Here is a 72,089-nt window from a genome sequence, read left to right on the forward strand (position 1 = left end):
CCGCGGTCTGAAGAAATGTCTGCCGGAACGCCGAAACATGCGATCCACGAGGAGAGGAATGCTCTGGCGACATCAGCGGACGTAGTAGACGCCAGAGGAACTGCCTCTGGCCATCTAGTAGTACGATCGACCATGGTGAGGATGTGTGTGAACCCCTGCGATGGTGGAAGTGGCCCGACGAGGTCCACGTTGACATGGTCGAATCGACATTCTGGTACTGCGAACGTGGCCAATGGGGCCTTAACGTGACGTTGCACCTTAGACGTTTGACAGATGACGCAGGTGTTAGCCCAGTCATGGATATCCTTACGCCTTCCTCTCCAGACGAACTTAGCCGACATTAATTTTTGAGATGCCTTCACACCAGGATGCAAAAGCCCATGTATGGCGTCGAAAACTTTGTGGCGCCAGGTGACTGGAACGATCGGGCAGGGATCTCCCATGGAGACATCGCAGAGTAATGAGGTGCCTGCAGCGTGTAATTGCACATCGGTCGGTTGGAGGCTAGAGGTGTCGGTGCGATACGCTTGTGTTTCAGGGTCGGATGCCTGATCGGTAGCCATGAGGGCATAATCGATGCCCAGCTGGACCGCCCGTACGGTTGCGCGAGAAAGGCAATCAGCTACCAAGTTGTCCTTGCCAGCTACGTGTTGGACGTCTGTCGTGAATTCTGAAATGAAAGTTAGCTGTCGCTGCTGTCGAGCCGACCACGGTTTGGCGGTCTTGGCCATGGCGAAGGTCAGTGGTTTGTGATCTACAAACACAGTGAAGGGACATCCTTCTAACAAAAAACGGAAATGGCGGATAGCCAGGAACAGCGCCAGCAACTCCCGGTCGAAAGTGCTGTATTTGCGTTTGTTGCGCCGGAGTTGGCGGCTGAAAAATGCCAGTGGTTGCCACATCCCGTTGACCCACTGTTCCTGCACAGCGCCTATGGCATAATCGGAAGCGTCAGTGGTAAGGGCGATGGTGGCACCTGGCAGAGGTGCGCCAACATAGTTGCATTGGCTAGAGCGGTTTTTGTGTTGTCGAAAGCGTTGTCCATTTCGACCGTCCAGGCTCAAAGACTGGTGTGGGAGAAATGGGTTTTGCTTCCTGGGACACTGGCATCAGTACTGGGACAGGAGAGAGCTGTTCCATTGGGACGGACTTCACTTGGCCAGTGCTGGGACTAGAATCCTGGCGAATCGAATAACTAGGGCTATAGAGAGGGCTTTAAACTAATTAGTGGGGGGGAGGTTTTAAGAGAGCGAAAAATAAAAATGACAGCGGAGAAGGCAATAGAGCAAGGTAGCAGTGGGGGAATTAAAAACCAGAGCGTGTCAGGAAGGGACAGAATGTATAATGATAAAGGTAAAGTAGTAAAAGGGGTAAAAGCAGGAATAAATTGTCAGAAAACATATTTGAAAGTTCTTTATCTGAATGCATGCAGCATTCGTAACAAAATTGATGAGTTGACGGTGCAAATAATTACACATGGGTATGATCTGGTGGCCATTACGGAAACATGGCTGCAAGATAATCATGACTGGGAACTAAACATACAAGGGTATTTGACAATTAGGAAGGACAGACAGGAAGGAAAGGGAGGTGGGGTTGCTATGTTAATCAAGGATGGAATCACTGCAATAGTCAGAAATGATATTGGGTCAAAGGATCAGGATAGTGAAACAGTTTGGGTGGAGATAAGGAATAATAAGGGGAAAAAGTCACTAGTGGGCATAGTCTATAGGCCTCCTAACAGTTCCAACTCTGTTGGTTGGAGTATAAATCAGGAAATAGTTAGGTCTTGTAATAAGGGAACAGCTATAATCATGGGGGATTTTAACTTTCATATTGCCTGGACTAATCAAATTGGGCATGGCAGCATTGAGGAAGAGTTCATAGAGTGTATTAGGGACGGGTTCCTTGAGCAGTATGTAACTGAACCAACCAGGGGGCAGGCAATCATAGATCTGGTCCTGTGTAATGAGACAGGATTAATAAAAAAATGTCCTAGTAAAGGATCCCCTTGGAATGAGTGACCATAATATGGTTGAATTTCAAATTCAGCTTGAGGGTGAGAGAGTTGGATCTCAAACCAGCGTACTAAGCTTAAATAAAGGAGACTATGAAGGTATGAGAGTAGAATTGACTAAAGTGGACTGGGAAAACAGATTAAAGTGTAAGACGGTACAAGAGCAGTGGTCTACATTCAAGGAGATATTTCACATCTTTCAAGATAAATATATTCCACTGAGGAAAAAGGGGAGTAAAAGAAAAGACAGCCATCCGTGGCTTAGTAAAGTAATAAAGGATAGTATTCGACTGAAAACAAGGGCATATAAATTAGCCAAATCTAGAAGATTGGGAAGCATTTAAAAGCCAGCAAACAATAACTAAAAGATTAATTAAGAAAGGGAAGATAGATTATGAAAGTAAACTAGCAAAAAATATAAAAACAGATAGCAAGAGTTTCTACAACTATATAAAAAGAAAAAGGGTGGCTAAAGTGAACGTTGGTCCCTTAGAGGATGGGACCGGGAAACTAGTGGTGGGGAACATGGAGATGGCAAAGACGCTGAACAAATATTTTGTATCAGTCTTTACAGTAGAGGACACTAAAAATATCCCAACACTGGACAAACAGGGGGCAATGGGGGGGGAGGAGCTAAACACGATTAAAATCACTAAGGAGATGGTACTCAGTAAAATAATGGGACTTAAGGCGGATAAATCCCCCGGACCTGATGGCCTACATCCTAGGGTCTTGAGAGAAGTGATGGTAGGGATTGTGGATGCATTGGTGATCATTTTCCAGAACTCCCTGGACTCAGGAAAGGTCCCGGCAGATTGGAAAACTGCTAATGTAACACCCTTATTTAAGAAAGGAAGTAGACAAAAAGCTGGAAACTTTCGACCAGTTAGCCTAACATCTGTGGTTGGCAAAATGTTGGAGTCCATTATTAAGGAAACAGTAACAGAGCATTTGGATAAACATAATTTAATAGGACAGAGTCAGCATGGTTTTACGAAGGGGAAGTCATGTTTGACAAATTTGCTCGAATTCTTTGAGGATGTAACATACAGGGTGTATAAAGGGGAACCAGTGGATGCAGTGTATTTGGACTTCCAAAAGGCATTTGACAAGGTTCCACACAAAAGATTACTGATCAAGATAAAAAATTACGGGATTGGGGGTAATATTCTGGCATGGGTGGAAGATTGGCTATCTAACAGAAAACAAAGAGTTGGGATAAATGGTTCATTCTCGGGCTGGCAATCAGTAACTAGTGGTGTTCCGCAGGGGTCAGTGCTGGGACCCCAACTCTTTACAATCTATATTAACGATTTGGAGGAAGGGACCGAGTGCAACATATCCAAGTTTGCCGACGATACAAAGATGGGAGGGAAAGCAGTGAGTGAGGAGGACATAAAAAACCTGCAAAAGGACATAGACAGGCTAAGTGAGTGGGCAGAGATTTGGCAGATGCAATATAATGTTGGAAAGTGTGAGGTTATGCACTTCGGCAGAAAAAATCAAAGAGCAAGTTATTATCTAAATGGAGAGAAACTGCAAAGTGCTACAGTGCAAAGGGATCTGGGGGTCCTGGTGCATGAAACACTAAAAGTTAGTATGCAGGTGCAGCAGGTGATCAGGAAGGCCAATGGAATCTTGGCTTTTATTGCAAGGGGGATGGAGTATAAAAACAGGGAAGTCTTGCTGCAGTTATACAGGGTATTGGTGAGGCCACACCTGGAATACTGCTTGCAGTTTTGGTTTCCATATTTAAGAAAAGATATACTTGCTCTCGAGGTGGTTCAGAGAAGGTTCACTCGGTTGATTCCAGAGATGAGGGGGTTGACGTATGCGGAAAGGTTGAGTAGGTTGGGACTCTACTCATTGGAGTTCAGAAGAATGAGAGGCGATCTTATCGAAACATATAAGATTGTGAGGGGGCTTGATCGGGTGGATGCGGTGAGGATGTTTCCACTGATGGGTGAGACTAGAACTAGGGGGCATAATCTTAGAATAAGGGGCTGCCCTTTCAAAACTGAGATGAGGAAAAACTTCTTCACTCAGAGGGTAGAGAGCTGTGGAAGCTGCAACATTAAATAAATTTAAAATGGAGATAGACATTTTCCTAGCAGATAAGGGAATTAGGGGTTACGGGGAGAGGGCAGGGAAGTGGACGTGAGTCTAGATTCAGATCAGCCATGATCCTATTGAATGGCGGAGCAGGCCTGAGGGGCCGTATGGCCTACTCCTGCTCCTATTTCTTATGTTCTTATTGTATCCTTTCCAGCCTTGCCTTTGAGGGCCTCGTAGAGGGGCTGCATGAGTCCTGCTGCCTTGGGCACAAAGCGATGGTAGAAATTCACCATGCCCAGGAATTCTTGAAGAGTCTTGGTGGACTGCGGCCTTGGGAATGCCGTGATTGCTTCGACCTTTGACTGCAGCGGAATTGCGCCCTCCGAAGTAATGCGGTGGCCCAAGAAGTCAATCTGTTGTAGGCCGAACTGACACTTGGCCAGGTTGATTATGAGGCCATGTTGGCTGAGGCGCCGAAAGAGGGTGCGGAGATGGCAGACGTGTTCCTCTTTGGTAGAGCTGGCTATCAGGATGTCGTCAAGGTAGACAAATAAAAAGGGAAGATCCCGCAGGACCGAGTCCATTAGTCGTTGAAAAGCCTGTGCGGCTTTCTTGAGCCCAAATGGCATCTGTAGAAACTCGAACAGTCCAAAGGGAGTGATGACAGCCGTTTTCTGGATGTCCTGCGGGTGCATGGGAACTTGGTGGTAGCCACGGACGAGGTCGACCTTGGAGAAGATTGAGTTTCCTGCCAAACGGGCGGAGAAATCCTGTATATGCGGGATCGGGTACCGATCGGGAGTAGTGGCGTCATTAAGGCGCCGGTAGTCCCCGCATGTCCGCCATCCACCACCAGGCTTCGAGACGATGTGGAGAGGCGAGGACCAGGGACTATTCGACCGGCGAATAATCCCCAGCCGTTCCATCATGGCAAACGCTGCCTTTGCAGCCGCGAGCTTGCCGGGTTCCAGGCGCCGAGCTCGCGCGTAAACCGGAGAGCCAGTCGTAGTAATGTGGTGTTCGACACCATGCTTAGTGGCTGAGGAGGAGAAAGTGGGCTTGGTCAGCTCCGGGAATTCACCTAATAGGCGAGTGAACTTGTCCGGCGAGGGCAACGCGCAGGAGACAGTGTGCGACATTGCGGAACTGCGGATGCAAGGGATGGAGTGGAAGGTGGCCGCGTTGACCAATCGACGATTTCTTACATCCACCAAGAAGCTGTTGGCGCATAAGAAATCCGCGCCGAGGATGGTTTGCGAAACCTTGGCTGTAATAAATTCCCACTGAAACCGTTGCCCGCCGAAGCACACCTGGACCCACCGTTTGCCAAAGGAACGAATGGCCCAGCCATTAGCTGCCACGAGGGAGGGGCCGTGCATCCCAAACTGAATATCGAGTGCTGAGGCAGGAAGGATGCCACGCTGCGCCCCAGTGTCGCATAAAAAGCGCCGGCCTGAGAGGGAATCTGTAATGTAGAGGAGCATCCCAGAATTTCCAATCGCCATCGCGGCCGCGGAACGTCCCTCAGACTCGGTCCTCCTTTTCTGGAGTTGCTGCTGGTGTTGATGTTGGTTTTTTTTTAGGCGCGAAACTGTAGGGAGGGCAGCAGCCTCTGGCTTTCGCGCCGAAACGGGTGTGGTAAAAACACAAGCTGGGGGATGGAGGCGTTGGCGGGGGAGGGGTGCCTCGTGGCGGCGCAGGATTGCTGCGTGACCGCATAAATCGTATCTGCTTCTGCAGCCAGTGCTGCGCAATCTGTGGCTTCCGATCTGGTGAGGGCAGCCTGAACCTGCTCGGGTAGTTGACTCAGGAATAACTCCCGAAAGAGGAAACATTGTGGTTCTGAGCCCAGGAGCATGAGCATCTGGCTCATTAACTCAGATGGCTTGGAATCGCCAAGCCCGGCAAAGCGAGTAGCCGGCGGGCATGCTCCGCCTTTGTGAGCCCGAAGACCTGTATTAACCGTGCTTTAAGAGTATTATACTTGCTGTCAACCGGGGGGTTTTCGAGCAGGCTGATGGTCCGTGAGGCCGTGGAGCTGTCGAGTGCGGAGACCACGTAAAGGGTAACGGGTCTGATCCGCAACGATGTTTCAGAGATCGAATTGTGCTTCTGCTTGGACGAACCAGGAGGCCGCCTGTTGTTCCCAAAACTGTGGGAGCTTCAAAGCCACGGAGTTCGCTTCCATGTTTTGTTGCGCTTCGCTTCTTCCGTGAAAATTGTTCACGAAAATTCAGGGTCACCACTGTAGGAATGGCTAGATTCCTAACTAAAGGACTGGGGTCGAGTCAGTCTATCAAACAAACAATATTTAATACTAATCAACAGAGTTTAAAATGAAAATACAGGAGAACTACATTACAGGTCTGTACTCTTTGCTGGCTCCACGAGGACTGGCTAGGGCGGCTCCCCAGCCTGACGTCATGACGTCATCACGTTTTCCCGCCGCTGGAGGACCACGTGATCAACGTGATGACGTCATCGCGTTTGGTCTCATTCTTAAAGGGACCGCGCTATGTACATGCAATGATATGAACAAAGATACAGATTCATTCTGTAGCTAATAATTTGTTAAAGATAATTATGTACATTAGATCAGAGTCCCCCTGGTGGCTCCGCCACAATATATACATCTACTGCACTACCTTGGTCAACCTTCTCATCAAAGAATTCAATCAAGTTAATCAGACATGATTTGCCATTAACAAATCCATACTAGCTCTCCTTGATTAACCCATGCCTTTCCAAATGAAAGTTTATTTTATCCCTGATAACGGTTTCCAATAACTTCCCCTCTACCAATGTTAGGATGACTAGTTGGTAGTTTCCTGGTTTATCTCTCTCCCCTTTTTTCAATAGTGGTATAACTTTAGCAACCCTCCAGTCCTCCGAAACTACTCGTGTATCCAATGAGGATTGAAAGATTGTGACCAATGCCTTTGCTATTTCTACCTTTGCTTCAATAATTTCTCTTCCTCCTCCCCTTAACTCCTACTTGGTGTCAATTATGTGCCCTACACACACTTTTGTTTGTGAAGCCTTGGGACATTTAACTACATTAAAGGTGTTATATTAGTTCAAGCTCCTGTGGCACCGGAAGAGTAGAGAGCTCTTTCAGTGTCCTGGCCAAGATTCCTCCCTCAACCAATATCACCAAAATTAACTAGCTGTTCATCTCATTGGTATTTGGGTCCTTGTTGGTATAGGATGGCTACTGCTTTTGGCTATGTTAATGCACTCCAAAATTAATTTGTTTTATGAAATACTTTGAGATGTTTCAATAATTGGCACGGCACTATATAAAGGCAAATATTTATGTTCTTAAATCAACCTTTATAGAAAAGGAATGATATCATGTAATTCCTTCCCTTCCTCCTCACATGAATGAACCAGCTGAGAGCACCTGGGTGCTAGTTTTCTCTGTTTGCTTGATTTGAAGTTAACCTAACGTTATCTGTCAACCAGCTCGCCACCTACACAATTTCAACATAAGGCTTACGTAAAGGATATTGGAAATTGTGAATTAAAAGCACATAAGTTTATTTGCATTTTATGGAGTGATATGACTTTGATGAATAGATACTATAAGTTATGTAAGTATTAAGTTTATACCTGAGGCTACAATAAAAAAAAGCTAGCAGAACATTTCCTTAGGTTTAGGAAAAGCACATTAAAGAGTAGTACCATCGTTCATGTCAACTTATATTTTGTTTGCTCATTCTCTCCCTCACATTCATTTAACTATTGATTTGAAATTGTTCAGTGATAAATCTCATTCAGCAATACTTCCCAGAATAATTTACTTATTTATTATGTCTACTGATATATTAACTCCCTAATAATAAGAGTTTAACTTTGAAAATTTTCAATTGTAGAAGTAGTGAAATGGGATTAGAGTAGATGGTTCCAGCTCAATAGTATTAGCACAATGGTCCAAATGAAAGAAAGACTTGCATTTATATAGCACCTTTCACGACCACTGGACGTCTCAAAGCACTTTACAGCCAATTATGTACTTTTTTGAAGTTTAGTCACTGTTGTAATGTGGGAAATGGCAACCAATTTGTGCACAGCAAGCTCCCACAAACAGCAATGTGATAATAACCAGATAATCTGTTTCTGTTATGTTGATTGAGGGATAAATATTGGCCAGGACACTGGGGATAACCCCTGCTCTTCTTCAAAATAGTGCCATGGGATCTTTTACATCCACCTGAGAGACAGGGCCTTGACAGCACTCCCTCAGAGTGTCAGCCTAGATTTATGTGCACAAGTCTCTGGAGTGGGACTTGAACCCACAACCTTCTGACTGAGAGGTGAGTGTGCTGCCCACTGAGCCGCAGCTGACATGGCTTCTTTCTGTGCTGTAATTTCTATGATTTTACAGATAGCATCAAAGGAAAACAGTCAATAGAATTTGCATTTAAAGGGTCGTGACATACACTTACACCTACACATGCCGCTATTTTTGTTTTTCCTAATTATTTATTGTGAATAAGCATAATTACAGGGCTCCACAACACTGTCCTGCATCCATCCATCCATTTTAATGAAAGGGATGCACCAGGATAACTTTGATTCCCTTATAGTGTGTCTGCATCACATCATTGAGAACAATAAGAGCAATTTTCATCTCCAATGTAAATTGGGCGGGAGGAGGGCAGAGCGTGCTCTTGAAAGAATCAGCATGGGGCCAGTTCCATTTTCGTGGTTTAGCTTAATTTGAATTAAATCAGTGCAAACCTTATCGGCAGCTCGCTACTTAAAGGCATCCTGCAGCATCTTAAAGGGGAAGTACTTTTTTCAGTAGTGGATACGGGCAGCCATATTGTGCAGCAGCAGGCAAGGTGACTTTGATCAGGGTCCCCTTGGCTCTCTGACGCAGTGGTGGAGCAGCTCATTAACTACGTGAACAGCAGGAGGCAGGATTGATTGACTCCACACACCCTGACCTTTGCCATCAGTCTCTTATGTGGCATCTTATCAAAGACCTTCTGAAAGTCCATGTATACCACATCCACTACATTGCCTCTACTCTTTCTATTACTTCTTCAAAGAATTCAATAAGATTGGTTAAACATAACAGCCTGGAGCTTCCTCCTTGGTCGCAACCCGGAAGTTGCACTCGAAATCGAAGTCAATGGAAGTAAAATCCAGGAGAGATGTAAAACGGGCTGCCAACTCTCTATCACCCATTTTACACTATCACCCAAAGTCAAGATCTACCCCAACCACACTGCTTTTCCTAATTTGTAGGTATAATTAAATTTGAATTTTAGTTACATGATCAGACCCTTCTGGCTGTACAACTAATTCATCGCGGGTGGGTGTCTGCTGGTGCTTTTACAAGTAAGATGCCAGGATAGAGTTGGTGAGGACATGACAACAGCAGTGGATCTGGAAGTGCCCAGGCTGTTAGTTGAGTGGCTGGCTTCTTTCTCCAAGACACCCCTATGATGTGAAAGACCAAAAAGTGACATTTGCCCTTGAAGAACTAACGAGTGAGAATAAGGGCATTGTAATACTTTGAGAAAGCATATAAAGCTGAATCTACATACGACGAGCTTTGCTCAGCCTTTATCGACCTTCTCCTGTCCGCTCACTTCCATCCTCACTCTCTCCTACGTGCTGTCCTGTATACCTGCCTATTAAATCTAATCCCTCCTCTTCTTATGGACTTGGGGCTTTTAGAGATGGTGGTTGTCCTTCTGTGGCACAGGCAGTTTTTCTTTTGGAGTGAGAGAAGCTACTGTTACAGGACAGTGAGTGTAATGGAGACTTCCCCCATATGGTCATGCATGCCCTGATGATGAGACATGAAGGTGCTTTGTCTCTTTAAATGAAATGTCCCTGAAGATAAGCAAAGGCCCTTGCGGCAGGCAAAGTGAGTTGAGGGAGTGGTTCTAAGTAAAGAAGACGCTTGAATTTTTGGAGAGGTTGCCCTTTGCAGAAGTGGATTTTCTTGACACCCAGGTTCTGAGAAAGAATATGATTGTTAAGCAAATCTGTATGAGTAGTAGAGAAGGTGTATTGGCATCAGAGCCTTGACTTACCTTGGCCAACCTTTTTAGGTCATTGGACCTCTTTCTGCATTGTACGGCAGCTCCTGGAGGTTGAACTGACTGCCTCTGCCACCTGTCTCTAGACAACCTACAGCACTCTCGAGGGGGCTTCCTGCCCTCAGTGCCCATCATAAGGTCACTCCTGGCCCTCACTTCTGCCAACGGCGCCTCTATTGATGCACTAGAACATCTGAAAGCTCCTCCAATTTCTGACACCCCCCAAGGCAGCTGCTGTTTCTTCTGTCACCTTGCCCTTTTACTGTCTGCAACCTTTTAAGGCTGCACCACTACAAAATTTCCCTCGCTCCCAGTATAGTTTTAGTGCTGCTAAACCACCTCTATCGCTAATGAAGGGCCTGGGAGGAAAAAACAGTGGGTTACATAGGAACAGGAGTAGGCCATCCAGCATTTCGAGCCTGTTCCGTCATTCAATTCGATCCTGGCTGACCTGTAGCTTAACTCATCTACCCGCCTTGGTTCTGTAACCCTTAATACTCTCGCCTAACAAAAATCCAGCAATCTCAGTTTTAAAATTTCCAATTGACCCCCAGTCTCAACAGCTTTTTGGGAAGAGAGTTCCAGATTTCCACTACCCTTTGTGTAAAGAAGTGCTTTTTGACATCGCCCTGAATGATATAGCTGTCAGTTTAAGGTTATGCCCCCTTGTTCAGGACTCTGGAAGTTTCTGGGCAGTAGGCTCCCAGTGTTACGAGAAAAACAGGAGATTGAAATAAGCCCTTTTTGATTGATTCCCACTAAAATGATGAGCAGAGCGTAATTATGAAATGGTGCAGTTCTGCTGCTAGTTGCTTGGTGTTTATGTCATGTTTTGCACTTGTTTAATAAGGCTAAGTATATGTTTACACATCTCATTAACTCAGTGTACATCAAAGGGCAGGCACCACACCATGACTAATTTTCAGTTTTCTGTAACTCCCTATCAAAGAATTTGTCGTTGTTACTTAAATCTGCTTAAGTTCACTTAACCACAGGGACACTGATGTTAAAAGGCAGAACTGGATGATTCATTTTGATATTACACATTTGTGTTGTTCACCACTTCAACATCCTACTTTCCGTTAATAAATCATGACAAAGACCAAGCCAATCAGCAGTGGGTATTCATTTCCCAAACCTCAGAAGGTGCTTATAACATGCAGTGCATGTACCTGGAATGCACGCTCTCACCAGACTTCATGTGTTTCCATGGAAACTCTTGCTGGATTCCAACACTCCAGAAATTGCTCCTTTCTTCAGATTTCACTTATTCCTCGTAATTTTTTGAATCACATTGTAACAATTTAAAGATACGTTACGGCACTAAGGAGGCACTTACCTCTTTGCTCAGGGTTTGTTCTCCTGACTTCTCTTCCTGTGGCAGAACTGTTTGGCCAAAACCTCACATTTTTAACGTGCAGGGGGGGAATCAAGAGGCACTCCGCACATGGAGGAAAACGCCTGCTTGCGCTGTTGTAAACTATAACACAAAGAGCTTTCTGTTACGTGAGAAACAGATGGTTGTCACAGAGCCGTGAACGTTTTCTAATGCAACATCTGCACAACATCCTCCCGAACAACAGCAAAAACATGAAACGGCTTTTTAGCACGTCATTCATTATATATAGTGGGATCTATTTCTAGGGAATTCGGGTACAGTTAACCTCTTTATAACAAAGAATTATGGTTTTACTGTTTGCTTATTATGGAACTAAATGGAGTTAGGTAACTTGTGAAATTACGAAGTGGTTTATAATCAAAACTCTGAGCATCAAACTTTCCTTCACAAGTCAATAAGCATCTTACAGATCAATGGAAATTAAGAGCCTTGTTTTCTGGCCGTTAGCAATTTTGACACAGATTTAGTGCCAATCAGAAAATGGAACAATTGACGTTGATGTTTATATGGACACTATTATGGTTGCAATGTCCAGTGTGTATTTAGCTTGATGGTAAATGGATCTAATTAAATGAAGTAAGGCTCCATTTTACATTATTACTTAGCCTTTATGCTTCTAGCTACTAAGCTGTACTACTGCTCTAGCCCAATGTCTATTGATTTAAGTTGAAAGTGGTTGATCCCCCTGTAATTTATATTCGTATCTGTTTTGTCTAAACAAAAACAAAAAGAAAAGCTAAACTAATGGAGGTCAAGAGCCAGAACTAAGCTTCACATTGAAAAAAAAGGTGCAGTGAACAGTTTTTCGATTATCTAGATGAGCCAAAGCAACAATGCCGTCAAAGATTTAGATTAGTGCAGCGGTAATGTTAGCAACTCATCTGGGGGGTTCTCAAACATAGAAACATAGAGGATAGGAGCAGGAGTCGGCCATTCGGCCCCTCGAGCCTGTTCCGCCATTTAATGAGATCATGGCTGATCATCCAAATTCAGTACCCTGTCCCTGCCTTCTCCCCATATCCCTTGATCCCTTTAGCCTTAAGAAATATATCTAACTCCTTCTTGAATATTATTTAATAAGTTGGCCTAAACTGCCGTCAACAATGCAAAAATCCTCTCCCATGACTATAACTTGACAGCAACCATTGAGTTCTTGGCCGAAGGTCTTTCCAGGCACTGAGGGGTGATTTTGCTGGTATTAGCCAGGCCACCATATCCACCCATGTTCAAAAGGTGAACGATGCATTGTTTTGGAACACTGACAGGACAAACACTTGGCTCCCAAGTGAACCTTATGCCTCCATGGATTTTCCACTGTGTGCAATGGACTTTATCCCAGACCTGCCAACTCACTCATTTGGAAATGACATTCCTTTCAGTTCAAAATAGTATTCTATTTTGACATATCTCGCTCCAAAATATAAATAGATAAAATAGCTCTGAGGCCAGTGTCACTCGTGCAGAACATAAACCTTGGTCCTGACATTTCTAAAACGTTAGCAGCCTTCGTACCCACGTGAGATATGGGTGCTGTCTGATAATCCAGTGGTTGATGTGCATATGGACTTTCAAAAGGCGTTTTATAAAGTACTACATAATAGACTTGTTAGCAAAATTGAAGCCCATGGGATTAAAGGGGCAGTGGTTGCATCGATACAAAATTAGCTAAGGGACACAAAGCAGAGAGTAATGGTGAATGGTCATTTTTCATACTGGAGGGAAGGTGCAGTGGTGTACCTCAGTGGCCGGTATCAGGACCACTGCTCTTTTTGATATATATTAATGACCTGGACATGGGTATACAGGGCATAATTTCAAAGTTTGCAGATGATACACAATTAGGAAATGTAGGAAACAATGAAGAGGACAGTAACAGGCTTCAGGAGGACAGACTGGTGAAATGGGCAGACACATTGTAGTGTATGTAATGTTCCACCTTTAAGAGAACTATTTTAAGGGTTGCACTACTTTATCTTGGCTGCTGTATACTGTAATACCGGTGGTGACCACACCGGTATATAAGTGCTGTGTAAGGATTTATTGGGCAGTTCCGCTCTGACCTTCAACCAGTAAAGTCCTGTTAAAGTTTACTCTTGTGGTCTGTGTAGTAATTCGCAATACAACACACAGACTTAACAGTGGCGATGAAGACGATCTTACCCTGCGGCAGAGACTATCCAAGGCAGTTTAACGGGCGTCGAGAGGAGGCATCCGCCCTCGTCATCCTGCTGAGAGAAGACTCGGGTCTGCAGAGCAATGGAAGAACTCTAACACGAAGCCTTCCATCAGCAACAGGCAGGATCATCCCTTCTATCACGGTGGTGGGTAAGCCGATCAGCGACGAACAGCGAGTCGGTCACGTTGACTGTGAAGTAGGGGAGGGAAAAACGGAGGATATAAGGGCGGAGAACTCGACCACGGCCAGGGGGAAAAGAGCCAGACAGAAGTCGGGACCAGAGGCGCTGAGACTGGGCAGCATAAGGCACGGAAGCCGCAGTGCAGGCAAACGCAGCCGGTGTGAGAGACCGGGCTGCAAGCGGGCTGGGAGACGCAGCAGCGTCGAGAGCAAGCTCGACCGCGACCGGTAAATAGAAAAGAGGCCGGGCAGCTACCGAGGCCGCGAGGCGCAGCGACCGAGAACCGCTTGCGCGGGAGAAAATAATTAAAAAAAAAAAAAAACAACCACGGAGAACTCAGCCGCAGCCGGGGGGGGGAAAGGACCGGACTGCAAGAGGGGCTGGGAGGCGCGATTGGAAACCGCTGGGGAGGGCGAACGCAGCAACATGGCAATCGCCGTTACAGCCAGCGGGAGAGACAGAGCCCGAGCGAGCGGGAGAGACAGAGCCGAGCGAGCGAGTGAGACTGAGCGAGCGGGAGAGAGAAGAGACCGAGCGAGCGAGGGAGAATGAGACCGAGCGAGCGAGGGAGACCGTGCGAGCGCGGGAAACCGCCATTTTCGGAGGCGGGGAAGAAGACAAGCGCGGGAAACCGCCATTTTCGGAGGCGGGGAAGAAGACAAGCGCGGGAAACCGCCATTTTTGAAAAAAAAAGAAAGTTAAAGAAAAATTTCGTTGTTGTTTCGCAAAAAGATTGCGAAGATGCCTAAGCGTGGTAACACCAACGATTTCGATCCCGAGGTGGAAGATTGGGCCACGTATGTAGAACGCATAGAGATATATTGTAAGGCAAATGAAATATCAAATGATGATAAAGCACTAACCTTACTAAACTCAATGGGTGCGAAGACATACGGGCTATTGAAGCATCTTCTATCACCAGCTAAACCGGCGGATCAGGCTTTCGCTAATATTGTTGCTGTCCTGAAGGATCATTTGAACCCCACACCGCTGATGTTGGCGGAACGATTTAAATTTTATGCGAGAACGCAACTGAAAGAGGAAAGCAACGCGGAGTACATGGTTGAACTGCGTAGGCTAGCGAAATACTGTCAGTTTGGGGAAAATCTGACAGAGGCACTGAGAGACAAGCTCGTGTGTAGGTTGTCGAAGGAAGGAACACAAAAGCAACTGCTCGAAGAGAATGATCTTACACTTGATAAGGCTGTCACTATTGCAGCATCGCACGAAGCCGCAGCGAGAGGCACTGCGGAAATGCAGCTGAAGACAGCGGTACTCAGCGTAGATCAAATGGCTTCGGGTACAACGAAATGTTATCGTTGTGGGAAGACAACACACGATCAGAACCAATGCTGGTTTAAAAACCAGGAATGTAGAAAATGTGGCAAGCTTGGTCACATAGCTAAAGTATGCCGGTCAGGAAAGAAGACCAGCAACAAAAAGTCACCGCAGAAAAAGTACAGAAAGGTACATAAGGTGGCTGTGAAGAGTTCGGATGAACAGAATTCGGACTCAGACTCCAACAGCAAGGAACTGGGCAGTCTGAGAATTCACAATGTGAGTAAGGAAACTGACCGACAAACTATCTGGGTCACACTGCAGATTGCAGAAGTCCAAGTGAAGATGGAATTGGACACCGGATCGGCGTTGACGGTCATGAATAAGCAAGATTACAAAATGTTATTCAAACATATTCCCCTACGGGACACGAAGATAGTATTGCAGACATACACGGGGCAAAAAGTATACCCCATCGGAAAGATAAAAGTCAAGGTGATACACAAGGGCAAAGAACACCAAGGAATGGACTTATATGTACTACCTGAGGGAGGTCCACCACTTCTGGGACGGAAGTGGATCAGGAAAATAAATATGGACTGGCACTCCCTAAACGCAATAACGGTAGATTCCGGAAAGGAAGATGTCAAACCTGAACGATTGTCCAGAATATTGGATGAGGCTAAAGAGGTATTCCAACAGGGACTGGGAACACTGAGAGGAATTAAGGCAAAAATCAAGATTGCAGAACATGCAAACCCAAAATTTTTCAAAGCCAGATCGGTACCTTATGCGATATGACCTGCTGTGGAGGCTGAACTGGAAGGCCTTGAACATTCAGGGGTACTGTCTAAGGTGGACTGGAGTGAGTGGGCCACGCCCATTGTTCCCGTCATGAAGCATTCATCGAGTAACAAGCCAGGGGAACCGGGAAAGGTCCACATCTGCGGAGACTTCAAGATCACAGTTAATCCGGTGCTTCACACGGTGCAATATCCGCTTCCGCGGATTGAGGATATCTTTGCTTCATTGTCTGGCGGGAAACACTTCACCAAGATAGACCTGGCGCAAGCGTACTTACAGATGGAAGTTGAGGAAGAGTCGCGCCAGTATCTCACAATCAACACGCACAGAGGCTTGTATCGATATAATAGACTGGTTTTTGGAGTGGCTTCGGCTCCAGCAATTTGGCAGAGGGCCATGGAGCAGGTCTTACAGGGAATTCCAAGCACTCAGTGTTACTTGGACGATATCCTGATTACAGGAGAGGACGAGGAGGAACACCTCGCAAATTTGAAACTGGTGCTCACCAGGTTGAAGGAATATGGCCTTCGAGTTAATCGCCAGAAATGTGAGTTCTTCCAGAAACGGATCTCGTACTGTGGTCATATCATTGACCAGGAGGGGCTGCACAAGCCACCTGACAAGATCGAAGCTGTTGTGAAGGCCCCTGCTCCGGAAAATGTATCCCAGTTGAGGTCGTTTCTGGGGTTGATTAACTATTACCATAAGTTTCTGCCAAATCTATCCACGGTGCTGCACCCGCTGAATGCTCTGTTGCGGAGAGAAGTACCATGGGAGTGGAGCGAGGACTGTAAGAAGGCCTTTCGCAAAAGCAAGGCATTGATCACCTCTGAGGAAGTGTTGGCTCACTTCAACCCAACGCTACCTATTCGTCTAGCTTGTGATGCTTCCCCTTATGGCATTGGAGCAGTACTCTCACACAAGTTGCCAAATGGCTCGGAAAGGCCAGTCGCATTTGCATCCAGATCATTGACCTCCGCTGAGCGCAACTATGCTCAGATAGATACAGGTAGACTACCCTTTATCCGGACTTCCGAAAACCGAAACCCTCTAAAAACCGAAGGTTTTTTCATTCAGCGTAAGTCGTGCGTACGAACGAAAAAACCTTCGGTTTTTAGAGGGTTCCGGTTTCGGAAGTTCGGATAAAGGGTAATTCGTGCGCATGACCACCCGCCGACCCCCCCGCGGACCCCGCCGGCCCCGACAACCGCCGACCCCGCCAGCCCCGACAACCGCCGACCCCCCCCGCGGACCCCGCTGGCCCCGACAACCGCTGACCCCGCCAGCCCCGACAACCGCCGACCCCCCCGCGGACCCCGCCGGCCCCGACAACCGCCGATCCCCCCCGCCGACCCCCCCGCGGACCCCGCCGGCCCCGACCCCCGCCGACCCCGACTGACTTACGCTGAGCGTCAGCGTAAGTCGTGCGCACGACCCCCCGCCGACCCCCCCGCGGACCCCGCCGGCCCCGACAACCGCCGACCCCGCCAGCCCCGACAACCGCCGACCCCCCCGCGGACCCCGCCGGCCCCGACAACCGCCGATCCCCCCCGCCGACCCCCCCGCGGACCCCGCCGGCCCCGACCCCCGCCGACCCCGACTGACTTACACTGAGCGTCAGCGTAAGTCGTGCGCATGACCCCCCGCCGACCCCCCCGTGGACCCCCGCCGACCCCCCCGCGGACCCCCGCCGACCCACCTTCCGAAATCCGAAATTCTCCTTTATCCGAAACTCGGCTGGTCCCGAGGTTTTCGGATAAAGGATAGTCTACCTATAGGGAGGCTCTCAGCCTTGTGTGGGGAGTAAAGAAATTCAATCATTACCTGCAGGGCAAGAAGTTTACACTGCTGACAGACCACCAGCCGTTGGTATCCATATTCAACCCTAAAAAGGCCGTTTCCATTATGACAGCGCAAAGGCTACAGAGGTGGTCCATTTTCCTAGGGGCACACCAATATGACATCGAATACAAAGGATCAAAACAGCATGGGAATGCTGATGGGTTATCGCGCCTACCGTTGCCAACGGTAGAAGAGGTGCCTACAGTGGACCCAGTGGAGATGTTCCACTCAACCATAGTGGAATGTCTACCAGTAACAAATTCTACGATCGAAAAGGAAACAAGAAATGACCCAACTTTCTCACGAGTCTACGATTTAACGGTGAAGGGATGGCCAGCACATGGCGAACCAATGTTGCCAGCATTTTCGCAAAGAAGAGAACAGCTGTCAGTGTGCCGAGGAACTTTGATGTGTGGATCCAGAGTGGTGATTCCACCCAAACTCCAGCATAAAGTGCTAAAGGAGCTTCACGAGGGGCATCTGGGTGGAGTGAAAATGAAGAACCTAGCCAGAGCATTTGTGTGGTGGCCAGGTATCGATGGAGACATCGAAGAAATGACCAAGAGCTGTCTAGGATGCCAGAAGGTCCAAAACGCCCCACCACAAGCTCCTCTGCATCCATGGGAGTGGCCCTCATCTCCATGGCAAAGGGTACATATCGACTTTGCTGGTCCATTTATGGACTCAATGTTTTTAATCGCGGTGGATGCACAGTCCAAGTGGCTGGAGGTAATAAAGATGTCCTCCACCACCACGGAAAAAACCATCACAGTATTAAGGACCATATTTGCCAGGAATGGGCTGCCGGAACAGATCTGTTCTGATAATGGACCGCAATTTGTGTCCGAAGAATTCAGGAAGTTCTTAAAAAACAATGGGGTTAAGCACTACACGTCCGCCCCATACCATCCCGCCACCAATGGATTAGCTGAAAGGTTTGTTCAGACCTTCAAGAAGGCCATAAAGGCCATGGGTAATGAAGACATAAATCTACAACATAAGGTAGATAACTTCTTGTTGGCGTACAGGAATGCAACACATGCGGTCACAAACCAAACTCCCGCCATGATGTTTTTCAATAGAAGACTAAGATGCCGGCTGGATTTGATCAAGCCAAACATCAGAAGGGACGTAGAGAACCGGCAATTTCAAGGCATGAATGAAAGGCCAACTAGAACCTTCCAGATAGGTCAACAAGTTTTGGCCCGGGACTACCGTACCAAGAAATGGCAGCCTGGAACTATTTGCAAACGGCTAGGACCGCTGATGTATACCGTGGACATTGGTGAAAGCATAATAAGGCGCCATGTTGACCAGATCATAGAGTCATCCGAAAAGGGCCAACCTACTCCACAACTCTATACGCCTAATGTTGAAGCAGAGATACCCATAGTATCTACCTCCGATCCGGTAATACTGGAATCAGATGAACCTGACACTGGCATTCAAGCTGAATCGACCTTGCCAGAAGAACCTACTACACCACCGAGGCATTATCCGGACCGAGTCAGGAAGCCTCCAGAGAGACTGAATCTGTGAACTGTTTTTACATGAAGTTGTGTATATATGTTATGATGTTATGTTTAATGGGAATATGTACTATTAACCTAAAAAGGGAGGATTGTAGTGTATGTAACGTTCCACCTTTAAGAGAACTATTTTAAGGGTTGCACTACTTTATCTTGGCTGCTGTATACTGTAATACCGGTGGTGACCACACCGGTATATAAATGCTGTGTAAGGATTTATTGGGCAGTTCCGCCCTGACCTTCAACCAGTAAAGTCCTGTTAAAGTTTACTCTTGTGGTCTGTGTAGTAATTCGCAATACAACACACAGACTTAACACACATGGCAGATGAAATTTAACACAGAGGTGTGTGAAGTGATTCATTTTGGTAGAAAGAATGAGGAGCGGCAATATAAACGAAGTGGTACAATTTTAAAGAGGGTACAGGAAACCGAGACCTGGGGGTGTACGTACACAAGTCTTTGAAGGTGGCAGGACAAGTTGAGAAGGCTGTTAAAAAGGCATACGGGAGACTTGGCTTTATAAAAAGAGGCAGAGTACAAAAGCAAGGAAGTTATGCTAAACATTTATAAAATGCTGGTTAGGCCCCAGCTGGAGCCTTGTGTCCAATTGTGGGCACCACACTTTAGGAAGGATGTCAAGGCCTTGGGGAGGGTGCAGAGGAGATTTACTGGAATGGTACCAGGGATAAAAGACTTCAGTTATGTGGAGAGACTAGAGAAACTGGGATTGTTCTCCTTAGAGCAGAGAAGATTAAGGGAAATTTGATAGAGGTGTTCAAAATCATGAACGGTTTTGATAGAGTCATTAAGGAGAAACTGTTTCTAGCGGCAGAAGGGTCGGTAACTAGAGGACACAGATTTAAGGTAATTGGCAAAAGAACCAGAGGCAACATGAGGGAAAAAAAATTACGCAGCGAGTTGTTATGATCTGGAAGGGTGGTGGAAGCAGATTCAATAATAACTTTCAAAAGGGAATTGGATAAATACTTGAAGCGGTAACATTTTCAGGCCAATGGGGAAAGTGCAGGGGAGGGGTGTGGGACTAATTGGATAGCTCTTTCAGGGAGCCGGCACCAGCACGATGGGTCAAATGGCCTCCTTCTGTGCTGTATCATTCTATGATTCTATGATAGCCTGTAATGGCTTAATTCACTTAATATGCAGGTGGTCTGCAATGTGCAGAAAACAATCCTCCAGATGAGTGCCAAGTATGTGGGCTCAGCGTGGAATTTGCTCTAACCTGAACCATCTGTTTGCTCCTCATTGATTTTAGCAGAGCGGCTGACTGAAGGGCTGGCTTTTGCAAATCCAGTTATCTGACAAAACTCTAGTTGACAATACTGTAACTAACAACCGAATCTAATGAGCACCAATATAACCACACACAAAAATCTACTTGCTCAGTAGTACAATCTTTGGTTCTCTGAAGCAGAGATTTAGTTGTCTGCATCACCTCACGATAGATTGGTGTGGTCGCCTTGGAGCATGGGAAGCTGTGAAATTGAATTCAAGAAATCTGATAATATGTGAGTTACCACCAAAAAATAACCATGGAAGTTGCTAGATTGTTGTAAAAGCCCAGCTGACTCACCAATGTCCTTCAGGGAAGGGAGTCTATCACCCTTACCTGATCTGGCTTACTCGTGACTCAAGTCCCACACTATGTGGTTGATTCTTAATTACCCTTAGGGTAGCTAGGGATGGACACAAAATGCTGCCTTACCAATAAGAAAATGCCACTCGGTATTTTATTTTAAGTTTTACTGGTGTACTTCATACTGCACAATCTTCCACTCATGAGGACCAAGGCACTGCGGAGGAAGCCCTGACAACATAACAGAAGGAGCAGCCAAGAAACTAGAAGCAACCTAATTGGACAGCTTCGCATTCCTGTACGTTTAATGTGCAGAAAACACGCTGCTTGTCAGAAATTTCAGATTGACTGAAAAGCAGCCAACAGTTTTGTTACTATCTCTCAATCAATTCCTATTCACAGAAAAGTAACTAGTCACATCTCTGAATGTTTTTGCCAAGTCCTTTAAGTGGCTATTTTGGTACTCCACCTATCCCACTATAGTTCTGATTCCTTGACCAGCCCTCCCTGTTAGTGTCGCTACTTGCCAGGAGCACCCAACTGGGGGACCCTCTGCCCCACTATGTGCCAACATCCGAGAAGGGTTCAGCTCATCGCAGGGAAGCCTGGAGGAGCATCTACAAACCTTACCCAGCTTCACAAGAGATCCAGGCAAGTCAGTCTATTCATAATGGAGGCATTGAATGAAGGACTGCAAGGCTTGGGGGACCTTTTGGAGATGTCAATGTTCACACTGCAAAGTATACAGGGGCATCTTGCAAGGACTAAATGATATTTGGTTGACATTCCCTCAGGGATTTAAGGATATTTCTGACTCCTTGAAATCCGTTCTCCCACTGATCGCTGGTAACCAGAATCTCATTCCCAGTACCAGTGGAGAAATTGGTGTGCATGCCTCAAAGTTTGTATCCCCTCACAGCAGCATGGCGGAGGAATTCTCCATCAGCTCCCTGCAGATGCTTTCATCTTTACAGGTCCAAGCTGCTAAGGAACCCATAACAAAGGCTGGAATTTTTCGGGGGGCTCAGGGGCACGTTTGGTTGGGGGTCGGCTGGGAAAATGTTTTTTTTGACAGCGGGTAGGGAACCCGCTGTCAACCCACCTCCACGCTAGCCTCCCAGATGTCGGGTCTGTCAGCGCAGAACAGATCCGACACCAAGCGGTGGGGCAGGCAATTTAGATCAATAGAGAGATTGTTAAGAAGCAATTAAGTAGTATTTTAAGCTCACCTTTAGATTTTTAGAGTTCGCCAACAGCTTCCCCGCTGCTCGGGGATCACATCAGGTAAGGAGGTCGGGTGTTGTGTCAGCATGGGATGATTTCTAAACTTGACAGCTGCAAATGGTCTATAAAAGCTCCCATTTCATGGCTGTTCACTTTCCAAGGTTAGAAGCTGTTGCTTATTGCACTTGGAAGACAGATTGAGCTTTATGTAGCTTCAAGTGTTTGGAGGCAACTCTCTATCCAGTGTCACCTCATTGGAACAACTTCTCTCACCATTGACAGATCACTTCTGTCATCTCAACCTCACCTGCCATCTATTCCATCATGATGTGCCAGGTTGGCACCATCCCACACCAACACCATAAAGCATCCCTACAATGCCCAAGCCATTCCTTTCACACTCATTGTTATTGCGAGGGGTACCATTATGTCTCACCATTCACTGCAGTTCACTAAGCTACTTCCAAAGGTACACACAAATCTGTCCAAGAACGCAAAGTGTTGAAAATAAAGGTTTCAATGTTTGACAGCACATTAACAGAAACTTCACATAAACATGGATAAAATACACAAGGGCCTACCCTTGTGTGTTGTTAGTTGGTATGTTTGCACTATGATGAGGGTGAGTGTGAGAGGTGGCTAGTGAGATGGGGAAGTGATAATGTAGATAGAGAGGGATGGGTGGAGGTGCAAAGTAAGTTGGTGTGAGTAAGGATGTGCAGGAGTAGGGTAGGGAAGGCAGAGTGATGGGGATGTGATGAGTGGCACAGCAGGCTGAGGTTGAGTGTGGCTTTGTACTAACATTTCGTGATCTACTAAGATCATTGAAAGGCTTGCGCCACTGCAGCCTGGTCCTCCTGACAACATCCCTGCTTGTGTCCTCCTGTGCAATGTGCAGCCAGGCTGCATTGATCTCCTGGGGAGGTCACTTCCGCCCATTGACAGAGAAGAGAACATCCCTGCATGCTGTGACTCCCTCCATAAGCATATGGAGAGTCACGGGAGAGCCTGGGTACAGCCGTGCACCTCTGTGCAGTGCTTGTCAGTGCTTGCAGCACCTCAATGCTGTAGAACACTGACAGCAGAACTGTCAAAATCAATTTGCGCATGGTCCCTTTAAGGAAATCGGCTGATGATGCACCATCAAATAACGTCATCAGACCCGCTTCCTTCAATTGGCCAGGAAATACGCTGGGCGGGGCTTAACAAGCCCAATCAGGGGGAAATCATTTTGTACAGCGGGCTGGAGCCAGCAGCGAGGCCGGGACCCGCCACTGACGTCGCCCGCCCCGGACCCGCCGAGGTAGGGACATCACGGCCCAAGAGCCAGCCTGTCCCATGTCCCAGGACTTGAGAATTCTGAGAGATGGACCATCTCCATCCCAGCAGACCTTCAGATGGTACATAAAAGAAGTGTTCAAATAGGGCAGAAAAAAAGCTTGCATTTTCACAGAATTTTTCATGGTTTAATTAGCATTAACCCTTAAATTTCTTAGCATTCAGTCTAACTACAGACTCTATATTGAGGACATATTTAAAGAAATTTTTGCAGGCATTTCTCCTACAGTGGATATCATAATAGAAGGACTTACAGGCCAAAGATGAGTTAACTCTCTGTGGAGCAGGATCTGAAGGGTTCTTAATTGCTCTCGAGGTGGACACTATTGGCACTAGTTGCAGACACAGGAAAACCTTCCCTTGTGTCGGTTAATACCACCACGCTACCCATGGCAGTGATAGTTACAATGTTATATTTCAATACGAAATGTGTGCCAGACCATTTTATTTCCTAGCTTTGTGGTATTTTTGTAAATAATTGTAATAAATTACTGGAATATTTCATGTAAGGACCATTTGACGTTTGGTTCTCTTGTATGACGATGGGGAACAGATAATGTGCTGATGTTCAGGCTCAGGATTAGGATATAATTGTTAGGTGTGAGGAGAACAGATTTTATGTAGACCATAGAGAGTTTGGTGAGAGGAGGCAGATCTTCCATGGGCTCAGACTTCCAAACAAAAGCCTTCTGTGCATCTGTAACAGTGTGCCAAATGAAGCTTTCTCTCAGATGCCTATCAACCACTATCACTGCACCTGCTTCCTGTTCTTCACGAGCCAAGTTGCTCTGTATTAGCAGTGTCATCATCAAGCTCTCTGGCATCCTCTGGGACATCCACCATCTGCCCTTTCCTGATTGCAAAGTTGTAAAGTACACAACATGCTACCCCAATTGGCAAGATGGTGTTGGATGCACACAAGACCTATCCAGACATTCCTTTCAGCATTCCAATGGCTAGCTCATTTCTTATCCTTCTCTTCATGTGTGCTTTGTTGTAACGCTGCTCTGTACCATGACTGGTCCTACAAAGAGGCACCGTGAAACATGGGAGCAGCGGGGGACCACTTGTCACCCAGCAGCCATCTTGCACTTTGGCCTGCTGTAGAACAAAGCTGAGACATTGGACTGACGAAGTAGAAAATGTCATGCCTATTCTCTGCATGTCGTGAACTCCTGTGCAAGAAGCTGTGCCTGTCATTGCAAATTAATTGCGCGTTTAGTGAATGGAAGCCTTTATGGTTCATATAAAAACAGAGGGTTACATTTGGGACTTGTGATGTTATGTGTATGCAATCAATAATTCTGATTTCCCTGGGGGAATATGACAATTCTGACAAAGTTCCCTCTGGGTCTCCAGAATGAACCTGTGGCATAAACGTTGAGAGCTTGAAGGGATAATTACTAGTCCTAGCACTTTTCGGGCTACCCCAGATCAGGCGTATTCCCCGGACGTTCACCTTCAACTAAAGTTAAAGATAGCTGAATTCTATAAGATGCTTAATTGGGCCTAAAGGTTCAGACTATCTCTACCTAAAGGAAAGGAATGACGTGAAGATGTTATCGTCCTCCGGGTAGCACATTTAATAAGTTTAACTAGGCTGTAACCTTCCGGATATTATGAGGGTCCGGAAAACCCCCCAGAACTCTTCAACTCCTCACAAAAGAGTGTACAGAAATTGAGTTCGCGAGTTTGATACAGAAATACTACTTGAGACAATTCTAAAAATAAATAGATTTATTTTAGAGCCGACATACTGTTAACAGCTGTTGAGTCAATCGTAACTTTAACAATTCAAAAGCAAATAGCTTACATTTCTTTATTCTCAGAGATCCTTATTCTCAACTCTTAACTTTGTTACATTTATACATTTCTTATTATTTCTAATCCAGAATATCTACCAAAATCAAATTAAAAATACCTTTTTGATCCCTGAGACTCAAAGAATTAAAAACTTACAGAGATGCCTCTGAAGAGTGAGAGAATCGCTTTGCCCCTTTCCAGCGACTTCTGACTGTCTATCTGGAAAGCTCTATTTTTATACCTTTTTTTTGTGGTATATTCTTTGAAGTTTTCTGCTGATGTAAGCTAATGATCTTTAGTCATCTTCCTGTTGACTTTTCTCTATACTTACTGCCAATCCAGCTGCTGCATGCAGACTTCTGTCTGTTGTTTAGGTGTTTCAAAAACTTATCATATAAAATTGTTATTACAGATTTATCTCTTTGATGCCATTCTTATCGAAAGGTCTTCCATTCAATTCTAAAACCACCTTATCTGGTTACAACCACAGACTCCTGTCTCCGTGGTGTTCCAAGTTCAATACAAAAACCATGTGATTGCTTGGAGCATCTACTGAAGTCATATCTTCAAAGTGTTCTGTTGGTATCATATTTACAACATGTAAATTAAAGACACTTCAACTAGGGTGTTTGTTTTCCTAGCCATCTTAGTTGGTTATATTATATTGTGTTTCCTGTTTCATTTGATGTTACTTTTACAAAGGCACATGGTTTTTTAATATTCTGTTTGAAGTGTTAGTTTTTAACACTTTACTTGGGTCATTCCATTGTGTTTCTCCCAAACTCCAGACCTTCTGGAAGCACCAAACTGCTATTTCAATAGGGCCATTGTTTTAGTATCTTTAACCAATTCCCATTTCAAAAGCTTGTGGTGTTTACAACTTTTGTGTTATCAAACCATCCCATCTCAGAAGCCTGTTTGCACAACTTGTGTCGTTGAGACTTTAGACTTTTAAACCCAGTATTTCATGTATTAATAAAATCAGAATTCTGTTCATATGATGGTGTATTTTTCTGAAATATGGCTTCCTTCACAAGCTGTGGTCACTTTCTGTGTCACGTCAAAGCTAAGCATGCTGTGGACCTTGGTTGCAGATCTGACTGCAGCAACAAGCAGAGCTTCTCCAAAGCTTCCTGACTAAAGTGCAGCCTCCTGAAACAAAGTTCCCAGGAAAGGTCTCAGTGTACACCTGGGTCTATAGGTCCTGCTGAATGGGTATTGCTGGGATGGGTTGGCTCTTCGCTGGTTATGACTGATTAATCAGGCTTCCTTTACAGCCTTCTGCTACTGCTCTTCCTCCTCTTCCAGCAAACAGATTGTGTAAAGTGGGATTCCCAGTGGGAAGCCCATTGTGCAGTCATCAGATCGTAGTTCAGTAATTGTGTTGAAGTAGAATCTTTTCCAACGGTAATGCATAATTTAGGTGACGGCTTCCTGACTATGATAAAGACATTTGTTTTTTAGTACCTGCAGTGAGTCCCAAGATAAGTCTCCGCACTCAAGCTCAGCTAAGCAATGTCCCTTTAGTCAAGTACGTCATCCTTGATGAACAGGTCAAGGCGGATTGCACATGCTCCGGACGAATGGGAAGGCGGAAGCTACAGAATTTAGGAAAGGGGGTGTCATCCCATCCTAACTCCGTCAGTTATATGCAGTTGTCACTGTGAGGGCGTGCTTCTCCAGCGGAACCCTGGCGTAAATCGGCCCCGCCAGAAATTCCTGGCCCTGCAAAGACATCATTGCCGACTTACACCCTCTCCCAACCCAGGAATTTTGGGGCCAATTAATTACTTTGAAATCCAGGCAAATACAGTAGACATTTACATGCAGCAGGTTCCTAGAAGCATCAATGAGATGAATGACTAGTTAATTGTTTTGGTGGTGTTGGTTCAGGAAGGAATTTTGGCTAGGGGCATTAAGGTTCATCTAAACACTCAGATGGGGCCTCTGTTTAGCATCTAAACCAGAGGAAGCACTTCTCACAATAGAGCACTCCCTTTGTACTGCACTAGAATGCCACTGCATGTCTCTGCTCATTATATCTGAATTATCAAGAGTAGAGTGGAGTCAGGCATCAGTGCTTTAATCACCCACTTCAGTAATCTGTAATACATCAGGAATTCTATTGTGCATCTCCATGGTCTTCTGCCCATAACTTTTAATTAGTGGGAAAATACTCATATCTTTTCAAACCCACCACAAAGCTAGGAAATAAAATGGTCTGGCACACATAGAAGATTGGAGCAGGAGTAGGCCATTCAGCCTCTCGGGCCTGTTCCGCCATTTAATGAGATCATAGCTTATCATCCAAATTCAATGCCCTGTCCCTGCTTTTTCCCCATATCCCTTGTTCCCTTTAGCCTTAAGAAATATATCTAACTCCTTCTTGGATATATTTAATGAATTGGCCTCAACTGCCTTCTGTGGTAGAGAAGTCCACAGGTTCACCACTCTCTGGGTGAAGAAATTCCTCCTCATTTCTGTCCTAAATGGCTTATCTCTTATCCTTAGACTGTGACCTCTGGTTCTGGACTCCCCCGCCATCGGGAACATCCTTCCTGCATCTAGTCTGTCTGGTCCTGTTAGAATTTTATAAGTTTCAATGAGATCCCCTCTCATTCTTCTAAACTCTGGCGAATATAAGCCCAATCGACCCAATCTCTCTTCATACGTCATTCCTGCCATCCCAGGTATCAGTCTGGTGAATCTTCACTGCACTCCCTCCATGGCAAGAACATCCATCCTCAGATAAGGCGACCAAAACTGCACACAATACTCAAGGTGTGGTCTCACCAAGGCCCTGTACAACTGCAGCAAGACAACCTTGCTCCTGTACTCGAATCCTCTCGCTATGAAGGCCAACATACCTTCTTTGCCTTCTTAACTGCCTGCTGCACCTGCATGCTTACCTTCAGCGCCTGGTGCACAAGGACACCCAGGTCTTGTTGCACTTCCGCTTTTCCCAATCTATTGCCATTCAGATAATAATCTGCCTTCCTGTTTTTGACACCAAAGTGGATAACCTCGCATTTATTCACATTATACTGCATCTGCCATGCATCTGCCCAATCACCCAACCTGTCCAAATCATACTGGAGTTTCTCTGCATCCTCCTCACAGCACACACGCCCACCGAGCTTTGTGTCATCTGCAAACTTACATCTAATTCCCTCGTCTAGATCATTAATATATATTGTGAATAGCTGGGGTCCTAGCACCGATCCCTTTGGTACCCCACTAGTCACTGCCTGCCACTTGGAAAAAGACCCATTTATTCCAACTTTTTGCTTCCTGTCTGCCAACCAGTTCTCTATCCAAGTCAGTACCTTACCCCCAATCCCATGTGCTTTAACTTTGCACGCTAATCTCTTATGCGGGAACTTATCGAAAGCCTTCTGAAAGTCCAAATACACCACATCCACTGGTTCTCCCTTATCTATTCTATCAGTTATATCCTCAAAAAATTCCAGTAGATTAGTCAAGCATGATTTACCTTTTGTAAATCCATGTTGACTTTGTCCGATCCGGTCACTGTTTTCCAAGTGTTCTGCTATTTCATCTTTTATAATGGAATCTAGCATTTTCCCCACTACTGATGTCAGGCTTACCGGTCTATAATTCCCCGTTTTCTCTCTACCACCTTTTTTAAATAGTGGGGTTACATTAGCTACCCTCCAATCCATGGGAACTGTTCCAGAGTCTATAGAATTTTGGAAGATGACCATCAATGCATCTAGTATTTCTAGGGCCACTTCCTTAAGTACCGTAGGAGTAGATTATCAGGACCTGGGGATTTATCAGACTTCAATCCCGTCAATTTCCCTAACACCATTTCCCTACAAATACTGATTTCATTCAATTCCTCCCTCTCATTAGACCCTATGTTCCCCGACATCTCTGGGAGGTTATTTGTGTCCACCTTTGTGAAGACAGAACCAAAGTATGTATTTAATTGGTCTGCCATTTCTTTGTTCCCCATTATAAATTCCCCTGATTCTGACTGCAAGGGACCTACGCTTGACTTCACCAATCTTTTTCTCTTCACATATCTATAGAAGCTTTTACAGTCAGTTTTTATGTTCCCTGCAAGCTTACTCTCATATTCTATTTTCCCCCTCTTAATTAATCCCTTTGTCCTCCTTTGCTGAATCCTAAACTGCTCCCAATCCTCAGGTTTGCTGCTTTTTCTGGCCAATTTATATGTCCTCTCCTTGGATCTTATGCTATCCCTAATTTTTCTGGTTAGCCATAGTTGAGTCACCTTTTTTGTTTTATTTTTATGCCAAACAGGGATGAACAAATTCTATAGCTCATCCATGTGATCTTTAAATATTTGCCATTGCCTATCCACCGTCAACCCTTTAAGTAATACTCCCCAATCCATTCTAGCTATCTCACGCCTCATACCATCATAGTTTCATTTATTTCAAGACCCTAGTCTCTGAGTCAACTACTTCACTCTCCATCTTAATGAAGAATTCCAGCATATTATGATCGCTCCTCCCCAAGGGGCCTCACACAACAAGATTGCTAATTAATCCTTTCTCATTACATAATACCCAGTCTAAGATGGCCTGATCTCTAGTTGGTTCCTCGACATATTGGCCCAGGAAACCATCCCGTTTCCACTCCAGGAATTCCTCCTCCACAGTATTGTTACTAATTTGGTTAGCCCAATCTATATGTAGATTAATGTCACCCATGATATCTGCTGTGCCCTTATTGCACATGTCTCTAATTTTCCGTTTAATGCCAACCCCAACCTCAGCATTACTGTTTGGGGGTCTGTATACAACTCCCACTAACATTTTCTGCCCCTTGGTATTTCTCAGCCCTACCCATACAGATTCCACATCATCAGAGCTAATATCCTTCCTTACTATTGTGTTAATTGCCTCATTAACTAGCAATGCTACCCCACCTCCTTTTCCTTTTTGCCTGTCCTTCCTGAATATTGAATACCCCTGGATGTTGAATTCCCAGCTTTGGTCACCCTGGAGCCATGTCTCCGTAATCCCAATTATATCATATCCGTTTACATCTATTTGCGCAGCTAATTCATCCACCTTATTACGAATGCTCCTCGCATTAAGACACAAAGGGCTAGATTTTCAGTTGCTTGCACCAGCAGTTAGCGCCTTAAGAGAAGTGATTTTCGGGCACTATTCGTGTAGCGCCCGGGCGCAGCGCAGTTTGCGCCCCGCCCCAAATTAAGTTGCCCGTTAGCGCCGGCGCAAAGTTTAGCGGCCGCCCGGATGCGCGCGCAGAAAATGACGTCACATCCTCGTGCAACGCCCTTTGGCCGCCCCGAATCCAAACTTCAGTCGGACCGCCCCATTCTGCGGCTGGCGTCCAGAGCGTTTGTAAAATGGAACGCAACACACCCTGGGGAGCGCAAATTAAAGGGCACTCCTCCTGCACTATAAACGGCAGTCTGCATGTGTTGTGTGGAAGGATCCTCCACCACCACCACCACCACCACCACCACCACCACCACCACCACCACCACCACCACCACCACCTCCTCCGAAAAAAACACATGCACCCTTCCCCTTTAAGAGCTCACTGGCACCAGAGTGTCTGCCGTGCGCTGCGCCTGAGCTCGGGCGCTGCGCTCTGCACCGCCGGCTTAGCGCCTAAAGATAGTAGTGGAACGCCTCTTTTAGCGCTCCACCAACCTCTTAGGGCGAAGCCACTGAATTTCCGGCAACGGGGCGCTACTTTGGGGCGGGCGCTAACTTCGGGCGGGCGCTAAGGTTAGCGCCCCAAAACTGTCTATACTGAAAATCTAGCCCAAAGCCTTTAGGCTTGTTTTTTTTTGCACTCTTAGTCCTTTTAGAATTATTATTTACTGTAGCCCTGTTTGATTTACACCCTTGATTTCTCTGCCTTCCACTTTTGCTTTTCTCCTTCCTGTCTTTTGTTTCAACCCATGCTTCCCTTTCCTCTGTCTCCCTGCACAGGTTCCCAATCCCTTGCCATTTTAGTTTAAACCCTCCCCAACTGCACTAGCAAACACTCCCCCTAGGACATCGGTCCCGGTCCCGCCCAGGTGCAAACCATCCAGTTTGTACTGGTCCCACCTCCCCCTTAACCGGTTCCAATGTCCCAGGAATTTGAATCCCTCCCCCTTGCAACATTCCTCTAGCCACGTATTCATCTGAAAAATTCTTCTATTTCTACTCTGACTAGCATGTGGCACTGGTAGCAATCCTGAGATTACTACCTTTGTGGTCCTATTTTTTAATTTATCTCCTCACTCCCTATATTCAGCTTTTAGGACCTCATCCCATTTTTTCTTAAATCGTTGGTACCTATATGCACCACGACAACTGGCTGTTCCCCCTCCCCCTCCAGAATGCTCTGCAGCCGCCCCAAGACATCCTTGACCCTTGCACCAGGGAGGCAACATACCATCCTGGAGTCTCGTTTGTGGCCGCAGAAATGCCTATCTATTCCCCTTACAATAGAATCCCCTATCACTATAGCTCTCCCACTCTTTTTCCTCCCGTCCTGTGCAGCAGAACCACCCATGGAGCCAGGAAGTCGGCTGCTGCTGCCATCTCCCCCAACAATATCCAAAGTGGTATATCTGTTTGAGAGGGGTTGGCCACAGGTGTTCCCTGCACTACCTGCCTGTGCCTACTACTCTGCCTGGTGGTCACCCATTCCCTTCCTGCCTGTGCAGCCTTTACCTGCGGTGTGACCAACTCTTGAATGTGCTATCCACGATGTCCTCAGCATTGCGAATGCTCCAGTATGTATCCATTCGCAGCTCCAGCACCGCAATGCGGTCTGCCAGTAGCTGCAGCTGGATACACTTCCCGCACACATGGTCGTCAGGGACACAGGAAGTGTCCCTGATATCCCACATAGCGCAGGAGGAGCATGCCACAGGGCCAAGCAGTGCTGCCATGACTTACCCTTTAATTAATTTAAATTAAATTAAATCAAATCAATACCACTAATTACACCACAATTAAATGATATACTCAAGGGCCCTTGTTTACTAGTACTCCCCGCTACACAACAGAGACCTTAGAAACTATAACCACAAAAATTAAGACCTTCTAAACTTTATAAACTATTAACCTTAACTGCCAAACTATAGAGTAGTATAAATACTCACCTGGCCGTACTCACCCAATCAGCTGCTTCCTCTTGCCCACGTCACTTTTTGAATTGTGTCGTGGCTCTGGAATGTCTGTGAGATTGGTAAACCTCTGAGGAAAAAAGCCCGCGAAAGTGAGCTTAAATACTCACTGCACCACCGCTCTCTCCACTCCCAACACCGGCCTCTGAAGAAAAAAACCCGCGAAAGTGAGTTTAAATACACACTGTACTGCCGCTCTCTCCTCTCCCGACACTGGCCTGCACAAAAAAGCCCGCGAAAGTGAGTTTAAATACTTACTGTACTGCCGCTCTCTCCGCTCCCGACACCGCCATCTGTAAAAAAGCCCGCGAAAGTGAGTTTAAATACTCACTGTACCACCACTCTCTCCGCACACATTTCTTATATTGAAATATAGCAATTGTAACTATCACTGCCATGGGTAGAGTGGTGCTATTAACCGACACAAGGGAAGGTTTTCCTGTAATAAAAACAGAAAATGCTGGAAATACTCAGCCGGTCAGGCAGCATCTGTGGAGAGAGAAACAGAATTAACGTTTCAGGTCGATGACCCTTCGTCAGAACTGGCCGCTCCTGTGTCTGCTCCTCGTGGCAAGAGTGTCCACCTATTAAGAACCCTTCAGATCCTGCTCCATAGATGGTTAACTCATCTTTCGCCTGTAAATTTCGATACCCACTTTAGGAGAAATGCCTGAAAATTGCCTTGAGATGCACTATGGAGGCTTGAAAGGTTGCCAATGCATATTGGCCTGCAATATATCACAACCCAAGTCCCAGCTGAAGGATGCAAGCTCCAGGGTCAAAGCAGAAAGCAAACCTGATGCCTCTGAGAGAGAGAGTAGGCCTTTGTGGATGAAAGTTGTTTGGGAAAATGGGATGGATCATTTTTGTGATTTATTTTTATAGTTGTTGATTTTTCAATATTTAACACATTGTAGTTTTTATTTTTAGGGATAGGTAAGGGCCTGGAAAATTCAGGAAGGTGGCGGATTAAAGGCACAACTTCTGTATTCAAGGGGCTCGATGCAGTTAAAGGGCTGAACAGGATCTTGGAAAAGGGACTGAAGTGGCTGCAGCTAAAGAAGCAAAACCAATTCCAAGCAGGTCAGCTGCACAAAGCCTGCGCCAAGTTAGCAGCCACACTCAAATAATTTTTCTATTACACACTGGTGCTAAATCTGCGTGCAGACTTTAGGCACGATGATACAAAGAATGCACTGTTAAGCTGGCAGTGAGTGCCTGTATATCAGTGTAAGCGCGTTATAAAGGTACCAGTTATAATGGTTAGCAGTTATATTCCATTTTACTTTTTTTTAATTCTTGAAACTAATGCATCCACGTGTACTGCAATTCCATTTTTATGACTGAGTAGAGCTGGGATGACAGGCAGCTTTTTTCAATCAGTATAAAACCGGTGAACGTCATGCATTTCAGTTAGAGCAGGCTGAGCTCTGCTGCCTCCCAAACGACACCAGAGCAACCATGACTCCCAGCTCGTTCCATTGCTCAAGTGATGTAGGGGTGAAATTCCACATCTGTGCACTAGCAGTACAGGCACACACCAGGTGCAGAGGAGGCAGAGAATCTGTGCTAGGATTGCCAACCCTCCGGGATTTTTTTTTAATTCACTTATGGGATCTGGGCATCGCTAGCAATGCCAGCATTTATTGCCCATCCCTAGTTGCCCTTGAGAAGGTGGTGGTAAGCTGCCTTCTTGAACCGCTGCAGTCCGTGTGGTGATGGTACTCCCACAGTGCTGTTAGGGAGGGAGTTCCAGGGTTTTGACCCAGCGACGATGAAGGATCGGCGATATACTTCCAAGTCAGAATGGTGTGTGACTTGGAGGGGAACTTGGAGGTGGTGGTGTTCCCATACGTCTGCTGCCCTTGTCCTTCTAGGTGGAAGAGGTCACGGGTTTGGAAGGTGCTGTTGAAGAAGCCTTGGCGAGTTGCTGCAGTGCACCTTGTAGATGGTGCACACTGCAGCCACAGTACGCTGGTGGTGGAGGGAGTGAATGTTTAAGGTGGTGGATGGGGTGCCAATCAAACGGGCTGCTTTGTCCTGGATGGTATCGATTGCCCTGGAGTCTCCAGGAATAAAAGGCGAATCTCCAGGGCAACTACTGCGAGCAACCCAGGGGCAATAAAAAATCGTTGTGTTTTTTGAAAGATTTTCTTTGAACACTTTGGTTATTACGTATAAAAACATCTGAGACAGGAAAAAAGGCTGTTCGACTGACAGTCAAAGATCATCCAATCGGGTGATGAAGAGTCTATTCGCTTTCCAATTGCTGTGGGAAATTGATGCACCACAAGTATGGGCGTGTCAGGTAACCAATGGCAGGAGTGTGGGGGCGGGATGGGGCGGGGGGCGGTTTGGAGGCAGAAGGTCATGTGACGAAACCTCCAAGAACATGTCCAACCAGAGTTGGCAACCCGAATCTTTGCCCTTGCTCTCGTTTCATGCAAACTTGCGCTATTCCTGGTTTTTCTGTATTGGAGGCACAGGAGGCTTGCACAATTCCCACACCTACAGACTTGGGGTGGAACCTTTGCCTGCTGATCTGACCCCACCATGACCCCAGCCTATTATGGGGTGTGGGGGGGAGGGGCAAGGGAGAAAAAGTGGCTGCCCTCCCTTCCGTCAATTTTTCAACTTTGCCAGAAGGCGGCTGAAATGGTTCTACCCCCAAACTCTTCCCCAACCCCTACTCAGATTACATGATTTCCACATCTAAAATGGCCTAAAATTTCTAGGCTTGGCAGTCTCCTGCCTCACCTCAGCACACAGCACAACTGGAGATGGCCAATTTTAAACTTTGCCGCCAACAGGAAGCGCATGTATCACTTTGTGAAGTTGCGCCAGCACATTTCTGCTCCTGCCCAGGAAGTCAACTCCCCCAGTCCATGATGCGTATCATGCTGGGAGCGCACTAGCTGAATTAAATGAGGGGACAGCAGAAAACAAAAGCAAAGTCCAACCTCTGCACTGGCCATGCAAAACAGTTGTGATTGCATTACTATTTTACAAATATGATATTTGAGCCAAACAGGTAAAAAAAAAATTACATGCATTCACAGGATGTGGACATCGTTGGCCAGCATTTATTGCCCATCCTTAATTGCCCTTGAGAAGGTGGTGGCGGCAACTGAGTGGGTTGCTGGGCCATTTCAGAGGGCAGTTAAGATTCAACCACACTGCTGTGGGGTCGGGAGCCACATGTAGGCCAGACCAGGTAAGGACAGCAAATTTCCTTCCCTAAAGGACATTTGTGAACCAGATGGGTTTTTACAGCAATTACTGGTCACATATTATTCCAGATTTATTGGATTAACTGAATTTCTTAGTTGTGCGTGGTGGAATTTGAACTCATGTTGTCAGATCATTAGTCAAGGGCTCTGGATTATTAGTCCAGCAACATAACCACTATACTACCATACCCCTATACAAGCATGACATAGGCTTTGCCAGTGTGACCTCCTTTAACTGTGACTCTGGCCTCTTGTGCATCCTCACCTCTCTTGGTCAACCATTAGTGGCAATGCCTTCAGCCGCCTAGGCCCCACACTCTGAAACCCTCCACCTCACAGTTTCCTCTCCTCCTTTAAGACCCTTTTTAAAACCCACCACTTCAACCAAGATTTTTGTTACCCCTCCTAATATCTTCGTCTTTGACTCCTGTTTTCCTACTGTAAGGAACAGTTTCATAGCTTGCACAATTCAGCCAGCTTAAAAAGCTATTTCCCAGTTATCCACTGGGTTTTCTTTACATAATGTAAGAAGTCACACAACACCAGGTTATAGTCCAACAGCTTTATTTGAAATCACAAGCTTTCGGAGCGCTGCTCCTTCGTCAGGTGAAGTGGAGAAATGCATAAAGACGCAGCTTATATAGTCAGAGAATAATGTCAGATGTTTACAGGTAATCTTTCCAACTGCCATTTATCACACCTCAGCAGAGAGATAATCACAGCGATCAAAGGCGTGAATGGTGTCCAAACAGGTCAGTCAGGAAAACATTACATCAAAGAACAATGAGGTGGGGTCACAAGGGGTCAAATATTGCAGATGCTGGGGTCTGTATGAAAAACAAAAAAAAACAAAAATGTAACAGAGTGAAAACATCTGGGTACCACACCCACAGGTTACAATGCTAAGCTGCATTTCTGACACCCCATTTATAGGACTGTTGGCATCTCTGAAGAGAATTGCTTCTTAATGCAACATGCAAAACAGGTTACTGAGGCAAAGTACCAAATTATATTTAGTGCTTAACAACCACTCGAAATGTGAATAGTTGGGCTCCAGTGATCATTAAATTGTTTGATATGATACTTTATTGAAACATAAATCAAATGAGCAATACATAATGTACAAGACTTTGGGTGATGAGAACAGATCTGAGCAGAGTTTAGTGGATGGTAACAATGGAAAATAAGACCAAGGAACACGGAACATTTAAAAGCACTTTAAGTGATGTGGAAAGGAAGTAGATTCTTATGATAAGAATAACAAGACTGAGACTTTGGCACTTGAATAAAGTAGTCAAATGTAGTAATGTGTTCCACGGTGCTTTACAAAGCGGGAAATGGACATCAAAAAGCAGTTTGGGAGGAGGATTAGGAGAGGTGACCGAAGGAGAAGAGAAAGAGGTAAGTTTTAAAGAGGTCTTTGAAACTGAGGAGAGCGTCTCAGAATGCTGAGGCATGATGGCTAAAGGCTCTCCCGCTGATGGTGGAGCGGAGGGAGGGGCAGCGCTTAAAAGGCGCAAATTGGGTGAGAGGAGGGTGTAAGCTGGAATACAGGGCTAGAGGAGTTTACAGAGGTGGAGTGGAGTGAGGCTATAGCGATATATAAGCAAAGACGCGGACTGTGAAATCAATGTGCTGGGGCAACGGAGAGCCAGTGAGGACAGGGATGATGGAGATGCGTGACTTTGCACAATGTAAAATGTGGCTGGTAGAGTTCTGGGTAAGATTAAATATACTTTCAAATATTTAAAGGAATGTTCAAAGTATCCCCCACTTTGTAGAAGAAAATATTAACCTCAGGCAAGTTTTGATTGATTCTTTTACAAGACCTCAATTCTGTTACTGCCATAGACGATCCCAGGTGACCAGGAGCAGCTCCATTGGAAACAGCTGGAATCCTGACTTTAAGTCAGCCAGAGTCCTGGGAAACCATTCTGTCAACTGAGGGTAGCCAGTCGTATAATTTCTTATATTCAGGTGGTTCCGGAGTTGCTCACAGTCTGGCCGAAACTCATGGCTCTTGCTGTAGATCAGCTTCAAGCTGCACAGGGATACGCCCTGTCGGTGATGTCACCGAAATAGTATAGAAGTGAGGGAGACCCAATACATGGAGCTCCGTGCCAAAAACTGCAAGGCAGTTTTTAAAAAATATATTGAGGGTGTAACTGGTAGAATAGATAAGGGAGAATCAGTGGATGTGGTGTATTTGGACTTTCAGAAGGCTTTCAATAAGGTCCCGCATAAGAGATTAGCGTGTAAAGTTAAAGCACATGGGATTGGGGGTAGAGTACTGTCTTGGATAGAGAACTGGTTGGCAGACAGGAAGCAAAGGGTTGGAATAAACGGGTCTTTTTCCGAGTGGCAGGCAGTGACTAGTGGGGTACCGCAGGAATCGGTGCTTGGACCCCAGCTATTCACAATATATATTAATGTTCTAGATGAGGGAACTAGATGTAATATCTCCAAGTTTGCAGACGGCACAAAGCTGGGTGGGAGTGTGTGCTGTGAGGAGGATGCAGAAAAACTCCAGGATGATTTGGACAGGTTGGGTGATTGGGCAAATGCATGGCAGATGCAGTATAATGTGGATAAATGCGAGGTTATCCACTTCGGTGGCAAAAACAGAAAGGTAGATTATTATCTGAATGGCAATAGATTGGGAGAAGGGGAACTGCAAAGAGACCTGGGTGTCCTTGTGCACCAGTCGCTGAAGGTAAGCATGCAGGTGCAGCAGGCGGTTAAGAAGGCAAATGGTATGTTGGCCTTCATAGCGAGAGGATTCGAGTACAGGAGCAAGGATGTCTTGCTGCATAGAAACATAGAAACATAGAAGATAGGAGCAGGAGTAGGCCATTCGGCCCCTCGAGCCTGCTCCGCCATTTAATGAGATCATGGCTGATCATCCAAATTCAGTACCCTGTCCCTGCTTTCTCTCCATATCCCTTGATCCCTTTAGCCTTAAGAAATATATCTAACTGCTTCTTGAATATATTTAATGAATTGGCCTCAACTGCCTTCTGTGGTAGAGAATTCCACAGGTTCACCACTCTCTGGGTGAAGAAATTCCTCCTCATCTCTGTCCTAAATCGCTTACCCCTTATCTTTATACTGTGACCCCTGGTTCTGGACTCCCCCGCCATCGGGAACATCCTTCCTGCACCTAGTCTGTCTAGTCCTGTTAAAATGTTATAAGTTTCAATGAGTATTAAAAAAAACAGCAGTAGAGAAAATGAAGCAACAGGAGGAATTCACTTCAGGAGGCAGGGGAATGTGAAAGCTAAGAGGGAAAAGCAGAGTAAGTAGAGTATTAAACAAAAAACTTACTTCTGTACTATGTAGTTTGTCCCTGTGATCTCTTGTACGCACTCTTCAAAATATCTCAACAGTTTAATTGATTCCATATTTTTCTTAGTGTTAACCTGCCAGATTTTTCACACTCCCAGAGGGTTCAAAATGTAGGGGACATAATCTTAAAATTGAGACAGGACTATTTCACATAAAGGAGTAATAGACATATGGAATAAGTTACCAGGGAAGGCTGTTGAAAAAATTATTATAAATGGGTCCAAGATGTGATTAGACACACCTCTAGAGAAAACTGATGAAAACGGGAGCAAATTTCCTCTGTGAGCCACAAGTGGATTTACAATTCTGTTACGCAAGGCTTACTGAGGAGATCTTTCCCCATGGTGGGCAGGTGGGCAACCAAAAATGTGTGTTGGGACAAATGGGGCCAGATTTTCAGTGTGCCATGAGGAGGGCTTTTAGGCGTGCGGGGGGCAAAAATCCCGAATTCGGGGGTCCTGACACCATCCCGCCCAAAACCCACCTCCACGTAAGTTTCAAGGGAGGCGGGTACCCGCCCCGCACTGGGACCCGCCGACCCGAGGCGGGAAGGGATTAGTGCCAATTAACTGCCTGTTAACAGGTAGTTAACAGGCAGTTTTTAGCCTAATCCCTATTTTGAGGGGTGTCGTGTGGGAATCCCGACGGCTCCAAACCACGCAAGGTTAGAGCAGGCGGGCCGTCGGGTTGAAGGACTTGGAGGGGTCGCGATGTCGGTGTTCAGGTGAGTGATGGGTGCATTGTAGGATTCGCAAAATTTCCACATTTCCCCAAAGGTTACTATTAATAAAAGGGACCCTGCGTGGACTGTGATGAAATATGCCATTCATCAGGCACTCTGTATTCTCTGTGTTTGATTGTGCCTGTGACTGTGACAAGCAGGGGAGTTTAGTTTCAGTTTCATTTCCTTACCTGTATTGTATTATGTGTAGGGCTCCGCCCATACCTGGCCCCTACTTAAGCAGGCCCCAGCGTGTCTCACAGGCAGTACAGCAGATCTCTGGATGAGAGACACTTCTCCACTGTGTATTACTTTCTGAGTTAATAAAAGCCTTGCTTTGCTCCGTTAACGTTGAGTCTCGGATTCATTGAGGCACATCAATTTTATTAACTCAATTTTCAACGCAATGGATCAACTCTTGAAACCCGAACGTTTGGATTTGGATCCGCATGCTTCGGACGCATCGGCACGATTCGGACACTGGTTTAAGTGTATGGAATTCTTCCTGGACAATTCCGCAGCCATCACAGACGCTACGGACGCTGAAAGTATGAAACTCGGAATCCTGCGGAATTGGGTAAGCCACCGGGTTTACCCCCTCATCCAAGACGCCGACACGTACCCGGCCGCCTGCGACATCCTAAAGGCGCATTACCAGCAGCCTACGAATGAGGTGTACGCTAGGCATCTGCTCGCTACTCGCACACAGCGACCTGGGGAATCGCTGGATGAGTTCCTAGTCACCCTGAAAATGCTTGGCAAAGACTGCAAGTGCCAAGATGTAAAAGCCGCAGTGTACACTGACGAGCTTGTTCGCGATGCCTTTATCACAGGCCTCAGCTCCACTTACATCCGGCAGAGACTACTGGAAAAAACGGGATTGGACCTGAACCAGGCTGTGGACACAGCGCGATCCCTGGATGTGGCCCAGACAAACTCGGACGCCTACTCTTCAGCCCACGCCGCCCACGCCGCCACGTGTGCACCAAGGGCGCCGCCATCTTGGAAGGCATCTTCCCCGCCCGGCAGCCCGACACCGTCGGGGCCCTGCTCTCCCCCCAGAAGCCCTACGACAGCCGCAACGCGTCGGGGCCCCAACTGCTACTTCTGCGGGCAGCCGAAGCACACCAGAAACCTGTGCCCGGCGAAAGGCACCACCTGCTTTAAGTGCGGTAACAAGGGGCACTTCGGGAAGGTGTGCAGAGGGAACCCCGCTGGAAAACCCGCCACCGCCGCGTGTGCGCCGTGGGAGCGGCCATCTTGGACGCCATCTTGCCCGACCTCGTGGGGTCCGCCATCTTGTGAGCAGACAGCGTGGACGCCATCTTGTCTCGATCAGGGCCCTACAGTGGCATCGGTCACAGTGGACCAGACCAGACCGCACCCGCTATCCAAATCAATGGTGGACATCGAGGTAAACGGGTGCGGGGTTAAATGTTTAATTGACAGTGGAAGCACGGAGAGTTTAATCCACCCTGAACTAGCACAACAACTCTCTCTAACGGTGGTCCCTGCTCGGGGCACCATCTCTATGGCTGATAAAACCCAGACATCGACCATTATGGGTTACTGCGCGGTACAATTGTCCGTTAACGGAACTGTATACGATAATTTTAAATTACTAATCATGAAGAGTCTATGTGCGAGCGTGATCTTGGGCCTGGATTTCCAGTGCCACCACCAAAGCATCACGCTCAATTACGGTGGGTCCCAGCCGCCCCTCACAGTGTGCGGTCTGGCTACCCTGAAGGTAAAGCCACCTTCGCTGTTCGCGAACCTTACTCCCAACTGCCGGCCAATAGCGACCAAAAGCAGGAGGTACAGCTGGGAGGACAGGCGGTTTATCGCGACCGAGGTGGACAGGCTGCTGAGGGAGCGCGTTATTGAACGCAGCAACAGCCCGTGGCGCGCCCAAGTGGTGGTGGTGAGGGGTAGCGAGAAGAAACGGATGGTGATCGACTATAGCCAAACGATCAACATGTACACCCAACTAGACGCCTACCCGCTAGCCCACATATCAGAAATGGTGAACCAAATTGCCCAATACCGGGTGTTCTCCACCATCGACCTCAAGTCAGCGTACCACCAGCTCCCTATCAGACCAGAGGACCGCCCGTACACCGCCTTCGAGGCGAACGGACGCCTCTACCAATTCCTCAGAGTCCCCTTTGGGGTGACGAATGGGGTCTCGGTCTTCCAGAGGGAGATGGACCGCATGGTCGATGACCACCACTTGCAGGCAACCTTCCCCTACCTCGACAATGTCACCATCTGCGGTCACAACCAGCAGGATCATGACTCGAACCTCGAAAGGTTCCTGAAAACCGCACAAAAACTCAACCTCACTTACAACGAGGACAAGTGCGTTTTCAACACCACGCACCTCTGCATACTAGGCAGCGTGGTGGAGAATGGGGAAATCGGACCAGACCCCGACCGATTGCGCCCCCTACGGGAGCTGCCCCTGCCCAACACTCCCAAAGCCCTGAAAATGTGCCTGGGGTTATTTTCTTATTGTGCCCAATGGGTCCCCAACTACTCCGACAAAGCCCGCCCCCTCTTGAAAGCATCCTCTTTTCCGCTCTCTGCTGAGGCCCACGCCGCCTTCAAAAGCATTAAGCGGGATGTTGAACGGGCCACGCTACAGGCAGTGGACGAGAACACTCCCTTTCAAGTGGAAAGTGATGCGTCTGACTTTGCCTTGGCGGCCACCCTCAACCAGGCGGGGCGGCCCGTAGCTTTCTTCTCGAGGACCCTCCAAGGGCCCGAGATCAGACACTCCTCCGTGGAAAAGGAGGCCCAAGCCATCATGGGGGCAGTGCGCCACTGGCGCCACTACCTAGCCGGCAAACGCTTCACCCTACTTACCGACCAGCGGTCAGTAGTGTTTATGTTTAATAATAAACAGAAGGGGAAGATTAAAAATGATAAGATTCTCAGGTGGCGGATCGAGCTCTCCACCTTCGAGTATGACATCATTTACCGGCCAGGGGCCCTTAACGAATCCCCCGACGCCCTCTCACGAGGGATGTGTGCCAGCGCCACCGGGGATCGGCTACAGACCCTCCACAACGACCTCTGCCACCCAGGGGTCACACGGCTGTTCCACTTCATAAAGTCCCGCAACTTACCCTACTCGATTGAGGAAGTTCGGTCTCTGACCAGGAACTGCCGCACTTGCGCTGAGTGCAAGCCTCGGTTCTACCGCCCAGATAGAGCCCACTTAATCAAAGCTACACGGCCCTTTGAGCAGCTCAGCTTAGATTTCAAGGGCCCCCTCCCGTCAGTCGACCGCAATGTTTACTTCCTGAACATTGTGGACGAATACTCCCATTTCCCATTCGCCTTCCCCTGCCCAGACATGACCAGCGCCACGGTCATTAAATGCCTCAACAGCCTGTTCTGCCTGTTCGGTATGCCGAGCTACATCCATACGGATAGGGGGGCGTCCTTCATGAGTGAAGAGCTACGCCAGTACATGCTGTCCAGGGGGATCGACACGAGCCGTACCACCAGCTACAACCCCCAGGGTAACGGCCGGGTGGAGCGAGAGAACGGGACAGTATGGAAAGCAGTCACTCTAGCTCTAAGGACCAAGGGCCTCCCTATCTCCCGCTGGCAGGAAGTCCTCCCAGATGTGCTCCATTCGATACGGTCGCTATTGTGTACTGCCACTAATGCCACGCCCCATGAACGAATGTTTGTCTTTTCCGGAAATCCACCTCAGGCGTATCCATGCCGTCATGGCTCTCCACCCCAGGTCCGGTATTTGTACGAAGGCATGTGAGGGGCCACAAGACGGACCCTCTCGTGGAGTCAGTGCACCTACTCCACGCCAACCCCCAATACGCGTATGTCCGGCACGCCGACGGAAGGGAGGACACCGTGTCCATAAAAGACATCGCCCCAGCCGGTAACGACAACAACCATGACAACAACAGCAACAACGATCACAGCAACTCTTACCCACCCACTATCCTTTCATCACCCCGGAAGAACATCGAACAACGGTGCCCCCACCAACTACCCCTTCAACAACCCTGGCGGCGCCCCCAGCAGAGACCCAGGAGGCCACCGGGGACACCCAGCCGACACCCACGGCACCACAACAGCTACGTCGGTCACAGAGGACTATCAAACCCCCGAACAGACTAAATCTGTAGAAGGGGTGAATGTGATGAAATATGCCATTCATCAGGCACTCTGTATTCTCTGTATTTGATTGTGCCTGTGACTGTGACAAGCAGGGGAGTTTAGTTTCAGTTTCATTTCCTTACCTGTATTGTATTGTGTGTAGGGCTCCGCCCATACCTGGCCCCTACTTAAGCAGGCCCCAGCGTGTCTCACAGGCAGTACAGCAGATCTCTGGATGAGAGACACTTCTCCACTGTGTATTACTTTCTGAGTTAATAAAAGCCTTGCTTTGCTCCGTTAACGTTGAGTCTCGGATTCATTGAGGCACATCATGGACATTATAAAAAAGGGTACCCAAAGATGGCGTCTGCACCTCGTGGCTGAAAGCCGGCAAGATTTTAAAAGCTTGGACTCTGTGGCACAAGCAGCTTTTGGGGAAATCAAAACCTAAAATGCAGTTTCTGTGAAGAAGGACTTTTGTATTTTGAAAAGCAGACAGCAGGACTTTGAATTATGCATTAAGCCAAATCATAGACAGACCAAAACCAGTTAGGCCTATACTTGAGGCCATCAAGCGGTTTGCATAAATAATCGGAAACAGCTTAAGGAAGCCATTGAGGCTGGACAGGCCGATTAAGATGCATTAATAACAATACAGCTCAGGCATCAGGCCAGTAGGTGCGATCACCGGCCATCTAAAAACAGTTAGTTTAGATTGCTACAATTATTTAAACTAGCCCGCCAAAATTGGGACAATGAACTAACCTGATTTGGCGCACAGATAAGGACCATCCAAAGGAGTATAACTGAAGGCCCCGGGTAGCAATCTCTCTCTTCTCTTGCTCTCTTGCTCTTCCTCCTGCTCCCCGCCCTCGTGGCTGCTGCTTTTTCCCCGTCCCACGCTTGCCGCCTGGCCACTGCCCGTGCCTTTCCCATCCCATCAGGAACGCCCGGCACTTGCACCAGGACATGGACAAACCAGGCCAGGCGAGGCGGGATGAGACGAGGCGAGGTGATGAGATGAGATGAATCGGGAAAGGATTGAAGAACGCTTCAAATGATCGGGCCTTCAATTCAGCTGACCTGCGACTGTCTTCATGCAAACTCCAACTGCCGCTCGAGGAAGAGGAACCATCATACCTGCGAGGTAAAGTACCCAAGCAAAGACTTTAACCTTGGGGTACTTGTACCTGGAAGACGCCCTTGCAGCACTCCGAGACCATGTGGCGACGGCAAGCCCCAGAGAGCACAAAGAGTGAACCCCAAGCCCCACCGCTGTTTGAATTCAGCAGATTTTGGATTGGTGAGCATGAATTCTGGCCCCTCATAGCTTAATCTAGTTAGGTATAGGGGATGGGATAAGGATAAGGGGATTGTTAAGATAGTTGTTTTCCCTCGATGTGCCGTGTGTTCCCCATTCCCTGTATAAGTATAGTTATTTGTATTTGCCTGTAATTTTATACTAGTACAGGAAACTTTCTGATATCCGGCACTGATGGGACCGAGCTGGTGCCGTACCATCAAAAGTGCCGGACATACCAGCGTTAATGTTGAAACATACGGAACTGAAAAGCTCCGTGTGAATCAACAAACCCTGTTGCTTAGCAACAGCTTCAAAACAGTCGGCTACAGCTGCAAGCGTCTCGAGCTGAAGCTGTTGCTATAGCTACAGACCTTGCAGTGCCTGATTGGGGGAAAAAAAGCAAAGAGAACTAAAAAAACTTATAGAAAACGGCTCCTGATTTTTGCTATTAGATCGAGTATTCCGGACATATAACCTCCGGATAAACCAAAGTTTCCTGTAACTTCTCATAAGATTGTGTTAATTTCTATTTTAATAAAATCTTGGTTTTCTTACATCCAAACCACCTGTCTATTCGAGTCTTTTCTGTATCACCGCCTGTACCTAAGTCCGGTATCTAGAACCCAGGGGCGTGGGAGCGATTCGAACCACTCACAAACAGTCAGGGGCATAACTGACTGGGCGCACGCGCCAACCACACCACCCCACTACTGCATGAGTGCAAAGGTAAGTGTGTTTGATGTGTCTAAAGTGTGTACAGATGTTTAAATTACCTGTATTACCTTAACAGCCTTTCTTCCTCTAGGCGTCGGGAGTCCATCACTCAGCTGGCACAGAAAGCAGAACGGCTGCGATCTGTCAAAAGTGACAGCCTTCAGCTTTCAGTGCCAGTGAGAGTTCTAACTGAGCCTGCGTAGAAGGACTCAGGTTAGAAGTCAGACTGTCAGTGTTTGACAGCTTCAAACAGCTGTGAGACACTGATATTTCATCTGTCAAAAGGTCTTGACAGATGAAATTTCAGTCTGTGACATCACCTGTTGCTGGGTGGCCCTTAATTGGCCTGCTGAGCCCGCTGGGCGGGCTCAACAAGGTCAATCAAGGGAAAATCACGTCGATTGGCTGGAAGTCGATGGAGGCGGGACTAAAACCCGAAAGTTGTAGTCCCACCTCCTTCCCGACTGCTGAATGAAAATCCAGCCCATGGTCTTTTCCTAAAATTCCTCAGACACCTATCTTTGCAGGCCTCGGTCTTCGCACATTCCCAGGGATCCCGGCGGCAGCCTGCCATGAATATATAATGAGCCAGGGCAGCAGGCAGAGGGAGGGGTGGGAAACGTAAAATCTAGCCCATGGAATGTTACGTTACGTTCTTACGCGTCTCACAGAAAAGACCAATTTTCAGAACAGCACTACTGAACCACAGAACAGAAAATGCTGGAAACACTCAACATGTGAAGAGAGAAACAGAGTTAACAGCCACGATTTTGCAAATAGATGCAGCTTGGGAGCAGGTCAGCTGGTTTCCGGGTTCCCGTCCCACCCCCAACTGCATCCGGCCAACGGACGTGATTTTACGTTGATTGGCCATGTTAAGCATGCCATGCGGGCTTGCCAGGAAGCCGGTCAGATGATGTCATTTGATGAAGCATCATCTGCCAGTTTTCTTAAAGGGACCACGCACAATTTTTTTTGACAGCTCATTTCTCAGTGTTTGACAGCATTGAGGTGCTGCAAACACTGACAATGACTGTTCATAGGTGAGCTCTTGCACCCAGGCTCTCCAATGACTCCCTCCATAGGTTGGAACAGGTGGCAGCTGCAGGTGAGGTTACAGAAGCAATCTGTCACTGGTGAGAGAGGTTTTCCCAATGAGGTGAGACTAGACAGCCAATTCAAAACTAGTTACCTACAGAAAAGTGTAAATGCATTAAAAATGATTTTCCCAACATTTTCTTACCTCTGAAACTCACAAGTGCACCATTGGATCCTTCACACCACTTCTGCAGCTGTCATCAGTGCAGAAACATTACATCAGACTCACAACATGTCACACTTACCTGGTGTGGTGTCCGGACGTCGGGGAACTCGAGGCAGAAGCGGCAAAATTGAAAAAGAGCCTGTTAACAAGTATCAAGTGCCTGTTAACAGCCAGGTAAGTGGTTATAATCCTCTTCCCGCCGCTAGGTGTCGGGTCCATGCGCAAATCAGGGACCCGACACTTGGGAAGCTTGATTGGAGGCGGGTTGACAGCGGGTTTCCTACCCGCTGTCAATCTTTGCGATTTTGACAGTGGTCCCGCCTCCAATCCTGCACTCTGAGGACCGGCAAAATTCCAGCCAATGTTTCTGGTCATTGAACTTTCATCAGAACTGGAAGATATTACAGAGGAACAGCTTTTAAGCAAATGCAGAGCCACGGAAAGGGGGGCAGGAAAAGAACAAAAGGGAACGGTCTGTGATAGGGTGGCGAGCAGGAGTGATTAAATGACAAAAAAGATGATGGTGCGAGGCAAAAGGAGGTGATAATGAGACAGGTAAAGAAAAAAGAAAGACCTGCATTTATATAGCGTCTTTCATGACCATCGGATGCCCCAAATCGCTTTACAGCCAATGAAGTACTATTTTTTAATTGAAGTGTAGTCACTGTTGTAATGTAGGAAATGCAGCAGCCAATTTGCACACAGCAAGCTCCCACAAACAGCAATGTTATAATGACCAGATAATCTGTTTTTAGTGATGTTGATTGAGGGATAAATATTGGCCAGGACACCAGGGATAACTCCCCTGCTCTTCTTCGAAATAGTGCCATGGGATCTTTTTACATCCACTTGAGAAAGCAGACAGGGCTTTAAGTTTAACATTTCATCTGAAAGGCATCACCTCTAACAGTGCAGCATTCCCTCAGTGCTGCATTGAAGTGTCAGCCTAGATTTTTATGCTCAACATCTCTTGCCATGGGACTTGAACCCACAACCTATCTGACTCAGAGGCGAAGGTGCTACCCACTGAGCCACACTGACACCAAAAGATGGGTTCAGAGGAAGTGTAAGTGGTTACAGTAGAATGGCAGAGGGGGAGGGTAACATGGAAAATCTGGCAAAGAGAAGGCCGATAATGTGGCAGAAAAAAGGCAGGTAGACCCCAGGGGTGCGGTCCACCCCGCTGACCGTGCACCGATAGGGGATCTCCACACCAAGGACCAGCCAGCACCTTCTCCACTCCCAGTGGCTCTGGTGCAGCCTTTGTAGTTATTTAATTTTTCAACGTTTTCAATGTCCGCACGATATTAAGCATTTATTAAATGATTTGGCTGTTACATTTTTCTTATCTATTATTTATATCAAATTTATCATTTCCATGTCGCTCGCATTAATTGTTGCCTGAGCGGCAGTATCTTTAGCGAAATGTCCTCAGATGTAAACATCTGGATTCCTCTTCAGCTGCTCCACAGACATCCTGGCTGGTCTTACTGTTACAGACACCTCCCCCACCTGGGCTCCCCACTGGGGGTCGGAATCCCACCGGGAGTCCGGAAAAAGCATTTAAATTAGCCTGACCACGAAAAATTTGCTGAGGTCAGTAGCAGCCAAGTCAGGCAGGGGCAAAGCATGACCTGCTAACTTCCCATCAGGATTTCGCCAAAAAAAATCCTGCAATGCTTCTCATCATCCTATGCTGCTACTTAGTGATTTCAACATTGCCTGTAATACATCATGGTGCTGCAGGCGACAGACACAGGGTCAGTCCCTGGAAAATGGGCCGGAGCCAGGGTGGGACCAGGGCAGTGGGCCGGGGTCATGGTGGGATCAGGGCAGTGGGCAGAAGTGAGCTAGGGTCATGGTAGGATCAGGGCAGTGGGCAGAAGTGAGCTGGGGTCATGGTAGGATCAGGGCAGTGGGCAGAAGTGAGCTGGGGTCATGGTAGGATCAGGGCAGTGGGCAGAAGTGAGCTGGGGTCATGGTAGGATCAGGGCAGTGGGCAGAAGTGAGCCGGGGTCATGGTGGGATCAGAGCAGTGGGCAGGGGTCATGGTGGGATCAGGGCAGCAGGCAGAAGTGGGCAGGGGTCATGGTGGGATCAGGGTGGTGGGCAGAAGTGGGCTGGGGTCATGGTGGGATCAGGGCAGTGGGCAGAAGTGGGCAGAAATCATGGTGGGATCAGGGCAGCGGGCAGAAGTGGGCAGGGGTCATGGTGGGATCAGGGCAGCGGGCAGAAGTGGGCAGGGGTCATGGTGGGATCAGGGCAGTGGGCAGAAGTGGGCAGGGGTCATGGTGGGATCAGGGCAGTGGGCAGAAGTGAGCCAGGGTCATGGTTGGATCAGGGCAGTGGGCAGACGTGAGCCGGGGTCATGGTGGGATCAGGACAGTGGGTAGAAGTGGGCTGGGGTCATGGTGGGATCAGGGCAGTGGGTAGAAGTGGGCTGGGGTCATGGTGGGATCAGGGCAGTGGGTAGAAGTGGGCTGGGGTCATGGTGGGATCAGGACAGTGGGTAGAAGTGGGCTGGGGTCATGGTGGGATCAGGGCAGTGGGTAGAAGTGGGCTGGGGTCATGGTGGGATCAGGGCGGTGGGTAGAAGTGGGCTGGGGTCATGGTGGGATCAGGGCAGTGGGCCGGGGTCATGGTGGGATCAGGGCGGTGGGTAGAAGTTCCACCAACTCTTGATGGAGTTTATAAGATCACAAGAAACACATTCAGCCCATCTTAGCTCATCCAACCAAAAGAAAACTTGCAGACTTGATTAGCTATCTAACTTGTAGGGTTCTCAAAATTCCCACATTCCCCAAAAGCTATGGATAAAGGGACCCTGCATGGAAAAGTTGCTAAAAAGGGGTACCCAAAATGGCTTCTGCAAACTCATGACCAAAAGTACAGGATTTTAAAAGCAAGGCCCTGCAAACAGGCAGGCACCTTTTTCAAACCTGAAACGAAACTTAAGATGCATAAATCTATGAAGAGACTTTGTGGAGCCAGACAGCTAAAGCAAACACAGAATATGTATTCATTCGCCTTGAAACAGATCAGGTTAGAATGGGCCTAAATCGAGGCCATTAGGTTTCTGCATATTTAATCGGTAACAGCTCACAGAAGCCATCAAGTCAAACCCGATTAAGTTTCATAAATAACAAACAGCCAGGACATCGAAACCATTAAACACAGAGACAACCACTCCAGAAGTCGCTAAAGTAAATAGCTGTAATCATTTTAAATGAGCCCGCCAAAAGTTAGACAAAGGACTGACCTGATTTGGCGCGCAGATAAGGAATGAAGAATCGGGTATAATTGTAGGCCCATTGGTAGTGATCGGTCTGTTAGCTCGTGTAGCGTAGCGCTCTTGCTCTTATCTCTTGCCTCTCGTTCTCGTGCCCTGGCCTCGTGGCGGGCTCTCTTCTCACTCCCCGTGCCGCTCAACACCAAGGACGCCCATTACTACACCGAGGGCCCAACACGGGAGGAGAACGAGACCCGAGTTTGAAACCACACAGGACACACAGGCCACAAACGGGCAGACGAGACGAGGCGAGACGAAGAATACGGTAAACCAATAAAGGCAGAGAAGGGCAGCGGAAAGACGCGTTGGGGAACAAGCGCCTAGTTATAAGCTGGCGTTTGGTGAATAAGTTGGCGTTACATGCATGGACAGTAAAACCTCAATGGACAGTAATAGCCCAGTTGAAGAATAAGCTGGTGTTCGAAGCTTGGGTAGGAAATTCATTAAACGGTAAAGACCGCCAACCAACCCCCAACCGCAGCAATACCGTTGGCGACCGCCCGAAGAAGAAGAAGGCCCATCGCGATGAAGTACTCGACGAAGACGTTAACGGAGAAAAAGGGAGGGTGCCTCGCACAAACAACTTGAGCGCCGCGCCCTGTGATCACGTGGCGACGAGATACCCCAAAGGACAGAAAGAGCGAACCTCAAAACCCCACCATCTAAAGCAACAGGTTTCGAATTGGTGAGCATGAAATCCTGGCCCCTCATAGCTTAATCTAGTTAGGTATAGGGGGTGGGATAAGGATAAGGGGAATTTTAATGTATTTGTTTCCCTCGATGTGCCGTGTGTTCCCCATTCCCATGTAAGTGTATTAACTGTTTATGCCTGTAACTATACCAGTAATTCTCAGTAGTATTTTGTTTTATTCAGACTTTTAATAAAATTTGGTTTTCTTGCACCAAACCACTTGTCTACTCGATTTTCTGTATCGCCGCCTGTACCTAAGTCCAGTGTCTAGAACCCAGAGGGTGTGGGAGCGATTCGAACCGCTCAGAGACAGTCAGGGGCAGAACTGACTGGGCACACGTCACACACACCAAAACCCCCTACAAACTGTATCTTGAATGAATCTAACGTTAACACCTTCACTACCCTACCAAAAAACTCAATCTAAGTGTAGATCATGCATTGCTTGAAGTTTTTCTTGACATTTGTCCTAAGTTGTCCTCTTGAAAGTTTTAGTCTATACCCTCTTATTCTAGTGTCTTGGTTTACCCTGACGTAATACACCAGATTTATTTTATTTATGCCAATTAGTAACTTGCAAATGTGTAAATGGTCCCCTCTCAGCCATCACCTTTGATGCCAGAGATCAGCTTTTTCTGTGGCTTGAATGTTGCCTGACCTGCCAAGTGTTTCCAGTATTTCCTGTTCCTCTTAATACATTGGCCCAGAAATTCGTGTCGGGGGCTTCCCGCGGGTGCAAGCCCCCGACCTACACTTACCTAGCGCGCCGGCAGTTGAGGCCTGGGCCTGCGTGCATTTCCTCTCTGTGGCCCGGTCCAGCTCCCGGCGTGCTGTGCTTGCGTGATCCAGCGGCGTACTTAGTGCAATGTGTCGGCTGGGATCACGTGAGCGCTGGCCAACCAATCGGAGGATGCAAAAGTTCATTCATGAGTTTGACAGAAAGAACTGTCAAACTCATGAAAACTCCGGGCGCCCAAAACAGTACTTAACCTTAAAATAAATTTGAAAAAAAATCACACTATTTAAATCAACTATAAATAACATTAAATAACTATTTTAAACAATAATTTAAATTTTTGAAAAAAATAATTTTATAAAAAATCGGGGCTAAAAATACACTTAAATTACTGTAAAGTATTTAAAAATAATAAATCTGTGGAAAAAATGTTCTAATTTTAATTAATTGACCACTTACCTTTTAAAATGAAGTCCTTACGTCTGTTTTTTTAATGTGTAAAATGTAGAGGCCTTCACGCACGGGCAAACCTGTAAAAAAAAGAGGAAGTTCAACGCGCACGCGCAGACTCCTGCGCACACGCGTTCGACCTCTGAACCCCTTGGTTCAGAGGATCGGAAATGCCGGTTTCCCGCGCATGCGTAGTGCATGCAAGAAACCGGCACTTCCATCGGGTCCACGCGTGAGTACTCCGTCCGTACTCACGCGTTGGGACCCGAATTTCTGGGCCATTATAATCAACTTATCTCTGTGACAAAAAAAATGGTGTCTTTTTTTAGCTTGGCAGTGATTCCTTTAATAGAGTCACAATATGTAAAGAAGGAAAAACCAGTTGCATTTACAATCTTTGTCCCGAGCCTAATTTCATTCAAATATTGTAAAGACTTAAGTTCAATTATCTTTGACATTAACTTGAGGGAAGAGTCAAGCTATACAGTTGAACAAAAATATACTGCATGATTTATTTAGTAATGTGCGTAACTGAAAACTCTTTTGGATTTAGCTGACATTTATTGAAATCTATAAATTCCAGTAATTATTACAGAATCTATGAGCGCGATCTTGCCAACCCTGGGGAGGCGGGTATGGAGGCGGGACTGCCGGAAAAATGGCAGAATCTGGGGGCGGGTGCCCAACCCGCCTCCATGACATCTTGCCAGGAGGTGGGTAGCCGTCCCGCGCCAGATCCCGTCTCCTTGGAGGCGGGAAGGGATTACAACCACTTAACTGCCTGTTAACAAGTAGTTAACTGGCAGAAAATAGGATTATCCCCTTTTTGCCCACACAAGTGCGGGCTTCCCGAAGGCTCCAAAACACGCCAGGGTCAGCGAGGCGAGTAGTGGGTCTGCGGCGGTCGGAGGGATCCAAAAGTGTGCTGTGGAGGTGAGTGATGGGTGCAAGTGTGGAGAGGTGAGTATCTGAGGTAAGTGCAAGTGTTAGAAAAAGTGTACTTACCTTTGTTTCTTCCTGCAGGCTTCAATCGGTGGGTATGCGGAGAGTCTCACACCTCCGCTGCAGAGATGACAGATGGTCGTTGCATTCTCCAATGCAACAACCATCTCATTTCTGCAAAAGAAAGAGGTTTGATGAGTTCTTGTATTCAAGAACTCATCAAACTACAGAGAATGTCAGTGTTTGACAGCTTCACAGAGCTGTCAAACGATGACAATTCATCTGTGGACAGATGAAACGTCATATGTTGATGTTCTCTGTAACCGGCTTTCCCTTAATAGGCCTGCTAAGCCCGCTGGGCGGGCTTAACAAGGTCAATCAAGGGAAAATAGCGTGGGTTGGCCAGAATTTGATGGAGGCGGGACTGAAACCCAACAAGTGGGAGTCCCGCCTCCAAAAGCTCCCCATTGAGAAAATCCAGCCCATAGAATCATACAGCACAGAAGGAGCCCATTCAGCCCGTCGTGCCTGTGCCGGCTCTTTGAAAGAGCTATCCAATTAGTCCCACTCCCCTGCTCTTTCCCCATAGCCCTGCAAATGTTTCCTCTTCAAGTATATATTCAATTCCCTTTTGAAAGTTACTATTGAATCTGCTTCTTCCACCCTTTCAGGCAGTGCATTCCAGATCATAACAACTCGCTGCATAAGGTGAGTTAGTTCCTACAATAGATAATAACATAAGAAAAGAATAGCTATATATACAGAAGTTTAATTATAGAATACATAGATTAGTATAGAGATTACAAACCACATTGTAAACAGAAAGTGCATGTAGTCATAAAATATTAGTACAAAATAGATGGAAACCAAGAAAATATAATTGAAAAAAGTAAGATTAGTCAGAGTGGAAAATAGTGGGCAAAAGATAATCAGCACGACTCAAATTTAATAACAACTTATAGAATCTGCTGGAGAACACAATGCCACGAATTGCTAATGATAAAACAGCTCAGTGTGGCAGAGCCACTGAGGGATTTTGAACAACTGTACATAATTCCCTTTAACGAGGTTTTACTCCAACCTAAGTCTGTACCAGTCTGTTAGTGATTTCTGTGCTTGTACATACTGTTTGCATGCACGGGGCGTGGTCCCTTTAAGACTGCGGCAAAGCGCGGGTAAACGCGATGACGTCATGCCACTAATCACGTGACCACCCAAGCGCAGGAGAAACGTGATGACGTCATGACGCCATCCACGGGACCGCCCTGGCAGTCCTCGTGGAGCCTCCGACCAGCAAAGACCTGTTTTCGTGGTTCTCCTGTATCGATCTCGACAAACTGTTTAAACTCGTCAGTTCTGCGTTAAAACTTGTTTGTTTGATCGCCTGAGTCGACCTCAGTTCTTAGATAGGAATTTGGCAATTCCTACATTGGTGACCCCGTCTTTTGCGAACGTTTTTCGCGAAAAGAACACTACATGGAGGCCAACGCCGTTTCGTTGAAGCTACCGCAGTTCTGGGAGCAGCAGGCGACCTCGTGGTTCATCCAGGTCGAAGCCCAGTTCGCTCTGAGAGGCATCATTGCAGATCAAACTAAATACCTCTACGTGGTCTCGGCACTCGAAAGCTCCACCGCTTCGCAGATCATCAGCCTCCTCGGGAACCCTCCAATGGAGGGCAAGTATGATACCATCAAGGCACGGTTGCTGCAAGTATTCGGGCTCACTAAATCAGAGCGCGCACATCGATTGCTCGCCATGCCTGGGCTGGGGGACTCCAAGCCTTCGGAATTGATGAGCCAAATGCCCACACTCCTGGGCGCCGAACTGGAATGCTTCCTTTTCCGGGAACTCTTCTTCAGCCAGCTGCCTGAGCAGGTGTAAGCTGCCCTGGCCAGATCCGAGGTAGAAGACTGCGTGGCACTCGCGGCAGAGGCGGACAAAATATTCGTGGTCACGCAGCAGTACTGCACCACCACGAGGCGCCCATCCCCCGCGGAAGCCGCCACGAGGTGCCCCTCCCCCACAGGCGCCGCCACAGCTCGTCAGTCAACAGGGCTGTGTTTCTACCACGCGCAGTTCGGCATGAAGACAAGACGGTGCCGTCCTCCCTGCAGCTTCCCCCCCCAAAAAAACAACTGCGAATAATGAGGAACAGGTCTAATGGGCGCCGCGCGGCCGCCATGGCGATCGGCAATGCGGGCAAGCTGCTTTTCATTACCGACACGCTCTCCGGCCGTCGTTTTCTGTGCGACACCGGAACGCAGTGCAGCATATTGCCGGCTTCCCCCTCGATGTTCAGGCAGGGAAGCACGGCCTCGCCCTACAAGCGGCCAATGGCGGAGCGATTCGGACGTTCGGCAGATGGCGTGTGGAGGTTTGCTTCGGGGAGCAACGTTTTCACTGGGGGTTCATTACGGCCAAGGTTTCGCAAACCATTCTCGGCGCGGATTTCCTGTGCGCCAACAGCCTCCTGGTCGACGTGAAAAACCAGCGGTTGATCAACGCGGCAACCTTCAATTCCATCCCCTGTTACTGCAGTAACACTACGTCACGCACGGTCGCCTGTGCTTTCCCAACTCCTGACGAGTTCGCCCGTCTGCTCGCAGAATTTCCCGACCTGACGAGACCCACGTTCTCCTCCACGGCCACGAAACATGGTGTGGAACACCACATTACCACCAACGGTCCCCCGGTCTACACGCGAGCTCGGCACCTGGATCCTGGCAAGCTGGCGGTTGCAACGGCGGAGTTCGCCACCATGGAACGTTTAGGGATTATTCGCCAGTCGAATAGTCCCTGGTCTTCACCCCTTCATATCATTCCGAAGCCTGGCGGCAGATGACGACCTTGTGGCAACTATCAACGCCTGAACGACGCCACCACTCCGGATCGGTACCCGATCCCCCACATCCAAGATTTCTCTGCCCATTTGGCAGGAAGCAACTTCTTCTCCAAAGTCGACCTCGTCCGGGGCCACCACCAGGTCTCAGTGCACCCACAGGATGTCCAGAAGACCGCGGTCATCACCCCATTCGGCCTCTTCGAATTTCTGCACATGCCGTTTGGCTTATATAACGCCGCCCAGGCTTTCCAGCGCCTGATGGATTCCGTGCTGCGGGACCTCAACTTCATCTTCATCTATCTGGATGACATTCTGATCGCCAGCTCCACCAAAGAGGAACATCTCTGTCACCTACGCTCCCTGTTTCGATGCCTCAGCCAACACGGCCTGATTATCAACCCGGCTAAGTGCCAGTTTGGCCTGCAACAAATCGATTTCCTGGGGCATCGCATCACCGCAGAGGGGGCGGTTCCTTTGCAAGCGAAGGTAGAGGTGGTGACATCCTTTCCACGCCCGCAGAACATAAGGGCCCTGCAGGAATTCCTAGGCATGGTATACTTTTATCACCGTTTTGTGCCTAAGGCAGCACTGCTCATGCAGCCCCTGTACGAGGCCCTCAAGGGCAGGACTGGCAAGGACCCGGTAGACTGGTCGGTTGACATGGACCGAGCGTTCACCGACACCAAAAGCGCCCTAGCCAGCGCGACCATGTTGGCACACCTATTACCAGGAGCCACCATCGCCCTCATCACCGACGTGTCAGACTACGCAATCGGCGCCGTACAGGAGCAATGGGTGAATGGGACGTGGCAGCATCTTCAGCCGACAACTTAGACGGAACGAAAGATTCTATAGCACTTTCGACCGGGAGTTGCTAGCCCTTTTTCTGGCCATCCGCCATTTTCGGTTCTTGCTGGAAGGACGTCCTTTCACCGCTTCTGTGGACCACAAGCCACTCACCTTTGCCATGGCCAAGACCGCCGAACCGTGGTCATCCCGACAGCAGCGTCAGCTGACTTACATATCTGAATTTACTACGGATATCCAGCACGTGGCCGGTAAGGACAACCTGGTGGCAGACTGCCTCTCCCGCGCGACTGTCAATGCAGTCCATCTGGGCATCGACTACGCCCTCATGGCGGCGGACCAAGTCTCGGACCCAGAAGTTCAGGCTTACCGAGCCAACATCACTAGTCTCCAGTTGGCCGACGTCGAGTTCCATTCAGCAGGTACCACGCTGCTGTGCGACGTCTCCGTACAAGACCCTTGCCCTGTCGTGCCGGTCGCCTGGCGCCACAAGATTTTCAACGCCATACATGGGTTGTCGCACCCAGGGATGAAGGCCTCGCAGAAGCTCATGTCGGCTAAATTCGTTTGGCACAGCATGCATAAGGATGTCCGTGACTGGGCCAACACCTGCGTCGTCTGCCAAAAGGCCAAGGTACTGCGCCACATCAAGACCCCATTGGCCACCTTCACGGTTCCAGAGCGGCGTTTTGACCACGTCAATGTGGACCTGGTAGGACCACTTCCACCTTCCCATGGTTTTTCTCACATTCTGACCATGGTAGACCGCACCACCAGATGGCCAGAAGCGGTGCCCCTGTCATCCACTACTTCGGCGGACGTGGCCAGGGCGTTCATTTCTTCCTGGGTCGCCCGTTTTGGAGTGCCCGCTGACATTTCTTCGGATCGAGGACCGCAGTTTTCCTCCAAACTCTGGAAAGCCGTGGCTCAGGGACTCGGCGTCAAATTGCACCGCACTACAGCCTACCACCCTCAGGCGAATGGCCTCTGTGAACGTTTTCACAGATCGCTGAAAGCCGCACTGAGGGCAAGCCTCCAGGACGCTGGATGGGCGGACAAGCTACCGTGGGTTCTGTTGGGCCTTCGCACGGCTCCCAAAGAAGACCTTCACTCTTCCTCTGCAGTGTTGCAAGTCCCAGGGGATTTCCTGCCAACGCCGACGGAGCCATGGCCTGGGTCGGGCCAGCTTAACAGTCACCAGGAGGCGGCCAGATGTTTCGCGCCGGTCCCCACGTCGCGCCACAGGCTTCAGCGATCGCACGTGCCCACAGAGCTTAAAAAGGCTGAATACGTTTTCATCCACCACGATGCGCATCGGGATCCGCTCAAGGCCCCATATACTGGTCCTTTCTGGGTGTTAGAGGCAGGAAACAAAACCTTCAAGGTCGATGTCGGTGGTAAACCGGACCACATTTCAGTCGACCATTTAAAGCTGGCACACTTGGACCTCGACCGCCCCGTCGAGACAGCACAGCCACCAAGACGAGGTCGGCCGCCCATCATCGTCACAACGGATCAAGTGCAATCGCCCGCTCGACCACCAGCCGTCCAGCAGCCTCCGCTTCGGGAGTACAGGAGTCATTCTGACAGGCTTGTCAGACCCCCTCACCGTTTGACTTTTTCCGTTAAAGAGAATTCTGGGGGGGCGCATGTGGCAGAGCCACTGAGGGACTTTGAGCAACTGTACATAATTCCCTTTAACGAGGTTTTACTCCAACCTAAGCCTGTACCAGTCTGTTAGTGATTTCTGTGTTTGTACATACTGTTTGCATGCACGGGGCGCGGTCCCTTTAAGACTGCAGCAAAGCGCGGGTAAACGCGATGACGTCATGCCGCTAATCACGTGACCACCCAAGCGCGGGAGAAACGTGATGATGTCATGACGCCATCCACGGGACCGCCCTGGCAGTCCTCGTGGAGCCTCCGACCAGCAAAGACCTGTTTTCGTGGTTCTCCTGTATCGATCTCGACAAACTGTTTAAACTCGTTAATTCTGCATTAAAACTTGTTTGTTTGATCGCCTGAGTCAACCTCAGTTCTTAGATAGGAATTTGGCAATTCCCAAATCAGTAGTATTAACACAAAAATGGTGCTAAGTTTCCACCCCATTCACAAACATCCAGAAATTGATGGGCACAGAGAATGGGTCTTAAGTCACCCCAGTTACATTCCACCAGCACGTTTAGGTATGTGTCTGGGAATGTTTCTGGGCTATTCTGGGTATCCCAACAGATGTGTTTCTGATAGGCTAAGTGACACCTATGTCTGCTGGGGGCCAGTGTAGATGCCATTCTGAGCCATAGATTGGCCTCACATCCGAGGAATCAAATAGAAATTGATCCCAGAGGAATCAACGGAAGACAACAACTTGCTTTTAACTAGTGCTTCTAATGTAGAAAAACATCCCAAAGCACTTCGCAGAGGTGTAATGATTTAAAAAAACAGATGTTGAGCTAAAGAAGGAGATATTATGGATGGTGACTGAGGAAGGATTTAAGAAAGGTCTTAAAAGAGGACAGGGCGGTGAAGAGGTAGAGGGTTTAGGAAGGGAATTCTAGAGAGTAAGGCCTAGGCAGCTGAAGGCATGGCCCCAATGGTGGGGTGAAGGGAGGGGAAGAGGAACGAGAGGCCAGAGTGAGAGGAAGGTGCGCTCAGAGGGAGGCGGGGGGGCTTGTAGGACTAGAGAAGGTTGCAGAGATAGGGAGGGGTAAGTCTATGAAGGGATTTAAACATGAGGGTGAGAATTTTAAATGGAAGATGTTGGGGCACCGGGAGCTAATGTAGGTCAGTGAGGACAGGAGTGATGGGTGAGTGGGACTTGGTGCAGGGTAGGACACAGGCAGCAGAGTTGATGGCCAGGAGAGCATTGGAATAGTTGAGTCTGCAGGTGACAAAGGCAAAGGCATGGGCAGATGGATTGAGGTAGGGGCAAAGGTGGGTGATGTTGCAGAGGTGGAAACAAGTGACCTTTGTGACAGAGAGGATAAGGGGTCGGAAGCAGAAGTTGTAAGCAGTCTGGTTCAGCCTGAGACAGTGGTTGGGGAGGGGAGTGGACTCGGTGGAAAGGGTACGGAGCTTGTGGCAGGGGCTGAAGATGGTGGCTTCAGTGTTTAATGTTTAACAAAGGAAATTGAGGCTCATCCAGACTGAATGTTGGACAAGCTGCCTAGAAGCACCAAGTCAATGATGGGTTTGAGACGTGTGGTGAAGAGGTAAAGCTGGGTGTTGTCAGTGTACATGTGGAAACTGTGGCCAATAGGCAACATGTAGATGAGGAAGGGGTGGGGGGTGGTGTTGGGCAAGGATAGATCTTTGGAGACTCCGGAAGTAACAGTGTGGGGGTGGGTAGAGAAGCCATCACTGGAAATTCTCTGATTATGATTAAATAGGATCGATTTTACGGGAATGGTAGTATTGTGGTTATACTACTGGACTAGTAATCCAGAGGCCTGGACTAATGATTCAGAGACGTGAGTTCAAATCCCACCACAGCAGCTGTGGAATTTAAATTCAGTTAATTAAATAAATCTGGAATAAAAAGCTAGTGACCATGAAACTATCGGATTGTCGTAAAAACCCATCTGGTTCACTAATGACCTTTAGGGAAGCAAACCTGCCATCCTTACCCGGTCTGGTCTATATGTGACTCCAGACCCACAGCAATGTGGTTGACTCTTAACTGCCCTCTGAAATGGCCCAGCAAGCCACTCAGTTATAACAAACCGCTATGAAAAACAATAAGAAAAATTTTAAAAATGGACGGACCACCCGGCATCAACCTCGGCATCGGCTATGGATACACCAACGGCACACCCAGCCCAGTCGACCCTGCAAAGTCCTCCTCACCAACATCTGGGGACATGTGCCAAAATTGGGAGAGCTGTCCCACAGACAAGTCAAGCAACAGCCTGACATAGTCATACTCACAGAATCATACCTTTCAGCCAATGTCCCAGACTCCTCCATCACCATCCCTGGGTATGTCCTGTCCCACCGGCAGGACAGACTCACCAAAGGTGGCGGCACAGTGGTATACAGTCGGGAGGGAGTGACCCTAGGAGTCATCAACATTGACTCCGGACCCCATGAAGTCTCCACCTACCGCCCTCCCTCAGCTGATGAATCAGTACTCCTCCATGTTGAACACAATTGGAAGAAGCACTGAGAGTAGCAAGGGCACAGAATGTACTCTGGTGGATTTCAATGTCCATCACCAAGAGTGGCTTGGTAGCACGACTATTGATCGTGCTGGCCGAGTCCTGAAAGACATAGCTGCCAGACTGGGGCTGCGGAAGGTGGTGAGAGAACCAACACGGGGAAAAAACCTACTTGACCTCGTCCTCACCAATCTACCTGTCGCAGATACATCTGTCCATGACAGCATTCGTAGCAGTAACCACAGCAGTCATTCTGGAGATGTAGTCCCGTCTTCACACTGAGGACACACTCCATCGTGTTGTGTGGCACTACCACCGTGCTAAATGGGATAGATTCAGAACAGGTCTAGCAGCTCAAACTGGGCATCCATGAGGCACTGTGGGCCATCAGCAGCAGCAGAATTGTATTCCACCACAATCTGTAACCTCATGGCCCGGCATATCCCTCACTCTACCGTTACCATCAAGCCAGGGGATCAACCTTGGTTCAATAAGGAGTGTAGAAGAGCATGCCAGGAGCAGCACCAGTCGTACCTAAAAATGAGGTGCCACCTGGGGAAACCGCAACACAGGACCACATGCATGCTAAACAACAGAAGCAGCATGCTATAGACAGTGCTAAGCGATCTCACAATCAACGGATCAGCTCATAGCTCTGCAGTCCTACCACATTCAGTCATGAATGGTGGTGGACATTACACAACTAATGGGAGAAGAATATCCCAATCCTCAGTGATGGTGGAGCCCAGCACGTGAGTACAAAAGACAAGGCTGAAGCGTTTGCAACCATCTTCATCCAGAAGTGCAGAGTGGATGATCCATATTGGCCTCCTCCTGAGGTCCCCACCATCACAGAAGCCAGTCTTCAGCCAATTCAATTCTCTCCACATGATATCAAGAAACGGCTGAGCGCACTGGATACAGCAAAGGCTATGGGCCCCGACAACATCCCGGCTGTCGTGCTGAAGACTTGTGCTCCAGAACTAGCCGCGACTCTAGCCAAGCTGTTCCTGTACAGCTACAACACTGGCATCTATTCGGCAATGTGGAAAACTGCCCAGATATGTCCTGTCCAGAAAAAGCAGGACAAATCCAATCCGGCCAATTAATGCCCCATCAGTCTACTCTCAATCATCAGCAAAGTGATGGAAGGTGTTTACAATGCTATCAAGCGGCACTTACTCACCAATAACCTGCTCACTGATGCCCAGTTTGGGTTCAGCCAGGACCACTCGGCTCCAAACCTCATTACAGCCTTGGTCCAAACATGGACAAAGGAGCTGAATTCCAGAGGTGAGGTGAGAGTGACTGCCCTTGACATCAAGGCAGCATTTGACCAAGTGTGGCATCAAGGAGCCCCAGTAAAACTGAAGTCAATGGGAATCCGGGGGAAAATTCTCCACTGGCTGGAGTCATACCTAGCACTAAGGAAGATGGTTGTGGTTGTTGGAGGTCAATCATCACAGCCCCAGGACATCGCTGCAGGAGTTCCTCAGGGCAGTGTCCTAGGCCCAACCATCTTCAGCTGCTTCATCAATGACCTTCCCTCCATCATAAGATCAGAAGTGGGGATGTTCGCTGATGATTGCACTGTGTCCAGTTCCATTCACAATGACATTCAGGCTTGGGCTGATAAATGACAAGTAACATTCGCGCCACACAAATGCCAGGCAATGGCTATCGCCAACAAGAGAGCATCTAAACCGCCCTTGACATTAAACGGCATTACCATCACAGAATCCCCCACCATCAACATCCTGAGGGTCACCATTGACCAGAAACTTAACTGGACCAGCCTCATCAATACTGTGCCTACAAGAGCAGGTCAGAGGTTGGGTATTCTGCAGTGAGTGTCTCACCTCCTGACTCCCCAATGCCTTTGCTCCATCTACAATGCACAAGTCAGGAGTGTGATGGAATACTCTCCACTTGCCTGGATGAGTGCAGCTCCAACAACACTCAAGAAGCTCGATGCCATCCAGAACAAAGCAGCCTGCTTGATTGGCACCTCAACCACCACCTTAAACATTCACTCCCTCCACCACCGGCGCACCGTGGCTGCAGTGTGTACTATCTACAAGATGCACTGCAGCAACTCACCAAGGCGTCTTCAGCAGCACCTCTCAAACCCATGAACTCTACCACCTAGAAGGACAAGGGCAGCAGGCGCATGCGAACACCATCATCTGCAAGTTCCCCTCCAAGTTACACACTATTCTGACTTGGAAGTATATCGCCGGTCCTTCATCGTTGCTGGGTCAAATTCTTGGAACTCCCTCCCTAACAGCACTGTGGGAGTACCTTCACCACACGGACTGCAGCGGTTCAAGTAGGCAGCTCACCACCACTTTCTCAAGGGCAATTAGGGATGGGCAATAAATGCTGGCCTTGCCAGCGACGCCCATATCCCATAAGTGAATTTTTTTTAAATTCTGGATGGATGAGCAAAGATGGGGGAAAATGGCCTTCCCCAACTAGACTCGCACCCTGCAAGTAATAAGTGACCTCCCTATTCTTCCTACCAAAATGTAATACCTCACATTTATCTGTGTTGAACTTCATTTGCCAATTACAGGAAACTTTGTTATATCCGGCACCGAAGGGACCGAGCTGTTGCCGATCTATCAAAACTGCCGGACATACAAAGTTAATGTTGAAGCATACAGAGGTTTTCATCTCCGTATCTGACAACAAACACTGTTGCTTAGCAACAGCTTGTAAACAGTCGGCCCGTACCTTGGAAGCGTCTCTGTAGTTAGCAACAGCTTCAGAGAGATTTTCCAGAGCCCGACTGTTGAAAACAAAGCCACGAGAAGAAAAAAAACTAACAAAACAGCTCCTGATTTCTGCCGGTAGATCGAGGTTTCCGGACATACAACCTCTGGATAAACCAAAGTTTCCTGTATATGCTCATTCTGCAAGATTATTAATGTCCTCATGTAATTTGTTGCAGTCCTCCTCAGTATCGACTATCCCCCCCAATTTGGTGTCATCCGCAAATTTAGAAATTGTGTTTCTGATTCCAAAGTCTAAATCGTTAATATAAATTGTGAACAGCAGTGGTCTCAGCACTGATCCTTGTGGAACACTACTACCCAACTTCTGCCACTGTAAATAGCTACCTTTTACCCCTACTCTCTGCTTTCTGTCTTGAAACCAGCCAGCTATCCATTCTGCTACTTGTCCCCTGACTCCGCATTCTCTGACCTTGTTCATTAGTCTATTATGGGGTACTTTATTGAAGGCCTTTTGAAACTCTAGATAAATTACATCTACTGCATTACCCTTGTCTACTCTCTCTGTTACCTCTTCAAAAAATTCAATGAGGTTGGTCAAGCAAGACTTTCCCTTTTGAAATCCATGCTGACTATTCATTACTATGTTTTTTGTTTCTAGATCTTCTTCTATTTTCTCCTTTAGTAGGGATTCCATTATTTTTCCTACCACCGATGTTAAGCTGACTGGTCTATAATTCCCTGAACATATTCTATCCCCCTTCTTAAATATAGGTATTATGTTAGCTATCCACCAGTCCTCTGGTACTACACCTTTTTCTAATGAATTATTAAATATATTTAGTAATGCCTCTGCTATCTCTTCCCTAGATTCTTTTAAAATGTGTGGATGCAATCCATCTGGACCAGGGGTTTTATCCTCTTTGATCTTGATTAGTTTATTTAATATATCCCCTCTTTTTATTTTAATTGCACTTATCACATTACTAATCGCATCATCCAATGTCATGTCCACCTGTTCTATCTCCCTGGTAAATACTGAAGCAAAAGAATGATTTAATATTTCTGCCATCTCTCTATCATTACCTATGGTATTATCCTGTCTATCCCTTAATGGCCCTATTCCCATCCCAACCTTCCTTTTTTTATTGATAAGCCTGTAAAATATTTTACTATTTTGTTTTATGTTCCTTGATCATTTAATTTCATAGTTCCTCTTTGCCTTCGTAATTGTTTTTTTGACTTCATATTCTCCCTTATCATGCACTCCCCTGCTATCCATGTACTTCATGTTTGCCTCTTTCCTTACCCTCAATTGTTCCCTTATGTTTTTATTTATCCATGGAGTCTCATTAGTGTTTAATTTATTCTTTCCTTTTAGCAGAATATATTGTTTCTGTTGAACACCATTTAAAATATTTTCCATTGCTATTCTACATCGTTGTTTACCAATATTGTTGCCCATTTTATTTTCCCAAGTTCTATTCTCAGCCCTTCAAAATCAGCTTTTCTACAATCTATTACCCTGGTTTTCGTCATACTTATGTCCTTCTCAAGTAACATCTTAAAGCATATTATATTATGGTCACTATTGCCTAGATGTTCCCCTACTTTTACTTCTCTTATCTGCTCTGGCTCATTCCTCGTTACTAGATCCAATACAGAATCCTCCCTTGTTGGGCTTTTTACATATTGGGTTAGAAAGGAGTCCTGTACACATTGTAGGAACTCCATTTCCTTATCCCTTTCACCTACCTCTTCTGTCCAATTAATATCGGGGTAGTTGAAATCCCCCTTGATTATTATTCTATATTTTTTACTCATTTCCCTAATTTGTCTGCATATTTCTTCCTCCACCTCCCTTTCACTATTAGGTGGTCTATAGACTACACCTATTAGTGTGATTGATCCTTTATTATCTTTCATTTCTATCCATAAGGATTCTATTTTTGTCTTGCCGATAGTTGCGTCACGATTTTCTATTGCCATTATGTTATCCCTAATAAGTACAGCTATTCCACCTCCCCTTTTTCCCTCTCTCTTTTCTAAATATTTTATACCCTGCAATGTTTAATTCCCAGTCCTTATTTTTCTGTAACCATGTCTCAGTAATCCCTATTATGTCTGGTTCCTCACAATGCATGATTGCCTCCAGATCCCCTGTTTTATTACGGATACTGTGTGCATTGCTGTACAGAAAGTTTAACTCATTTTTAATAGGATTTCCTCTCACTTTATGTTTAACCATCTTTTTAGACTCCTGTTCTATAACTCTATTTATTCTCTTGCCATCAATGTCCTACCTTACTTTATTCTTTCCTATGCTTGCTTTTTCTGTTTTGTTTATAATTAAGCTGGTTATGTTTCCTGTAGATCCCTCCCCCCATCTTATTAATTTAAAGCCTTTGCCACCGCCCTATTTATCCTTTCCGCTAGGACATGGGTCCCATCTGGTTCAGGTGAAGCCTGTCCCATCGGTACAGTTCCTTCCTGTCCCAGAACTGGTGCCAGTGTCCCATGAAAAGGAACCCCTCTTTCCCATACCTTTAGCCACGTGTCAATTCTCCTGATCTGTCTGCTTCTATGCTAATTTGCATGTGGCTCAGGCAACAATCCAGAGAATATTAGCCACGAGGTCCTGCTTTTTAATTTAGAGCCTAGCTCCTAATACTCTTTCAGCAGGATCTCCTCCCTGTTCCTACCTATGTCAATTGTTCCAACATGGACCACGACAACTGGATTTACCCCCTCCCTTTCCAAGTTCCTCTCCAGCCGCCATGAGATATCCTTTACCCTGGCACTGGGTAGGCAGCACACCCCATTTGGGATTTTCAGAAGAAGAACATAAGAAATAGGAGCAGGAATAGTCCACTTGGCCCCTCGAGCCTGCTCCGCCATTCAATAACATCATGGCTGATCTAGGGCTCAAAGCCACTTCCCAGCCTGCTCCCCATAACCCTTCACTCCCTTATCTAGCTATGAAGAGAGACTGGGCAGATTGGGTTTGTTTTCCTTGGAGCAGAGGAGGCTGAGGGGGGACATGATTGAGGTGTACAAAATTATGAGGGGCATAGATAGGATGGATGCTGAGGAGCTTTTTCCCTTAGTAGAGGGGTCAATAACTAGGGGGCATAGATTCAAGGTAAAGGGCGGGAGGTTTAGAGGGGATTTGAGAAAGAACTTTTTCACCCAGAGGGTGGTTGGAGTCTGGAACTCACTGCCTGAAAGGGTTGTGGAGGCAGAAACCCTCACAACATTTAAGAAGCATTTGGATGTGCACTTGAAATGCCATAGCATACAAGGCTACGGGCCAAATGCTGGAATATGGGATTAGATTAGGCAGGGCTTGATGGCCGGCGCGGACACGATGGGCCGAAGGGCCTCTATCCGTGCTGTATTACTCTATGACTCTATGACTCTATGACTTCCCTGCTTTTATACTCGAACTCCCTTCAAATAAAAGCCAACATTCCATTTGCCTTTTTGATTACTTACTGTACCTGCATGCTAACTTTTTGTGTTTCATGCACAAGGACCCCAGGTCCCTCTGAACTGTAGCGTTTTGTAATCTCTCTCCATTTATATAATAGTTTGCTTTTTTTATTTTTCCTGCCAAAGTGGATAACCTCGCACTTTCCCACATTATACTCCACCTGCCAAATGTTTGCCCACTCACCTAGCCTGTCTATATCCCTTTACAGATTATTTGAGTCCTCTGCACAACTTGCTTTCCCACCCATCTTTGTACCATCTGCAAACTTGGCTACATTACACTCAATCCCTTCATCCAAGTTATTAATTTAGATTGTAAATAGTTGGGGCCCCAGCACCGATTCTTGTGGCACCCCACTAGTTACCGCTTGCCAAACAGAAAATGACCCATTTATCCCGACTCTCTGCTTTCTGTTAGTTAGCCAATTCTCTATCCATGCTAATATATTACCCCCAACTCCATGAGCTCTTATCTTATGCAGCAACCTTTTATGCGGCACCTTATCGAATGCCTTCTGGAAATCCAAATACACCACATCCACTGGCTCACCCTTGTCCACCCTGCTTCTTACATCCTCAAAGAACTCCAGCAAATTTGTTAAACCTGATTTCCCTTTCCTAAAACCATGCTGACTCTGTTTGACTGCAGTATGTTTTTTCTAAATGCCCTGCTAATGCTTCCTTAATGAAGGACTCCAGCATTTTCCCAACGACAGATGTTAGGCTAACTGGTCTATAGTTTCCTGCTTTCTGTCTCCCTCCTTTCTTAAATAGGGGTGTTACATTAGCGGTTTTCCAATCTGCTGGGACCTCTCCAGAGTCCAGGGAATTTTGGTATATTGCAACCAATGCATCCACCATCTCTGCAGCCACTTCTTTTAAGACCCTGGGATGCAGGCCATCTGGTCCAGGGGACTTGTCTTTTAGTCCTATTATTTTACCGAGTACTATTTCCTTAGTGATAGTGATTGTCTTTAGTTCCCCACTCCCTGTGGCCCCTTGATTATCCATTATTGGGATGTTGTTAGTGTCTTCTACCGTGAAAACAGATGCAAAATATTTGTTCAGAGTCTCTGCCATTTCCCCGTTCCCCATTATTAATTCCCCAGTCTCATCCTCTAAGGGACCAATGTTTACTTTAGCTACCCTCTTCCTTTTTATATAACTGTAGAAGCTCTTACTATCTGTTTTAATGTTTCTTGCCAGCTTACTCTCATAATTCATTTTCTCTATTATTTTTTTAGTCATCCTTTGCTGGTTTTTACAAATTTCCCAATCCTCTGGTCTCCCACCAATCTTCGCAACATTGTATACCTTCATTTTCAATTTGATACCATCCTTTACTTCCTTAGTTAGCCACGGATGGTGCTCCCTTCTCTTAAAATCTTTCTTTCTTACTGGAATATATTTTTGTTGAGAGTTATGAAATATCTCCTTAAATGTCCGCCACTGCATTTCAACTGTTTTACCCTTTAATTTGTTTTTCCAGTCCACTTTAGCCAGTTCTGCCCTCATGCCATTATAAGTTCCTTTATTTAAGCTCAGGACACTGGTTTGGGATACAACTTTCTCACCCTCCAACTGAATTTGAAATTCAACCATGCTATGATCACTCTTTCCTAGAGGATCCTTTACTATGAGCTCATTTATTAATTCTCTCTCATTACATAGTACCAGATCCAAGATAGCCTGCTCCCTGGTTGGTTCCATTACATATTGTTCTAGGAAACCATCCCGGATGCACTATATGAACTCCTCCTCCAGGCTACCATGGCCAATTTGATTTGTCCAATCAATATGGAGATTAAAATCACCCATGATTATTACCGTACCTTTTTTACAGGCCTCCATTATTTGTTGATTTATACTCTGTCCAACAGCATTGCTACTGTTCGGGGGCCTGTAGACTACACCCACCAGAGACATTTTCCCCTTATTATTTTTTATCTCCACCCAAACTGATTCTACAGCTTGATCTTCTGAGCCAATATCACTTCTCACCACTGCACTGATTCCATCCTTTACCAACAAAGCCACCCCACCTCTCTTTCCTTTCTTTCTATCCTTCCGAATTATCATATACCCTGGAATATTCAGTTCCCAGCCCTGATCACCTTGCAACCACGTCTCTGTAATGGCGACCAGATCATACCCATTTGTATCTATTTGTGCCGTCAACTCATTTATCTTGTTACGAATGCTGCGTGCATTCAGATATAGAGCTTTTAACTTTGTCTTTTTACCATTTTCCCTTGTTTTGGCCCCATTTTCTGTTACACTCTTATTTTTAAACACTCTGGCCTAGAAATTGGGTTGGGGCGCCAAAGTGGCGCAAAAGTCGCCTGAGCGCAGGATTTAGTGCAGCGATCGGAGTGATACCGATCGCCAGAAATTCAGTTTCAGTGCCCCTCGAGGGAGACGGGGTGAGGCTCGAGGCGCTCCACGTTCCTCTTAGGGCGCTGAAACTGATTATCGCAGCGCAACGTGCCGCAGCGCCACATGCTGTGGCACGGCACGCTGCGGTACTGCAGGCCTTCCTCCCACTGTTAAGGGGGAGGTGCCTGCAACAGCGCAATCCCCGATCGCGAGTGCCGGCAAATGAGCCCGGCACCAAGGAGAAGTGCCGGGCTCTCGGGAAACAGCCGGCAATGCCGCGGGGGGGGGGGGGTTAGGAGGCCGGGGACGGAGGTGCTGGCAGGCGGCCGCCGAAAAAGCGGCCGCCCCGCACCTCCACCTTAACTTGCACCGCTGCCAGCACAGTAAGGCCCCGTGAACCAGGCGCGGGTAGCGAGCAGCGCAACTGCGCCGTTCGCTACCAAATATCGCGAACGGGGCACGAATGGGGCGCTGCGCACACCGATGACGTCATCGGTGGCGGTGCAGCGCAAATGCCTAACGCCACCATTAGCGCCCCTACTGAATATCGCCGGAGACGCAGCCAGTGGCGCTACAGCCACTGGCTGCCTCTTTAGGCGCTAACAGGTGGCGCTACTCACCCAATTTCTCCCCCTCTGTCCCTTCCTGTCACACTCTGGTTATTATTTCCCCCATCTCTAGCCTGCTCTATTGCTTTCTCATTTCTCATTGACTTTTTATTTTCCCGCTCACCTGGATCCTTCCCCTGACTATTTAGTTTAAAGCCCTCTCTACAGCCCTAGTTATTCGATTTGCCAGGACTCTAGCCCCAGCATGGTTCAAGTGAAGCCCGTCCAAACGGAACAGCTCCCTCTTATCCCAGTACTGGTGTCAGTACCCCACAAATCAAAACCCATTTCTCCCACACCAGTCTTTGAGCCACTAGTTCATTTCTCTGATCTTATTCACCATATGCAAATTTGCTCGTGGCTCAGGTAGTAATCCAGAGATTATTACCTTTGTGGTTCTGCTTTTTAATTTAGCCCCTAGCTGCTCATAGTCTCTCAGCAGAATCTCTTCCTTTGTCCTACCTATGTCATTGGTTCCATCAGCCTGAAGTCTTAGACCCAAGAGGGCTTACCTATCCTTCTTCGTAGTGATGGACAATGCTGGGTGGACAACCTAGTTGCACTGCTACAGGCATGAGCAGCCAACCCTATTATTTAAATGACTGTGGCTGCAGAATTTGGGACAGGGTCAATGCCAGGTCAGAGCGCAGGTGGAAGATTTGGTGCCACAGAATTTGTTCCCCATTAACTTTAACACAAAAGATTACAGTTAAAAATTGAACGATTTTTGCTAAACAGAGCACTTCATGTAACCTTGTTTTGATGAAGCCCTGTGAAACTGTTCTATAACTTCAGCGAGCATTTCCACCTACACTAGAGAGCATGAGTAACATCCTGGTATCAGTTTCTCTTGCAACATAGTGTCTAAATGAAGCAATTACAGATAGCGGAATGGAAAGTCTGTGAAGCAGACAAAGATTTGAGGAACTGAATTAGACAAATTAGAAACAGACAATGATAAGTCATGACTCAATGGACTCGCCAGGAGGAGAGGCCAGATATATACAAGAAAGCAGATCTGGATTATAATACATCCTTTGTTATATCTCGGATTTTGGCTGGTGCCCAAACATCACATTGTAAGTGTTCATGTTATGTCAACTTACTTGAGTTCTGTCTGATCACAAACTTATCTTCTGCTGTCAAATACAGTATTTTCTGAGGAAATCTTAGCTAGCTCATTGAGATAGTAATGACATTTAGCCTAGGAAATATTAAAATTATTGGCCTGAACTATTTTATCCCACGGATGGGCTCAGACTGTCTACCTGATTCCAGGACTCTGCTATACACTGAACTAAGGAATGGGGCGGGGTTGGGGTGGAGGGGGAGAGAGTGGTGTGTGTGGAAGCCACAGGATAATCCTGGGGAAAAGAAGGAAGCATGTAGCTCATGAGAGATTCAGTAAGCAATCTATGAAAATTGAGTGCAACAGGAAAATTTAGGACAGCCGAGGCACTTTCTAGAAGTTGAGAAGTGGTAACGATAACATTCTCCTCATTGAATCTTCAAGAAAGATCAGGAATTTTGAGTTCTGGCTGGATTGATGACTGAGTTCCCTCGTTTCAAGATTCAAGATTCAAGATCATTTTATTGCCATATGTAACTAGTACAATGGAATGCTTACTCCCCACTCACTCCCACAATACAAGCATATAAATATAAAAGCAAAAAATAAAAACAAGTATAAATAAAAACAATAAGCAAATAAGCAGAAAGTATAGCAATAACAGTCCAAGTTGCAGGATATGATGAATAGTGCAAAAAAGCCTCAATTACCACTGGAAATAATAGTACTG

The 72,089-nt window shown here is 47.2% G+C and overlaps 1 long non-coding RNA gene across 2 annotated transcripts; it reads right to left on the reverse strand.

Annotated features, from left to right (window-relative positions):
• Positions 1-36,231: 36,231 nt before the first annotated feature.
• On the reverse strand, positions 36,232-52,591 carry LOC147111473 (uncharacterized). Of its 2 annotated transcripts, none has more exons than XR_015079838.1 (3): positions 52,341-52,591; positions 44,650-45,024; positions 36,232-36,511 (listed from the first exon to the last, which is right to left on the reverse strand). It is a non-coding gene; the product is annotated as an uncharacterized LOC147111473 (long non-coding RNA). The 2 variants fall into 2 exon arrangements; XR_015079839.1 differs by lacking the exon at positions 52,341-52,591 and adding an exon at positions 51,904-52,204.
• Between the last annotated feature and the right edge of the window lie 19,498 nt (positions 52,592-72,089).

Source organism: Somniosus microcephalus, chromosome 10, assembly GCF_052327205.1.
Source record: "Somniosus microcephalus isolate GS21.2 chromosome 10, FLI_Smic_1.0, whole genome shotgun sequence".
NCBI classification, from domain to species: Eukaryota; Metazoa; Chordata; class Chondrichthyes; order Squaliformes; family Somniosidae; genus Somniosus; species Somniosus microcephalus.